Genomic DNA, 71,622 nt, shown 5'->3' with positions numbered 1-71,622 from the left:
CTCCTAGTACTTAACCCACCCAAGCTATGAGGCAAAAATTTCAGTTAACTATTATGGACAATTGTCAATTTTCTGTAATGATGATGGAACATTATAAAGCATTGTACTCCAGTGTATATGAAGGATACAAAAAATTTAGCAACTTCTCTGATTTTATAAAGTTGTTCTTATATGGGTGAAACTTCACTTGGTTTTAGGCTAGTGCAGGGTGTTGCTTTATTCTGTCATCATTTGTAACTATGTCACAAATAAATTGTTCCTTCTTCTGTATTTGAAGTAATGACTGTTCATAAGCTGAGGCATGGATTAAGCTGTTTCTTTGCTGTACCATTATATCTGGATGATTTTTTGTTTGGTGACCTATTATATCTGGAATGGAAGCTCACATAAGTTGAGCTGATTTTTTTCCATATGAAAGTAGAGGACCATATGGTCTGTGGCTGGGTTTTGTCTCCGACCATTGTGTCGTGATGAATTTGCAGGTACCCCGAGAGGCCCTTGAGTTTGCCGGAATGTCGATTAACTTCCATTCCGGCAAATTCGGGTACTCCATATGTCCTATTTTTAGCAAAGGTCATGCTGAAATTTTCCGTGAATTTTAGCATGACTTTGCTAAAAATAGGACATATGGGGTACTTGCGACTAATGCATGGGCCAGGGTATCTTAGTACTTAGTTAAGTAGGATCAACTGCCCCGCCATTCTTGCTGCATTAAACCATAGGTGGCAATAGAGCCAAGTGATTAGGCCCAACTAAGAATTCTCCTTAGCATCGATAAACCCTAGATGATAAACCCAACATAGGTGGCAATAGAGCCAAGTGATTAGTGTCAAGTGATTAGGCCCAACCTAGGGTGCCTCGGCATCGATAAACCCTAAATGATGAAAACTTAACTTGGCTTCTATAGGGTGCCTCGGTGTCGATGAGAACCTAAATGATGTACGCTTAGGCTTTTAGGGTGCCTCAGCGTCGACAAACCCTAAATGATAAAAGCTTAGCTTTTAGGATGCCTCGGTGTCGACAAACCCTAAATGATGATACCATGATCTTGTTCCTTGACAATAACCAACTTTTTAACCAAACTTTTTTCCTATTTAGAGCGAAACATGGCCCACAACGATGAGGCCGGCGGTTCGGGCGGCAAGCAATTCTGGGAGCTATCCCAGGAGTTGGAGGAAGAACCTCACCGCTATGAGGACGCCGCGGGAAGACACCGATCCTGACTACACAACCCCTAGTGGCGTCGGGGATGGCACCACTGATGATGGCGCCGCGGATGCCACCACTGATGATGGCGGCGCACGCACAGATGGCAGCCAACCAAAGAGGCAATGGAAGGACCGGCGCCCGAACATGCTCGGCACCGTCAGGGAGGAATTTACTGAAGTGAACTCCGACGGGCATCCGACGGCACCCAAACACGTAGTCAAGGGGTACTCGATTCAGCTCGGGTGCATTCTCCGGAGCACCGCCTCGATCAACACCGAGAACCTAAGGCATAAGGACCGAGGGAATTTGCGCATCCTCCTCTTCACAAAGCTGCACGAACGATATAAGTTCCCCGCTGAGTTAGCAAACACACGCCTCTCGGGTAATAAAGTGAACGGTGCCGCCCTCACGACGATGAGCACGGCCCTGTCTACTTGGAAAAGCACGGTGAAGGCAATGATTGACAAAGGTGATAGTTATGAGAAGATCAAGGCGAAATATCCTTTGATTAGCGATGATGACTACAAGGAGTTCAAGATCAAGTGCAATAGCCCCGCAACCTCCGAATCAAGTCAGTGGGGGGAAGAAATGCGGCAGTTGAAGATAGGGGTCCACCAACTCGGTCCCGGCGGTTACAGAGTGGCGGGGCCTGTATGGAACAAGGAGGACGCAGAGCGTGCCGAGCAAGGCCTACCGCCCCACTTCGAGAAATACAGTGACAAGCAGACTAGGAACTTTCTCAGGGACCGGTACAAGGAGGACCCGGTAACAAAGGAGCTTACCATGGATCCGAAGACCAAGGAGCTTGAGCTTGTTCTAGTAAGGAATACACCCCGCGTAATTAGCTCCATATGGTTGCATTCTAATTAATCCCCAATATTTATAAATGGTTCACGGTCATTCCGCAGGACAAAGAAAGCAGTAGCGCGGGGTCATCTCAGAGCTCCCCTTTCGACACCCCTTTGAATAGGGCGTTGAACGTAATGAAAAACAGGGATAAGCTCAATAAGTCAACGTCAGCTGGTCGTGTGGCCGGCAAAGGCTTGTCCACAAAATGGTCGTCATACTATGCCGTTGGTGGGCGAAAGGAGAAAAAGACCAGCTCGGAAAGCCAGTCGCGCAAGGTTGAAGCACTCAAGGCAGAAGTGGCGCGGATTCCGGAGATGGTCCAAGAGCAAGTGCAACAACAACTGGGATCGACGCTCACTGGCATTATGCCTACCTTGATTCATGGGATAACGACGTGGATTGTGGGTGGCCAACAGGGGCTGCCCCCGATTCCCAGCTTCACGGCCAGCAACTCGCACAACGCGCAGGAGGCGCCATTGGTGTCTCCGGCGGCGGCGGTATTGGTGTCTACGGCGGCGGCGCCATTGGTGTCTCCGGCGGCGGCGGTATTGGTGTCTCCGACGCTGGCATTGGAGCTTAATGCACCCGGGTGTACGCCGGCCGGCACCTCGCCAGCAAGCGGCCCCTCCGTCAGTTGCACGCCCGCCGTTGGCGGTGCCTCGACATTAGCCGAGCTCGACGGCATCACGGTAACTAAGCCTCTCGGCCGAGAACTTCATCTCCTTGCCTTTGACTGGGCATCCATGATGCCCTACATGTTTTCGCAAGGCGCCGCCGACGTTCCTTGCACTCTCCTGCACTTCGTGGGCGGCGAGTTAGTCGATGTCGCCAAGGGCAGAATCGTTCAACCGGGCAACCCCGTGTTCCATGGTAATCCGATGCCACCCACAATGTATAGGGTTGAAGTGGTTCGGGTGCTGCCAGGCTGTGACGAGCTGTTACCTCCGATTCGACCCACTGGGGCCGACGAAGAAGATGAGATGACCCTCAGCTCCTGCGTAAGCTGGCCCCTGCTTTGGCCGAAGAGCCAGATTCGTTTGGGGGCGGGGGACACCACCCCACAGACAAGACCGCCAGTCGTGCCAGTGCCAAGCCATGGCAAGAACGCCGCAACGCTACCGGACATGCTGGACATCCCTATGGCACAGGATCCGGACATGCATATGGCACAGGATCCGGACGACGACGACAACGATGATGGTACATTTACCAACGTCGATAAGTACTTTGCGGAACATGGGTGCGGTGACGAGTTCTGCGGGCCTCCTTCTCAAGAACCCAAACAAGACGACCGCGATCTAGCTGGTACGGCGGAGAAACCCAATTGCAACAGGCGTCCTCTGGCGTTCAGTTCTCAGGAGACGCCTCTAGCTGCTGCCTTCACCGAGCCTCAGATAACGGAGGTGCAAAATATTATCAGCCCCAACACGCTCAAGAAGGCGGTCTGTGAGCAGAACTCGGTCCCATTACAGCAGATCAAGAAGAAGGGCCGGAAACGGCAGACTAAAAAGGGCCCCGGTGCGAGCCAGCCGGCACCGAGTACGATCCGTGCTCAGGACGGGCCATCTTCACCTAAGGATATCTCGAGGAGGGTGCATGTGGCGGGTAGGGCGATGCTACCGACAAATATGCTCAATGCTGCAACCGGTGCTATGTGGAGTCTGCACGACAGTGTTCTTTCTTTGGAAAAGCGGCGTCTCAGAGAGAATGATGTGGCATACCCGGTTTTCGTGGCCAAGGTGCCAGAGGGCAAGGGCTTTGTGGATGGCGCAATAGGGGGTACGATCGTCCTGCGGTTTGATGACATCTTTGCTATGTTCAACCTTCATCCGCTGCACTACACCTTCAATCGGCTGTTTTCGCTGAGTATGGAGATGCAGATCATTAGAGACAAGACCCCGGACATCGTGATCGTCGACCCCTTCTACATGCGTGCCAACCTCTTGAGCAGCGCTGGGGACCGCCAAGTCACGAGTTCACACCTCGAAGACGTCATTCTGGCAAACCCAGATAAGGATAACTTCCTTGTGGCTTACTTTCCCGAGTAAGTCATCCCTTAACCACCCCGTAACATATGATTTCTTAGATTTCGATCGTTCTTTTTTTCTAACATTCCATGTTCTGTGCAGTGACACACATTGCACACTCATCCTCTTAAGTCCGAAATATTCCATGGCCACGTATTTCGACCCGAACCATAACTCCAAGATAGACTACACAAATATCAAGAATGTTCTTGATGATGTTCTCCCCGGCTACGCCAAATCTGGAGGCACCTTCACCAGGGCAGTTCGTAAGTACAGCAAGCACGTGTTCGCCCACAATACGACGTTCTGCTGCGTCAAGCAGCCGCCTGGCGGTCAGAAGGATGCCTACTACGCCCTCCATCACATGCGGGCGATCGTAAGGGACCATCATCACCTTCTGCTACCAAATAATCTCAAAGATTGGCCGCGAGCTTGTCGGCAATCCAGGATGCGGACATCAGACAAGAATTCTTTCGCATCCAGTCGGAGTTTGCGGACATCATCCATCAAGATGTCCTTCATACCTCGGGGCAGTTCTTCCTCAGATATCAACCGTCCAACATTGAGATAGACGGAATGCTACAAATGCAGGCTGACAACGCCCGCGATTTCATGACCATCACGACAGACGGCGGCTTCATCCATGCTCTTGTCCATGAGTCGAGTTGAAAGTAGTGATGTGTAGTTCTGAAACATTGATTGGCTCATGTTCTAATTAAACTTTAATGAATTGTATGTCTCTTTGGTTTGGACAGTCGTTCAACTTAGATGTAATCGATGCTATCTATTAGTAGGACCATGAATCGTGCTATTAATGTCTTGCTTTTCTCTTCCGATCCTTTTGTTGCATACTTATATATTGCTTATGTATGTATTGTCTGTTGTTTGGCTTGTGCATAGAGATGCCGTGGTATGTCGTGTACAAGGGTAAGGTTCCTGGAGTCTACGACGACTGGGAGGAGTGTCGGAGACAGGTTCACCGTTTCAGCGGTAACAGTTACAAAGGGTACACCACTAGGGCGGAGGCGGAATCTAGATATGCCCGCTATCTAGTGGTAGAGAGGAGGGAGCGTTGGAGGAACCGGATGAAGACCAGTTTCATCGCGATGATGCTCATCGTGATGACCGCAGCTCCCTTCTATGTGATGGTAGTTTAGATGATCGATATCGACTTGTAATGTGAAGACAAACTCGATACTCGCGGTCTCGAGACTTGTAATGTTTTATCTTTGTTCGGTCTTTTGAATTCGGAGACTAATATGATGAATTGTATTCAGAGACTAATCTTCTATTGTATTCGATGAATCTGCTGTTGCTGTGTGCTACTGTCTATATTCTGTCAAATAATATATTTTGTAGCCTGTGCAAAAATCAGAAAAGTAAATAAAATAAAACCTAATATTCATACTAATGGCGCATCACTACAGAGTGCGCCATTAGTATGCCAAAGTATACTAATGGCGCATCACCAAAGAGTGCGCCATTAGTATGCCAAGTATACTAATGGCGCATCCATCCGCAGTGCGCCATTAGTGTGCCAAAGCACATGGTTACATATGGCCCCTGTGAGGCATACTAATGGCGCCATGGTGTTATATACTAATGGTGCACTGGGTGGTGCGCCATTAGTATACCAGATACTAATGGCGCACCAGTGGTGCGCCATTAGTAATAAATACTAGTGGCGTGATACTAATGGCGCACCAGTGATGCGCCATTAGTAGGCAAAACTGGTGCGCCATTAGTAGGCCTTTTCCTAGTAGTGACAAGTGTAGTTCAGCATTGAGAAATTGCGAGGACAAGAATCATTCATGATGAAACATGCATAATGAAAGGAACACGATAGATACTACATAGTAGTTGGCACATCTTACAAAAGTGATCATGCATAGAGTTCGGTACACAGACTAAGAACATCATAGGCGGCATGCAGGATCGCGGCGAAGGCATCTAACACTAACAAGCTAGCCTACATCAGTCCTAGGAGGAACTGTGGACGTAGGTGTAGCCTGACAGCTGGTAGTGACGCGAAGGGAAGCCCTCCACGCGAGTAGACTGGGGTCCGCGGATACTCTGGTGCGGAACCCGACGCGCAGGTGGCAGGAGAAGACCAAGTGCGGGAGAGTAGCCTCCCACATCTGGCCAGCCGACACCCTGGGGCATCACGGTCCTAGCAGGGTAAATCGCAGAACGCGACAGATCACCAGATCGGACAGAGGGGTGCAACAGCGTCAGAGCACGGTACAGGTGCTGACGGGTGGTGTACAACTCGTGGCGAAGAGCTCGGTTAGCTCTATCCAGCCCATCGGCATGCAGAACCAGGTTCTGATGATAGAAGGGCTCTCGGGTGACAGTGGAGTAAGCAGCAGTGTAGTATCCCTCCGCACCAACATCGGATGCGATAGCAATGTGCTTCAAGGGGCAGGTGTCTAACTCCTGGTACTCACCACGAAGACGTGTCAGAGCAGCATAAGCAGCATCGTGGTCCGCCATATCGATAGTAACTCCAACACCACGAGCAGTGTGCAGCACGGTAGTGGAGTCATACTCCCGAGAGTAGAGGTGGACGGTGGCACGGTACTGCTCCTGGTTGAAGTCCTGGTACTCCTCGTAGACGGTGTACTCAGGGTGCCAGCGATAACCCAGATAGGTCATCATCTCAACCAACACAGCAGGTGATCCTGAGGCACCAATGGTCGTCGTGTGGCGCACGACCTGTCTCGTGGGTTCCATCTGAAAACAAAGATGTTTTCACAGGAGTCAAATGACAATGTGGGTAATGTTCAATTACTACTCTAAAGAATAACTAGGGCTTATCCAACTTTGGGGAGAACATGATCACGGGATCCTAATTTTAAAGTTAGTAAAATCGTTTAACCCGAGTAGAAGAGAGTTCAGAGTCCCAGAGTAAGGATCGAGGAGTAAAAGATACTAATACCACCCAGATGGCGACGTGGGCCCGTAAGGCACACAGCCATGTCAGAGTGATTCGACCACTAGACTTTGAGGAACTTGATCGCCTTCTGACATGTGCGGCGTTCAGCTTGGTCGAGAATGTGGACCGGATGCTTTTTATAGGAGAGGTCTTGTTGCAATTCGAGCACTTCTTGATCCACTGCTTGGATTGGGTCCTTGAAGCAATGGCGGAGCTGTGACACGTGGAACACATCATGAACCTGAGAAAGGTTCGGCGGAAGCTCCAGTTGATATGCCACTTTTCCACGCCTTTCGAGAATAGTGAAGGGAACGATATAGCGAGGAGCTAGCTTGCCCTTGATCCCGAAGCGGTGAGCACCCTTCATTAGTGTAACTCGAAGATAAGCCTTTTCGCCAGGTTGATAGACCATGTCTTTGTGATGACGGTCATACTGACTCTTCTGACGTGACTGAGTAGTCTTGAGATTCTCGCGAATAATGCGGACTTGTTCTTCGGCCTGTTGGATAATATCCGGACCGAAGAGTGGACGTTCCCCAGTTTCTGACCAGTTCAGAGGGGTCCGACACTTTCGTCCATATAACACTTCGAAGGGGGACATCTTCAGACTAGCTTGATAGCTATTATTATAAGAGAACTCGGCATATGGAAGAGATTCCTCCCATTTCTTGCCGAAGGAAACTACACAAGCTCAAAGCATGTCTTCGAGAACTTGGTTGACACGTTCAACTTGACCTTGCGACTGAGGATGAAACGCAGTACTGAACGACAGATGAGTTCCCATAGCTTCTTGGAAACTTGCCCAGAATCTTGAAGTGAATAAGCTGCCACGGTCTGAACTGATAACCAGTGGAATACCGTGAAGTGAAACAATTCTGGACATGTATAGAGTTGCAAGCTGGCTAGCAGTGATTGTTTATTTGACCGCCAGAAAATGTGCAACTTTAGAAAGCCGGTCAATGACGACAAGAATAGCATCATTACCTTTATGCGATTTGGGAAATCCAGTGACGAAGTCCATTTCAACATGGTCCCATTTCCATTCAGGAATAGATATAGGTTGCAGAGTTCTAGCAGGCCTTTGATTCTCTGCTTTGATACGGCGGCAAACGTCACACTCAGCAACATATCGAGCAATGTCTGGCTTCATATTAGACCACCAGAATCTCTGACGGATGTCTTGGTACATCTTAGTACTACTAGGATGAATAGACAAAGGCGTATCATGAGCTTCTTTCATAACTTTTTAGTCTGATCGAGGTTTTTCCTCGAACGTGGTACCACTAGGCGGCCTTTGAAGTACAAGGCGCCATCATCGGCGATAGTGAAGAATGAGGGCTTTCCTTCTGCTAGATGGAGTTTAATCTTATGGACTTCAGAGTCATAACCTTGAATAGTCTTTATACCACCTACGAGATCTGGTACGATAGCCAGGGTATTTAGAGAACCCTTAGTAACAACACGAAGATTCATCTTTTGGAACTTTGGGGGAGGGGGAGCGAGTGCTCCAGGAGGAACAATATGAAGGTTCAGCTTTCTAAATTCTTCGACAAGCGAGGGTTGAACTTTGTGAACCTGTAGGTGGTTGCAGTACGACTTGTGGCTCAAGGCATCAGCCATTACATTAGCCTTGCCGGGGGTATGAGATATACCCACGTCAAAGTCTGCAACAGTCTCCATCCATCTCTGCTGGCGGAGGTTCAGGTCAGGCTAAGTAAACAGATACTTCAGAATTTGATGGTCCGTGAAGATCCTGCTACGATTACCGAGAAGGTAATGTCTCCACTGCTTCAGTGCATGAATGACAGCAGCAAGCTCGAGGTCGTGAACTGGGTAGTTTTCTTCGTGAGGGCACAGTTGACGAGAGGCATAAGCAATCACTCTGCGCTCTTGCATTAGGACACAGCCTAATCCTTGACGGGAAGCGTCGCAGTAAATGACGAAGTCCTTCTTAGTGTCAGGTGGAGCAAGCACTGGGGCAGAAGTCAACTTGTCTTTGAGTGCCTGGAAACTTTCCTGACACTTGTCTGTCCATTCGAACTTGACACCCTTATGCAACAGAATAGTCAGAGGCCTGGCAATCTTGGAGAAGTTCTCGACGAATCGACGGCAATAGCTGGCGAGACCGAGAAAACTTTGGACTTGCTTGACATTCTTCGGAGGAGTCCAATCGAGAATAGCCTGAACTCGTTCAGGGTTGACGGCAATACCATCCTTGGAGATGACATGCCCAAGATAGGTTACTTCGGAGTGCCAGAATTCACACTTGGAATACTTAGCATACAGTTGATGCTCTTGAAGCTTTTCCAGCACAAGACGAAGATGTTCAGCACGTTCTTCTTTGTTCTTGGAAAATACAAGGATATCATCCAGATAAACCACGAGGAACTTGTCAAGGTAATCCATGAATATATAGTTCATCAGACGAGAGAAGGTGGCTGGAGCATTCGTTAAGCCGAATGACATGACGGTGTACTCGTATGATCCATACCGAGTCACGAAGGCAGTTTTTGGGTTATACTCTTCACGAACACGGATCTGGTGGTAACCCAACCTCAAGTCGAGTTTGGAGAACACTGATGAACCAGCCAGTTGATCATAAAGATCATTGATCCGAGGAAGAGGATATTTATTCTGAATGGTAGGTTGGTTTATAGGACGGTAGTCTTGGATTAATCGTTTTGTCCCATCCTTCTTCTTAAGAAAGAGAGAAGGTGCTCCCCAAGGAGAGCAACTTGGGCAAATGAAACCTTTGACAAGAGATTTGTCGATTTCCTCCTTAAGCTCAATGAGTTCATGTGGCGGCATCTTGTAGGGTCGTTTGGATAAAGGGGTGGTGTCGGGTTTCAAGTCGGGAATCCCTGGAAGTTCTTCTGGGAAGACGTCTTGGAATTCACGAACGACGGGAATGTTTTCAATGCCCTTGAGTGGTGCAGCGTTCAACGCATTCAAGGCATAAAGCCGTGCCTCGGCATTCTGAACTAGATGAGCTTGGTAAGCAATTATTTCATCAGAAGGGTGTAGCAGATGGACGACCTTAGTGGCGCAAACTATAGAAGTAGTATGCACTTTCAACCAATCCATCCCTAGAATGAGGTCGATGTTAGACGACTTCAGGATACTGGGAGAGGCATAGAATTCTAGCCCTTCTATTTCCACTAGGACGTCGATGCCAACCAGTGAGGTTTGACATTGTCCCATGGGGGTTTTTACCAATACCAAAGTGTTCATCTCCTCACATTTAACGTCATGCTTGTATGCAAAATCTTCTGACATGAATGAATGTGATGCTCCTGAATCAAATAAAACAGATGCAGGTACTGAATTTACGAGGAGTGTACCCATCACGGTAGCAGGCTGGTCTAGAACTTCATTGAGATCAACGTGGTTGGCATGAACACAACCATAAGACTTGGCATTGTTATTGCGAGGCTGGTTGCTTCCATGACCAGCTATGGGAAGGGCCAGTTGATTCTGGTTCTGATTCTGATAGCAGTTCCTGGCAAGGTGACTAGGTTGGCCACACTTGTAGCACAGACCATTATTGGGAGTGGGTACAGGAGCTTGGGGTGGTGGACCTGGAAGCCTTGGCTGCCTAGTTGGTGGGGGAGGCAGACGCGGTGCAGCATAGGACTGCCTTGGAGCAGGTGCAGTTGGCTGATACATGCTGTTGGGAATCCATATCCTACACTTCTGCGAAGACGGGCCCGAAGATGAGCCCGTGTCACGGTTGCGCCTGTGAGAGCTCTGGTGTTCCATCAGACCAGTTTCGACATTGATGGCCTTGTTCACCAAGGTGGCAAAATTGGCAAAGTCGTGCACTAGAAGTGCGAGCTTGATATCATCTTGAAGGCCATCACGGAACTTCTCCTGTCTGCGTGCATCAGTTGCAATGTCTTCTTCAGCATAGCGGGACAAGTCTAGAAACTCCCGCTGATAAGCCTCCACAGTTTTGTTGCCTTGGGTGAGGTTGCGGAACTCGCGCTTCTTACGGTCCATGACTCCATGAGGAATGAAGCGAGCATGGAAAGCAGCTTGGAAGTCTGGCCAGGTGATGATTGTTCCAACCGGCAGAGTAAGCCTGTGGCTGTCCCACCATTGAGCTGCGGGTCCCTTCAGGAAGAAGGAAGCAAAGGTGACATAGCTGGCAGGGGCTACATCAGCAGACTTCATCTCATAGGTGATGTCACGGAGCCAGTCATCAGCATCTAGAGGCTGAGTTAAGCTGCGGTACATGGTTGGGTTGAGGTGTATGAAATCATGCAGAGTCACCTGGGTTGGCTGCTGGTTCATATTGGGGCGAGGAAACTGAGCCATAATATTCTCCATGAATTGGCGATTCAGCTCAAACTGTTGCATCATCCCAGCCATGTACTCAGGCGGGGGTGGGGGAGGGCCACCACGACCACGACCACCTGGTCTAACCATCCTGCTAATATATAACAGGTGTAGTTCAGCATTGAGAAATTGCGAGGACAAGAATCATTCATGATGAAACATGCATAATGAAAGGAACACGATAGATACTACATAGTAGTTGGCACATCTTACAAAAGTGATCATGCATAGAGTTCGATACATAGACTAAGAACATCATAGGCGGCATGCAGGATCGCGGCGAAGGCATCTAACACTAACAAGCAAGCCTAGATCAGTCCTAGGAGGAACTGTGGAGGTAGGTGTAGCCTGACAGCTGGTAGTGACGCGAAGGGAAGACCTCCACGCGAGTAGACTGGGGTCCGCGGATACTCTGGTGCGCAACCCGATGCACAGGTGGCAGGAGAGGACCAAGTGCGGGAGAGTAGCCTCCCACATCTGGCCAGCCGACACCCTGGGGCATCACGATCCTGGCAGGGTAGATCGCAGAACGCGACAGATCACCAGATCGGACAGAGGGGTGCAACAGCGTCAGAGCACGGTACAGGTGCTGACGGGTGGTGTACAACTTGTGGCGAAGAGCTCGGTTAGCTCTATCCAGCCCATCGGCATGCAGAACCAGGTTCTGATGATAGAAGGGCTCTCGGTGTGAGTGGAGTAGGCAGCAGTGTAGTATCCCTCCGCACCAACATCGGATGCGATAGCAATGTGCTTGAAGGGGGAGGTGTCCAACTCCTGGTACTCACCACGAAGACGTGTCAGAGCAGCATAAGCAGCATCGTGGTCCACCATATCGATAGTAACTCCAACACCATGAGCAGTGTGCAGCACAGTAGTGGAGTCATACTCCCGAGAGTAGAGGTGGACGGTGGCACGGTACTGCTCCTGGTTGAAGTCCTGGTACTCCTCGTAGACGGTGTACTCAGGGTGCCAGCGATAACCCAGATAGGTCATCATCTCAAACAACACAGCAGGTGATCCTGAGGCACCAATGGCCGTCATGTGGCGCACGACCTGTCTAGTGGGTTCCATCTGAAAACAAAGATGTTTTCACAGGAGTCAAATGACAATGTGGGTAATGTTCAATTACTACTCTAAAGAATAACTAGGGCTTATCCAACTTTGGGGTGAACATGATCACGGGATCCTAATTTTAAAGTTAGTAAAATCGTTTAACCCGAGTAGAAGAGAGTTCAGAGTCCCAGAGTAAGGATCGAGGAGTAAAAGATACTAATACCACCCAGATGGCGACGTGGGCCCGTAAGGCACACAACCATGTTAGTAAAAGTTTTTGTAATGTCTAGACTCGACTTCAGCCAAGGAGTGTGGAAGGGGGATTCCTACAGGCAGTCGGCTCTGATACCAACTTGTGACGCCCCCGATTCAATCGTACACTAATCATACACGCAAACGTGTACGTTCAAGATCAGGGACTGATATCTACTACACAACCTTCTTCTTGTAGACGTTGTTGGGCCTCCAAGTGCAGAGGTTTGTAGGATAGTAGCAAATTTCCCTCAAGTGGATGACCTAAGGTTTATCAATCCGTAGGAGGCATAGGATGAAGATGGTCTCTCTCAAGCAACCCTGCAACCAAATAACAAAGAGTCTCTTGTCTCCCCAACACACCCAATACAATGGTAAATTGTATAGGTGCACTAGTTCGGCGAAGAGATGGTGATACAAGTGGTATATGGATAGTAGATAAAGGTATTTGTAATCTGAAATTATAAAAACAGCAAGGTAACAAGTGATAAAAGTGAGCGTAAACGGTATTGCAATGCTAGGAAACAAGGCCTAGGGTTCATACGTTCACTAGTGGAAGTCCTCTCAACAATACTAACATAATTGGATCAAATAACTATCCCTCAACATGCAACAAAGAGTCACTCCAAAGTCACTAATAGAGGAGAACGAACGAAGAGATTATTATAGGGTATGAAACCACCTCAAAGTTATTCTTTCCAATCAATCCGTTGGGCTATTCCTATAAGTGTCACAAACAGCCCTAGAGTTCGTACTAGAATAACACCTTAAGACACAAATCAACCAAAACCCTAATGTCACCTAGATACTCCAATGTCACCTCAAGTATCCGTGGGCATGATTATACGATATGCATCACACAATCTTAGATTCATCTATTCAACCAACACAAAGGACCTCAAAGAGTGCCCCAAAGTTCTACCGGAGAATCACGACGAAAACGTGTGCCAACCCCTATGCATAGGTTCATGGGAGGAACCCGCAAGTTGATCACCAAAACATACATCAAGTGAATCACGTGATATCCCATTGTCACCACAGATATCCATGGCAAGACATACATCAAGTGTTCTCAAGTCTTTAAAGACTCAATCCGATAAGATTACTTCAAGGGGAAAACTCAATTCATTACAAGAGAGAAGAGGGGAGGAGAAACATAAGATCCAACTATAATAGCAAAGCTCGCGATACATCAAGATCGTGCCAAATCAAGAACACGAGAGAGAGATCAAACACATAGCTACTGGTACATAACCTCAGCCCCGAGGGAGAACTACTCCCTCCTCATCATGGAGAGCATCGGGATGATGAAGATGGCCACCAGAGAGGGATTGCCCCCTCCGGCAGGGTGCCGGAACGGGTCTAGATTGGTTTTTGGTGGCTATGGAGGCTTCTGGCGGCGGAACTCCCGATCTAATCTCCGTTCTGGAAGTTTTACGATACGTAGGTGTATATGGGTGCAGGGGGTATGTCGGAGGAGCTACGGGGGCCCCACAAGGTAGGGGGGCGCGCCCTAGGGGGTGCGCCCCCCACCCTCGTGAGCACCTCCCGTATCTCCTGACGTGGAGTCCAAGTCTATTCGGTGGCTTTCGTTCCAAAAATAACTTCTCCAGTTGATTTCGTTCCGTTTCGACTCTGTTTGATATTCCTTTTCTTCGAAACACTGAAGTAGGCATAAAACAGCAAATCTGGGCTAGGCCTCCGGTTAATAGGTTAGTCCCAAAAGTAATATAAAAGTGGATAATAAAGCCCAATATTGCCCAAAACAGTAGATAATTAATATAGCATGGAGCAATCAAAAATTATAGATACGTTGGAGACGTATCAGGGACTCACGGGAAGATATCACAACACAACTCTACAAATAAAATAAATCATACAAGCATCATATTACAAGCCAGGGGCCTCGAGGGCTCGAATACAAGAGCTCGATCATAGACGAGTCAGCGGAAGCAACAATATCTGAGTACAGACATAAGTTAAACAAGTTTGCCTTAAGAAGGCTAGCACAAACTGGGATACATATCGACAGAGGCGCAGGCCTCCTGCCTGGGATCCTCCTAAGCTACTCTTGGTCGTCGTCAGCGGGCTGCACGTAGTAGTAGGCACCTCCAGTGTAGTAGGATTCGTCGTCGATGCTGGCGTCTGGCTCCTGGGCTCCATCGTCTGGTCGCAGCAATCGGGTATAGAAAAGGAGGAAAAGGGGGAGCAAAGCAACCGTGAGTACTCATCCAAAGTACTCGCAAGCAAGGAGCTACACTACATATGTATGCATTGGTATCAAATGAAAAAGGGTTATCATATGTGGACTGAACTGCAGAATGCTGGAATAAGAGGGGGATAGCTAGTCCTTTCGAAGACTACGCTTCTGGTAACCTCCATCTTGCAGCAGAAGAAGAGAGTAGATGGTAAGTTCACCAAGTAGCATCGCATAGCATAATCCTAACCGATGATCCTCCCCTCGTCGCCCTGTGAGAGAGCGATCACCGGTTGTATCTGGCACTTGGAAGGGTGTATTCTATTAAGTATCCGGTTCTAGTTGTCATAAGGTCAAGGTACAAATCCAAGCCGTCCTGTTACCGAAGATCACGGCTATTCGAATAGATTGACTTCCCTGCAGGGGTGCACCACATTTCCCAACACGCTCGATCCCCTTTGTCCGGACACACTTTTCTGGGTCATGCCCGGCCTCGGAAGATCAACACGTCGCATCCCTACCTAGGCAAAACAGAGAGGTCAGCACGCCGGTCTAAATCCTATGGCGTAGGGGTCTAGGCCCATCGCCCATTGCACACCTGCATGTTGCATACGTGGCCGGAGAGCAGACCTAGCAACCTCCATTACAAAGGAAGTTGCGTTACGCGGTCCAACCCGGCGCGCACCGCTCAGTCGCTGACGTCGCGAAGGCTTCGGCTGATACCACGACGTCGAGTGCCCATAACTGTCCCCGCGTAGATGGTTAGTGCGTATAGGCCAGTAGCCAGACTCAGATCAAATACCAATATCTCGTTAAGCGTGTTATTTTGAAATAACCACGGACGCCGACCAGGGCCAGGCCCACCTCTCTCCTAGGTGGTCTCAACCTGCCCTGTCGCTCCGCCACAAAGTAATAGTCGGGGGCCTTCGGGAACTCAAACCCACCTCTACTGGGATGGAGCCACCTGCCCCTTCAGCCCCCAACATCGGAATCACTCGCGGGTACTCCTACGAGCCGACCCGACTTTAATCACCACCTGTATAGCATGTATATATGTATAAGTATATACCCGTGATCACTTCCCGAGTGATCATGGCCCGATAGTATCGCATGGTACACGGACAAGAATGTAGGGACACGGATGATAGACTAGCATCCTATACTAAGCATTAGGATTGTAGGTAAAGGTAACAACAGTAGTAGCAAGGACACGCTATGCATCAGGATAGGATTAACGGAAAGCAGTAACATGTTACACTACTCTAATTCAAGCAGGAGAGAGTAGAGTAGGCGATATCTGGTGATCAAGGGGGGGGCTTGCCTGGTTGCTCTGGCAAGAGAGAGGGGTCGTCAACACTGTAGTCGTACTGGGTAGTAGCGGCGTCGGTCTCGGTGTCTAGGGAGAGAAGAGGGGGAAGAAACAATAAATATAATGCAAACAAAAGCATGACAATGCATGACATGACAAAGCGTGATGCTAGGTGTGCCCTAATGCGGTATGAGGTGATACCGGTGAAGGGGGGAAACATCCGGGAAAGTATCCCCGGAGTTTTGCGTTTTCGGTCAGATGAAGAAAAGGGGGAAAGTTGCGTGTTCGATAGGTTAGGGATGTGTGGCGGACGAACGGGTTGCGTATCCGGATTCGTCTCGTCGTTCTGAGCAACTTTCATGTACAAAGTTTTTCCATTCGAGCTACGGATTAAAAGATATGATTTTCTAAAGATTTTATTAATTTCTGGAATTTAATTAATTATTTAATTTAATTCAAAATTGGATTTATGACATCAGCACGATGTCATGCTGACGTCAGCGGTCAACAGGGGTTGACTGGGTCAAACTGACGCGTGGGTCCAGTGGAACCCACCTGTCATACTCTGTTAGGTTAATTATGGTTTAGTTAATTGATTAGGTTAATCTAATCAGGATTAATTAGTTTAATTAATTCTTTAATTAAATAATTAAGATTAATTAATTATTTAAGTAGTTAATTAATTAATTAATTATTTTATTTATTATTATTATTTTTAATCCCCTTTTTTTAAACGTTCTGGGGCCGGGCCCCATCTGTCATGGGGCGAGGGGGAGCCCAAGTGGGCAAACGGGCACGGGTCTCAGGCGCGGTTGCAGGCGCCCGATGGGGCGAGCCCGGTCGCGGCCAGCGGCACGGCGCCGGCGAGGCAAAGCGTGTCGCGGCGGGGGCGACGGGCGGCACAGGGAGCAGAGCGAGACTGGCGACGGCCGGCGACGCGGGGGGGCACGGGGCTGCGTGAGGCCGCGGCGGAGCACTGCGGCAGCGACGCGGAAGGGGCAGAGCTGCGGTGGTCGAGCGCTGGCAGCAGAGGGCAGCGGCAGCGGAGTAGAGTCAAGGCGAGGTCGACCGCGCCGTCGAGGCAAGTTTTGGGTAAACCTACTGGAGCACGCGGGCGACGATGAGTGGCAGCAGCGCCGAGCGGGGGTGGAAGGAAGATGAGGTGGGGCGTGCGCAAGCAGTCCCAAGTGACTGCGAAGGGCGGCCGAAGGGGGGCGCGTGATCGCTCGAGCGGGCGGCGTCGGCAGGCCGCGGGCGGACGAGCGGGGGCGCACTAGGTGCGGGGGGTCGCGTCGGGCGGAGCTGCGGGACGACGAGCAGGACTACACACGGGGAGCGGCAGAGAGGGCGCGTGTGTGCGCGCGTGGCCATGGGCGCGGGCGTGCGGGGAGCGGCGACCGCGTCGACGGGGACGAGGGGGGAGGAAAAGGCCGGGGCCTCACCGGGTGTCAGTAGGGAACGGGGCAGTGTTGGTTGGGGAGGTGACGGCAATGACGGGCGTAGAGGGAGGCAGTCCGTCGAGGGGGAGGAGGCAGTCTGGCGGGGGGAAGCTCCGGCGAGGCGGCGTCGTGCGGCTCGGTTCCAGGCGCGGCGGGGCGCGGTCACCCCGATCCCGATTTGGATCAGGGGAGCGAGGGGGAGAGCGAGTGGGGGAGTGAGTGGTGGGTTAGGGTTTCGGGACCCTGGGAGTGGGGGGATAAGGGAGTGGGGGCGCGGGATGGGCCGACCCGGTGGTTGAGGCCCAAGGGGGGGCGGTGGCCAGCTGGGCTAGTCGGCCCAGTTGAGGGGGGAGGGCTCTCTTCTTTTTCTAGTTTTAGTTTTGGTTTTTTCCTTTTTTTTGTATTTTCTTTCTTTTACTTATTTTCTATTCTGTTTTATTTCATTTTAAATCATTTAGGCATTTTCTAAAAATATGTTTGCTGCACTATAATTACCCTTGTAATATTCGGCACCACCGAACATTTTTGTCTCGAGTTCTGAAAACTTTTGTTGTTGACATTAATTTGAATTTGAATTTTGAAACGGTTTCGAATTAACCCGAGATTAACTACAGTGACAGAGGTGATGTGGCACCATTAACGTGAAATTACTGTAGCATGATTATTCGGGCGTTACAAATCTCCTCCACTATAAGAAATCTTGTCCCGAGATTTAGGAGGTAGAAGGAAACAGTGCGGGGTATTCATCACGTAGGCGATCCTCGCGTTCCCAAGTGGCTTCGTCTTCAGAGTGATTCGACCACTAGACTTTGAGGAACTTGATCGCCTTCTGACATGTGCGGCGTTCAGCTTGGTCGAGAATGTGGACCGGATGCTTTTTATAGGAGAGGTCTTGTTGCAATTCGAGCACTTCTTGATCCACTGCTTGGATTGGGTCCTTGAAGCAATGGCGGAGCTGTGACACGTGGAACACATCGTGAACCTGAGAAAGGTTCGGCGGAAGCTCCAGTTGATATGCCACTTTTCCACGCCTTTCGAGAATAGTGAAGGGAACGATATAGCGAGGAGCTAGCTTGCCCTTGATCCCGAAGTGGTGAGCACCCTTCATTAGTGTAACTCGAAGATAAGCCTTTTCGCCAGGTTGATAGACCATGTCTTTGTGATGACGGTCATACTGACTCTTCTGACGTGACTGAGCAGTCTTGAGATTCTCGCGAATAATGCGGACTTGTTCTTCGGCCTGTTGGATAATATCCGGACCGAAGAGTGGACGTTCCCCAGTTTCTGACCAGTTCAGAGGGGTCCGACACTTTCGTCCATATAACACTTCGAAGGGGGACATCTTCAGACTAGCTTGATAGCTATTATTATAAGAGAACTCGGCATATGGAAGAGATTCCTCCCATTTCTTGCCGAAGGAAACTACACAAGCTCGAAGCATGTCTTCGAGAACTTGGTTGACACGTTCAACTTGACCTTGCGACTGAGGATGAAACGCAGTACTGAACGACAGATGAGTTCCCATAGCTTCTTGGAAACTTGCCCAGAATCTTGAAGTGAATAAGCTGCCACGGTCTGAACTGATAACCAGTGGAATACCGTGAAGTGAAACAATTCTGGACATGTATGGAGTTGCAAGCTGGCTAGCAGTGATTGTTTCTTTGACCGCCAGAAAATGTGCAACTTTAGAAAGCCGGTCAATGACGACAAGAATAGCATCATTACCTTTATGCGATTTGGGAAATCCAGTGACGAAGTCCATTTCAACATGGTCCCATTTCCATTCAGGAATAGAGATAGGTTGCAGAGTTCTAGCAGGCCTTTGATTCTCTGCTTTGATACGGTGGCAAACGTCACACTCAGCAACATATCGAGCAATGTCTGGCTTCATATTAGACCACCAGAATCTCTGACGGATGTCTTGGTACATCTTAGTACTACTAGGATGAATAGACAAAGGCGTATCATGAGCTTCTTTCATAACTTTTTAGTCTGATCGAGGTTTTTCCTCGAACGTGGTACCACTAGGCGGCCTTTGAAGTACAAGGCGCCATCATCGGCGATAGTGAAGAATGAGGGCTTTCCTTCTGCTAGATGGAGTTTAATCTTATGGACTTCAGAGTCATAACCTTGAATAGTCTTTATACCACCTACGAGATCTGGTACGATAGCCAGGGTATTTAGAGAACCCTTAGTAACAACACGAAGATTCATCTTTTGGAACTTTGGGGGAGGGGGAGCGAGTGCTCCAAGAGGAACAATATGAAGGTTCAGCTTTCTAAATTCTTCGACAAGCGAGGGTTGAACTTTGTGAACCTGTAGGTGGTTGCAGTACGACTTGTGGCTCAAGGCATCAGCCATTACATTAGCCTTGCCGGGGGTATGAGATATACCCACGTCAAAGTCTGCAACAGTCTCCATCCATCTCTGCTGGCGGAGGTTCAGGTCAGGCTAAGTAAACAGATACTTCAGAATTTGATGGTCCGTGAAGATCCTGCTACGATTACCGAGAAGGTAATGTCTCCACTGCTTCAGTGCATGAATGACAGCAGCAAGCTCGAGGTCGTGAACTGGGTAGTTTTCTTCGTGAGGGCACAGTTGACGAGAGGCATAAGCAATCACTCTGCGCTCTTGCATTAGGACACAGCCTAATCCTTGACGGGAAGCGTCGCAGTAAATGACGAAGTCCTTCTTAGTGTCAGGTGGAGCAAGCACTGGGGCAGAAGTCAACTTGTCTTTGAGTGCCTGGAAATTTTCCTGACACTTGTTTGTCCATTCGAACTTGACACCCTTATGCAACAGAATAGTCAAAGGCCTGGCAATCTTGGAGAAGTTCTCGACGAATCGACGGCAATAGCTGGCGAGACCGAGAAAACTTTGGACTTGCTTGACATTCTTCGAAGGAGTCCAATCGAGAATAGCCTGAACTCGTTCAGGGTTGACGGCAATACCATCCTTGGAGATGACATGCCCAAGATAGGTTACTTCGGAGTGCCAGAATTCACACTTGGAATACTTAGCATACAGTTGATGCTCTTGAAGCTTTTCCAGCACAAGACGAAGATGTTCAGCACGTTCTTCTTTGTTCTTGGAAAATACAAGGATATCATCCAGATAAACCACGAGGAACTTGTCAAGGTAATCCATGAATATATAGTTCATCAGACGAGAGAAGGTGGCTGGAGCATTCGTTAAGCCGAATGACATGACGGTGTACTCGTATGATCCATACCGAGTCACGAAGGCAGTTTTTGGGTTATACTCTTCACGAACACGGATCTGGTGGTAACCCAACCTCAAGTCGAGTTTGGAGAACACTGATGAACCAGCCAGTTGATCATAAAGATCATTGATCCGAGGAAGAGGATATTTATTCTGAATGGTAGGTTGGTTTATAGGACGGTAGTCTTGGATTAATCGTTTTGTCCCATCCTTCTTCTTAAGAAAGAGAGAAGGTGCTCCCCAAGGAGAGCAACTTGGGCAAATGAAACCTTTGACAAGAGATTTGTCGATTTCCTCCTTAAGCTCAATGAGTTCATGTGGCGGCATCTTGTAGGGTCGTTTGGATAAAGGGGTGGTGTCGGGTTTCAAGTCGGGAATCCCTGGAAGTTCTTCTGGGAAGACGTCTTGGAATTCACGAACGACGGGAATGTTTTCAATGCCCTTGAGTGGTGCAGCGTTCAACGCATTCAAGGCATAAAGCCGTGCCTCGGCATTCTGAACTAGATGAGCTTGGTAAGCAATTATTTCATCAGAAGGGTGTAGCAGATGGACGACCTTAGTGGCGCAAACTATAGAAGCAGTATGCGCTTTCAACCAATCCATCCCTAGAATGAGGTCGATGTTAGACGACTTCAGGATAATGGGAGAGGCATAGAATTCTAGCCCTTCGATTTCCACTAGGACGTCAATGCCAACCAGTGAAGTTTGACATTGTCCCACGGGGGTTTTTACCAATACCGAAGTGTTCATCTCCTCACATTTAACGTCATGCTTGTATGCAAAATCTTATGACATGAATGAATGTGATGCTCCTGAATCGAATAAAATAGATGCAGGTACTGAATTTACGAGGAGTGTACCCATCACGGTAGTAGGCTGGTCTAGAACTTCATTGAGATCAACGTGGTTGGCATGAACACGACCATAAGACTTGGCATTGTTATTGCGAGGCTGGTTGCTTCCACGGCCAGCTGTGGGAAGGGCCAGTTGATTCTGGTTCTGATTCTGATAGCAGTTCCTGGCAAGGTGACCGGGTTGGCCACACTTGTAGCATGGACCATTATTGGGAGTGGGGACACGAGCTTGGGGTGGTGGACCTGGAAGCCTTGGCTGCCTAGTTGGTGGGGGAGGCAGACGCGGTGCAGCATAGGACTGCCTTGGAGCAGGTGCAGTTGGCTGATACATGCTGTTGGGAATCCATATCCTACGCTTCTGCGAAGACGGGCCCGAAGATGAGCCCGTGTCACGGTTGCGCCTGTGAGAGCTCTGGTGTTCCATCAGACCAGTTTCGACATTGATGGCCTTGTTCACCAAGGTGGCAAAATCGGCAAAGTCGTGCACTAGAAGTGCGAGCTTGATATCATCTTGAAGGCCATCACGGAACTTCTCCTGTCTGCGTGCATCAGTTGCAATGTCTTCTTCAGCATAGCGGGACAAGTCTAGAAACTCCCGCTGATAAGCCTCCACAGTTTTGTTGCCTTGGGTGAGGTTGCGGAACTCGCGCTTCTTACGGTCCATGACTCCATGAGGAATGAAGCGAGCATGGAAAGCAGCTTGGAAGTCTGGCCAGGTGATGATTGTTCCAACCGGCAGAGTAAGCCTGTGGCTGTCCCACCATTGAGCTGCGGGTCCCTTCAGGAAGAAGGAAGCAAAGGTGACATAGCTGGCAGGGGCTACATCAGCAGACTTCATCTCATAGGTGATGTCACGGAGCCAGTCATCAGCATCTAGAGGCTGAGTTAAGCTGCGGTACATGGTTGGGTTGAGGTGTATGAAATCATGCAGAGTCACCTGGGTTGGCTGCTGGTTCATATTGGGGCGAGGAAACTGAGCCATAATATTCTCCATGAATTGGCGATTCAGCTCAAACTGTTGCATCATCCCAGCCATGTACTCAGGCGGGGGTGGGGGAGGGCCACCACGACCACGACCACCTGGTCTAACCATCCTGCTAATATATAACAGGTGTAGTTCAGCATTGAGAAATTGCGAGGACAAGAATCATTCATGATGAAACATGCATAATGAAAGGAACACGATAGATACTACATAGTAGTTGGCACATCTTACAAAAGTGATCATGCATAGAGTTCGATACATAGACTAAGAACATCATAGGCGGCATGCAGGATCGCGGCGAAGGCATCTAACACTAACAAGCAAGCCTAGATCAGTCCTAGGAGGAACTGTGGAGGTAGGTGTAGCCTGACAGCTGGTAGTGACGCGAAGGGAAGACCTCCACGCGAGTAGACTGGGGTCCGCGGATACTCTGGTGCGCAACCCGATGCACAGGTGGCAGGAGAGGACCAAGTGCGGGAGAGTAGCCTCCCACATCTGGCCAGCCGACACCCTGGGGCATCACGATCCTGGCAGGGTAGATCGCAGAACGCGACAGATCACCAGATCGGACAGAGGGGTGCAACAGCGTCAGAGCACGGTACAGGTGCTGACGGGTGGTGTACAACTTGTGGCGAAGAGCTCGGTTAGCTCTATCCAGCCCATCGGCATGCAGAACCAGGTTCTGATGATAGAAGGGCTCTCGGTGTGAGTGGAGTAGGCAGCAGTGTAGTATCCCTCCGCACCAACATCGGATGCGATAGCAATGTGCTTGAAGGGGGAGGTGTCCAACTCCTGGTACTCACCACGAAGACGTGTCAGAGCAGCATAAGCAGCATCGTGGTCCACCATATCGATAGTAACTCCAACACCATGAGCAGTGTGCAGCACAGTAGTGGAGTCATACTCCCGAGAGTAGAGGTGGACGGTGGCACGGTACTGCTCCTGGTTGAAGTCCTGGTACTCCTCGTAGACGGTGTACTCAGGGTGCCAGCGATAACCCAGATAGGTCATCATCTCAAACAACACAGCAGGTGATCCTGAGGCACCAATGGCCGTCATGTGGCGCACGACCTGTCTAGTGGGTTCCATCTGAAAACAAAGATGTTTTCACAGGAGTCAAATGACAATGTGGGTAATGTTCAATTACTACTCTAAAGAATAACTAGGGCTTATCCAACTTTGGGGTGAACATGATCACGGGATCCTAATTTTAAAGTTAGTAAAATCGTTTAACCCGAGTAGAAGAGAGTTCAGAGTCCCAGAGTAAGGATCGAGGAGTAAAAGATACTAATACCACCCAGATGGCGACGTGGGCCCGTAAGGCACACAGCCATGTTAGTAAAAGTTTTTGTAATGTCTAGACTCGACTTCGGCCAAGGAGTGTGGAAGGGGCATTCCTACAGGCAGTCGGCTCTGATACCAACTTGTGACGCCCCGATTCAATTGTACACTAATCATACACGCAAACGTGTACGATCAAGATCAGGGACTGATATCTACTACACAACCTTCTTCTTATAGACGTTGTTGGGCCTCCAAGTGCAGAGGTTTGTAGGATAGTAGCAAATTTCCTCAAGTGGATGACCTAAGGTTTATCAATCCGTAGGAGACGTAGGATGAAGATGGTCTCTCTCAAGCAACCCTGCAACCAAATAACAAAGAGTATCTTGTGTCCCCAACACACCCAATACAATTGTAAATTGTATAGGTGCACTAGTTCGGCGAAGAGATGGTGATACAAGTGGTATATGGATAGTAGATAAAGGTATTTGTAATCTGAAATTATAAAAACAGCAAGGTAACAAGTGATAAAAGTGAGCATAAACGGTATTGCAATGCTAGGAAACAAGGCCTACGGTTCATACGTTCACTAGTGGAAGTCCTCTCAACAATACTAACATAATTGGATCACATAACTATCCCTCAACATGCAACAAAGAGTCACTCCAAAGTCACTAATAGAGGAGAACGAACGAAGAGATTATGGTAGGGTACGAAACCACCTCAAAGTTATTATTTCCAATCAATCCGTTGGGCTATTCCTATAAGTGTCACAAACAGCCCTAGAGTTCGTACTAGAATAACACCTTAAGACACAAATCAACCAAAACCCTAATGTCACCTAGATACTCCAATGTCACCTCAAGTATCTGTGGGATGATTATACGATATGCATCACACAATCTCAGATTCATCTATTCAACCAACACAAAGGACCTCAAAGAGTGCCCCAAAGTTCTACTGGAGAATCACGACGAAAACGTGTGCCAACCCCTATGCATAGGTTCATGGGCGGAACCCACAAGTTGATCACCAAAACATACATCAAGTGAATCACGTGATATCCCATTGTCACCACAGATATCCACGGCAAGACATACATCAAGTGTTCTCAAGTCTTTAAAGACTCAATCCGATAAGATTACTTCAAGGGGAAAACTCAATTCATTACAAGAGAGAAGAGGGGGAGGAGAAACATAAGATCCAACTATAATAGCAAAGCTCGCCATACATCAAGATCGTGCCAAATCAAGAACACGAGAGAGAGATCAAACACATAGCTACTGATACATACCCTCAGCCCCGAGGGAGAACTACTCCCTCCTCATCATGGAGAGCACTAGGATGATGAAGATGGACACCGGAGAGGGATTGCCCCCTCCGGCAGGGTGCCGGAACGGGTCTAGATTGGTTTTTGGTGGCTACGGAGGCTTCTGGCGGCGGAACTCCCGATCTAATCTCCGTTCTGGAAGTTTTACGATACGTAGGTATATATGGGTGCAGGGGGTATGTCGGAGGAGCTACGGGGGCCCCACAAGGCACTACTAGGGAAAAGGCTAGCAGCAGCGCGGGTTTTAGGCCAATCAGCAGCGCGGGTACCCGCGCTACCAATAAGGCGCTACAGCTAACTCTTAGTAGTAGCGCTGCCTGTACCCGCGCTACCACTATTGACTATAGCAGCGGCACTTTTCAGGAACGCGCTGCTATTACTTAGCTGTAGCGATTTCCCGGTCCAGTGCTACTGTTATATCTTTCACCATTTCCCCATTCCGGCTTCGATAAACTACAATTTCCAGATACTAGGTACTACTAGATATCAATTTCATAAAGCATTATAGGTACTAGGTAGTACTCCCTCGGTTCGAAATTACTCGTCGTGGTTTTAGTTCAAATTTGAACTCAAACCACGACGAGTAATTTGGAACCGAGGGAGTACTAGATAACAATTTCATATATACTCAACATGCATCCTCAAGCAGTATAAGGTGACATCGACGACAATCATCATATTTAATTCTTGATGATATCGACGACGATCATCATATGTAGTTCTACATGATATCGACGACGATCATCATATGTAGTTCTAGATGATATCGACGACGATCATCATCCTCAAGCCTGGGCGGTGGGTGTTCCTGATAGTAATTAGGATGGCCTGTCCAGCATGAAGATTCTTGCCAACGAGGAATCTCTTCCACCCAACTGAGTTCAAGTGTGTGCGGCCATCTGTGCCCATGCGGTAAGTACATGTGGTGACGGAGCCCCTTGGGGTAAGGCGTAGTCCAACTGAGCCCTCTTCATCAGGCTCGATACCACAACTCACAGATAGGTTCTTTGGCAATCTCTGAATAAGAAAAACATATCAATTAATAAATAGCCTAAGCATGTGATCAGACTCTACACTAAAGTATATCATCGACTAGATTTGTAAGTATAACAATACAGCATGTATATATCATCAAATTACTACATGCAGTACGTATAACATACCATTTCATGCCGATCGACCATGGTACTTGTCAGGCGAGTCACGAATGGCACCCTCACAAAGTCATCACGTGGCGGAATTATGTCCCATAGGTTGCACACCTCCTCCTCGCTCAGCCTCATTCTTTGAGCTATGATGGCTTCATGAAGTGGGTTCTCATCATCTTCATTGAGTGGGTCCTCATTATCTTCATCATCTTCGTCATCTTCATCATCTTCCACTAGGTTGATATAAATGACAACCAGCTTGAGTCTTTCTGCTCTGAAGGAGAATCTGATCAACTCACCACCAGTAAGACGCATGCGAGCGAGGAAACGGGCCCATCCATCTCCTCCAATCTGCGACATATTGCGTCCTTTCTCGACCTCCATAGTGTACGGCCCCCCAAGAGCCTCAAATATCACAGTGTCTCCTGTCAGCTTGTTGAATTTCAACCTCACATTGCATGGGACGATCTGTGTAAGAAAAGCAAAATGACACAATGCAGTAATGCCAACACTAAAAATAAAATAGTTGTTACATTTCATCTAATTTCTTACCGCCGCATGACGAAAACTCGGATGGAAGTAGATGCCGAACAGCTTGCCAGTTGCAAGGTTGCTGGCGCACCTTGACTTGCACAGTCGACATAGTGGTGCTGGTGGTGGCGCCATTTTACTAAATCAACTAAATCAAAATGTTCTAAATCAACTAGCCTACTAAATCAACTAAATCAACTAGCCTACTAAATAAACTAAATCAAAATGTTCTAAATCAACTAAATCAACTAGCCTACTAAATCAACTGAATCATATCAACTAAATCGACAAAATCAACTATCATACTAAATCACTAGCATACTAAATCAACTAAATCAAAATGTTACATAAGAAAGCCTACTAAATCAAAATGTATCAGGGAGGAGGCACAAGGAGGGGCGACTCGAGGAGGGAGAAGAGAGTAGGACGGAGGAGGAAGGCAGAGCGAGGAGGGGCCGGCCGGCGGCGAGTGGAGGGAGGACGGATCGAGGAGGAAGGCGGAGCGAGGAGGGGGCGGCCAGCGGCGAGTGGAGGGAGGACGGAGGAGGATGAGGCGATAGCGGCACAGATCGGGGGAGAGGCGATGGGGGAGGACCGGCGGCGCGGGGGGTGAGGAGGAGACCGTGAGTGTGTGTGAGTGTGATCTGTGGATGAGGCTAGTGAGATCTGTAGTTAATTTAGCAGTAGCGATTATTGCCTGAATGCGTTGCTGCTACGTTATGTAGCAGTAGCGTTGTCTATTTTAACGCGTTGCTGCTATAACTGGCCTCGCGGCGGCGTCGTGGGAATTTTAGCAGTGGCGCCGCTTGGAGTGCGCGCGCTACTGATAAACTTGTTTCAGCAGCGAGTTTCCACAGCCCGCGCTACTGCTACTTACCAGTAGCGCCTGATTTTATAGCGCGCTGCTAGTAAGATTCTGTGTATAGGCTTTTCCCTAGTAGTGACGCAGGGGGGCGCGCCCTAGGGGGGGCGCGCCCCCCACCCTCGTGAGCACCTCCCGTATCTCCTGACGTGGAGTCCAAGTCTATCCGATGTCTTTCGTTCCAAAAATAACTTCTCCAGTTGATTTCGTTCCGTTTCGACTCCTTTTGATATTCCTTTTCTTCAAAACACTGAAGTAGGCATAAAACAACAAATCTGGGCTGGGCCTCCGGTTAATAGGTTAGTCCCAAAAGTAATATAAAAGTGGATAATAAATCCCAATATTGCCCAAAACAATAGATAATATAGCATGGAGCAATCAAAAATTATAGATACGTTGGAGACGTATCAGGGACTCACGGGAAGATATCACAACACAACTCTACAAATAAAATAAGTCATACAAGCATCATATTACAAGCCAGGGGCCTCGAGGGCTCGAATACAAGAGCTCGATCATAGACGAGTCAGCGGAAGCAACAATATCTGAGTACAGACATAAGTTAAACAAGTTTGCCTTAAGAAGGCTAGGACAAACTGGGATACAGATCGAAAGAGGCGCAGGCCTCCTGCCTGGGATCCTCCTAAGCTACTCCTGGTCGTCGTCAGCGGGCTGCACGTAGTAGTAGGCACCTTCAGTGTAGTAGGAGTCGTCGTCGATGTTGGCGTCTGGCTCCTGGACTCCATCATCTGGTCGCAGCAATCGGGTATAGAAAAGGAGGAAAAGGGGGAGCAAAGCAACCGTGAGTACTCATCCAAAGTACTCGCAAGCAAGGAGCTACACTACATATGTATGCATTGGTATCCAATGAAAAAGGGTTATCATATGTGGACTGAACTGCAGAATGCCGGAATAAGAGGGGGATAGCTAGTCCTTTCGAAGACTACGCTTCTGGTAACCTCCATCTTGCAGCAGAAGAAGAGAGTAGATGGTAAGTTCACCAAGTAGCATCGCATAGCATAATCCTAACCGATGATACTCCCCTCGTCGCCCTGTGAGAGAGCGATCACCGGTTGTATCTGGCACTTGGAAGGGTGTATTTTATTAAGTATCTGGTTCTAGTTGTCATAAGGTCAAGGTACAAATCCAAGGCGTCCTGTTACCGAAGATCACGTCTATTCGAATAGATTGACTTCCCTGCAGGGGTGCACCACATTTCCCAACACGCTCGATCCCCTTTGTCCGAACACACTTTTCTGGGTCATGCCCGGCCTCGGAAGATCAACACGTCGCAGCCCTACCTAGGCACAACAAAGAGGTCAGCACGCTGGTCTAAATCCTATGGTGTAGGGGTCTAGGCCCATCGCCCATTGCACACCTGCATGTTGCGTACACGGCCGGAGAGCAGACTTAGCAACCTCCATTACAAAGGAAGTTGCGTTACGCGGTCCAACCCGGCGCGCACCGCTCAGTCGCTAACATCACGAAGGCTTCGGCTGATACCACGACGTCGAGTGCCCATAACTGTCCCTGCGTAGATGGTTAGTGCATATAGGCCAGTAGCCAGACTCAGATCAAATACCAAGATCTCGTTAAGCGTGTTATTTTGAAATAACCACGGACGCCGACCAGGGCCAGGCCCACCTCTCTCCTAGGTGGTCTCAACCTGCCCTGTCACTCCGCCACAAAGTAACAGTCGGGGGCCTTTGGGAACTCAGGCCCACCTCTACTGGGATGGAGCCACCTGCCCCTTCAGCCCCCAACATCAGAATCACTCGCGGGTACTCCTACAAGCTGACCCGACTTTAATCACCACCTGTATAGCATGTATATATGTATAAGTATATACCCGTGATCACTTCCCAAGTGATCACGGCCTGATAGTATAGCATGGCAGATGGACAAGAATGTAGGGCCACGGATGATAGACTAGCATCCTATACTAAGCATTAGGATTGCAGGTAAAGGTAACAACAGTAGTAGCAAGGACAGGCTATGAATCAGGATAGGATTAACGGAAAGCAGTAACATGTTACACTACTCTAATGCAAGCAGGAGAGAGTAGAGTAGGCGATATCTGGTGATCAAGGGGGGGGCTTGCCTGGTTGCTCTGGCAAGAGAGAGGGGTCGTCAACACTCTAGTCATACTGGGTAGCAGCGGCGTCGGTCTCGGTGTCTAGGGAGAGAAGAGAGGGAAGAAACAATAAATATAATGCAAACAAAAGCATGACGATGCATGACATGACAAAGCATGATGCTAGGTGTGCCCTAACGCGGTATGAGGTGATACCGGTGAAGGGGGGAAACATCCGGGAAAGTATCCCCGGTGTTTTGCGTTTTCAGTCAGATGAAACAGAGGGGGAAAGTTGCGTGTTCGATAGGTTAGGGATGTGCGACGGACGAACGGACTGCATATCCGGATTCGTCTTGTCGTTCTGAGCAACTTTCATGTACAAAGTTTTTCCATCCGAGCTACGGATTAAAAGATATGATTTTCTAAAGATTTTATTAATTTCTAGAATTTAATTAATTATTTAATTTAATTCAAAATTGGATTTATGACATCAGCATGATGTTATGCTGATGTCAGTAGTCAACAGGGGTTGACTGGGTCAAACTGACGTGTGGTTCCAGTGGGACCCAACTGTCATACTCTGTTAGGTTAATTAGGGTTTAGTTAATTGATTAGGTTAATCTAATCAGGATTAATTAGTTTAATTAAATCTTTATAATTAATTAATTAAGATTAATTATTATTATTATTATTTTTTAATCCCCTTTTTTAAAAAACATTTTGGGGCCGGGCCCCATTTGTCATTGGGCCAGGGGGAGCCCTAGTGGGCGAACGGGCACGGGTCTCGGGCGCGGTTGCAGGCGCCTGATGGGGCGAGCCCAGGCGCGGCCAGAGGCACGGCGCCGGCGAGGCAAAGCGCGCCGCGGCGGGGGCGGCGGGCGGCACGGGGAGCAGAGCGAGATGGGCGACGGCCGGCGACGCAGGGGGGGCACGGGGCTACGCGAGGCCGCGGCGGAGCACTGTGGCAGCAACGCGGAAGGGGCGGAGCTGCGGTGGTCGAGCGCGGGCGGCAGAGGGCAGCGGCGGCGGAGTAGAGGCAAGGCGAGGTCGACCGTGCCGTCAAGGCAAGGTTTGGGCAAACCTACTGGAGCACGCGGGCGACGACGAGTGCCAGCAGCGCCGAGCAGGGGTGGAAGTAAGATGCGGCGGGGCATGCGCGAGCAGTCCCGAGTGACTGCGAAGGGCGGCCGGAGGGGGGCGCGCGAGCGCTCGAGCGCGCGGCGTCGGCAGGCCGCGGGCGGACGAGCGGGGGCGCACTAGGTGCGGGGGGTCGCGTCGGGCGGAGCTGCGGGATGGCGAGCAGGACTACACGCGGGGAGCAGCAGAGAGGGCGCGCGTGTGCGCGCGTGTGCGCGCGAGGCCATGGGCGCGGGCGTGCGGGGAGCGGCCACCGCGTCGACGGGGATGAGGGGGGAGGAAGAGGCCGGGGCCTCACCGGGTGTCAGTAGGGAACGGGACAGTGTTGGTTGGGGAGGGTGACGGCGACGACGGGCGTAGAGGGAGGCAGTCCGTCGAGGGGGAGGAGGCAGTCCGGCGGGGGGGAAGCTCCGGCGAGGCGGCGTCGTGCGGCTCGGTTCCAAGCGCGGCGGGGCGCGGTCACTCCGATCCCGATCTGGATCGGGGGAGCGAGGGGGGAGAGCGAGTGGGGGAGTGAGTGGTGGGTTAGGGTTTCGGGACCCTAGGGAGTGGGGGCGCGGGGTGGGCCGGCCCGGTGGTTGAGGCCCAAGGGGGGGCGGTGGCCAGTTGGGCTAGTCGGCCCAGTTGAGGGGGGAGGGCTTTCTCCTTTTTTCTAGTTTTAGTGTTGGTTTTTCCTTTTTTGTATTTTCTTTCTTTTAATTATTTTCTATTCTGTTTTATTTCATTTTAAATCATTTAGGCATTTTCTAAAAATATGTTTGCTGCACTATAATTACCTTTGTAATATTCGGCAACCACCGAACATTTTTGTCTCAATTTCTGAAAACTTTTGTTGTTGACATTATTTTGAATTTGAATTTTGAAACGGTTTCGAATTAATTCGAGATTAACTACAGTGACAGAGGTGACATGGCACCATTAACGTGAGATTACTATAGCATGATTATCCGGGCGTTACACACAACAATTGATCTCTTGGATCTCTTAGCCGTGTGCGGTGCCCCCCTTCACCATAATCCACCTCAGTCATATCGTAGCAGTGCTTAGGCGAAGCCCTGTGTCGGTAGAACATCATCATCGTCACCACGCCGTCGTGCTGATGGAACTCTCCCTCAAAGCTCGGCTGGATCGGAGTTTGAGGGACGTCATCGAGTTGAACGTGTGCAGAACTCGGAGGTGTCGTGTGTTCGGTGCTTGATCGGTCAGATCGTGAAGACGTACGACTACATCAAACCGCGTTGTGCTAACGCTTCCGCTTTCGGTCTATGAGGTTACGTGGGCACACTCTCCCCTCTTGTTGCTATGCATCACCATGATCTTGCGTGTGCATAGGAATTTTTTTGAAATTACTACATTCCCCAACAGAACTAGTGCACCTATACAATTTACCATTGTATTGGGTGTGTTGGGGACACAAGAGACTCTTTGTTATTTGGTTGCAGGGTTGTTTGAGAGAGACCATCTTCATCCTACGCCTCCCACTGATTGATAAATCTTAGGTCATCCACTTGAGGGAAATTTGCTACTGTCCTACAAACCTTTGCACTTGAAGGCCCAACAACGTCTACAAGAAGAAGGTTGTGTAGTAGACATCATATTGCCAACAAGAATATGTGTTGCATTGACTCTTGTTAGTAACTTCTTCAAGAAGATTTGCTCACCTATTATCCGCGTCAGCGATATGCAAATTCTAGATGCTGAAATAGCTGAGACCTTAAGCATACTTGAAACTATATTCCTGCCAAGTATTTTTGATGTCATGGTCCACTTGATGGTTCATTTGCCTGCCCAAGTTATAATTGGTGGCCCAGTACACTTCCGGAGCATGTGGTCAGTAGAAAGGTGATCTTCTAAACAAAGTCTTATAGAAACCTATTTTTTGCAAATGAATTTTGCAAATAGGCTTACAATCTGTAGTATTTAGGTACTTGGGGCACTGCAAAGGACATGTTCGCACTAGAAGCCATCCGGAAGGATCAATCGCCGAGGGTTATTTGTTTGATGAGGGCCTTACATTATGTTCTCGCTATCTCAAAGGGTGTGGGACTAGGTTCACTCGACAAGCTAATAATGTTGAGGTGCTGAATAATGAAACATCCAACAGTAGTCCATACTTGGGCCACAAGGGGCAAGGATTGGGTAGCATTGTATCATTATCAAATAATTCTTGGATCCAAGCACATAGATATGTCTTATTCAACCACAATGTAATAGAACCTTATGTGAAGTAAGCTGCCCACAATATAGTAATATTATCTCTTTCTTATATTTCTTATAATATTTAATTTGATACGCAATTATAGGAACCACCGCGAGCACCTATCCTCAATTGGTCTTCCCAATGAAAAAGCAATCAACACTATGCAACATGAGAAGTTTCATGAGTGGTTTCGAGAGCATGTAAGTGGGACATCACTTGACCTATTGTGCTCAACATTAATCATGTTAACCTGTTGTAACTAAGAACAATTCTATACTCAGGTGTTGTCATTAGTTGAAAGAGGTGTAGAAGTATCAGAAGAAATGCAAATTTTAGCCCAAGAGCCTTTCATGATTGCTAGAAAATTTAATAGATATACTACTAATGGGTTTGATTTTCATACACACTCAAGTGATGATGGTAGACCTATTCAAAATAGTGGAGTGGCTATAGCTGCACAAAATTCAAGAGGAGTAGAATTATGGAATTATTAGGGAGATAGTTGAGCTAAACTACCGCCAAAAAAGATATATGGTGTTATTTCGATGTGATTGGGTTGACAATCATGAACAAGACAAATGGGTAAAAACCGGTCAGTTTGGGGTTACTACTGTTAACTTCAACCATTTATTCAGTAGTGGTGATAAGTTATCAGATGAACCTTTCGACTTAGCATCACAAGCCACACTAATTTTCTATGTTCCAGAGGTTGATGATAAAGGTTGGTGTGCAGTTGTCGAGAACACAAAACCACATGGCACCTACTCTATGGCCGCTGTGGATGATGAAAATGTAGATCTTGACAATGCTAATAAGGGGTTGTTAATTGATCTACACAGAGATGTTGATCCAGACATTGATTATACTAAATTTTCTCATGTAAGGACTGATATAGATGGAATAATTGTTGCTGCACCAAAGAGGAAGTAAGTGTGATAATGATTTTACGCATCTTATTTGGTAGCTATGTAAAATTTGGTTGTTACTTCAATTGAAATACTTGCATGTTGTATGGACTGCTAACTCATTTGTAAACACTTACAGGAGCAGGAGCAAAAATGGCAGCTGCTGCAAGAAGTGCAGAAAGAACTGAATATGAACTCGAAAGGAACAGAACTGTACTTGAAGTACGTAGAAGACAAAATGAGAACATGAAGAGAACTTTGAATCTTAAAGGTCTAGCAGATGCATTTGAGGCGGAAGGCCAACCTGCCCCCCGAAAGAAGAAAAAGGTATTGTAGCTAGATATGATATAACTAAAAGAAAACACATGTCTTCAATTTCTTTGTGTTGGATTATAGCTTTGCATCATACACTACTAAAACTATTACATCATCCACACATACATATGCACTATTTCCAGCACACTATTTGCTATCCCATTTTGCATAGTTAACACCGATTTATGTGGTTAATTGTAGAGACAAAAGCGAACTCCTTTTTCACAAACTCAAGCTCCAGACCGGCAATTGCGGTCTTCTTCAAGATTAAATATCGAAATTTCAACAGAACGTAAGGATGTATTGAATGAACCTGAAGGTATGCTTCTTTACTTTGATGTGCGTACCTTAAGATTAGCAGTTGAATGATAATGCATTCGTAGTACTAAACCTATTTTCTGCATTTATTGGATATCAGTCCAGGAAAGGGAGGTTAGGAAAGTTACTGCTATGAAAAGCATATGGGGAAGGCAAAACAAGCCTAAACTCAAGTTGGAAATCAATGAGTATGGTCAGCCTTGTGGTAAATCTGCTACACGGTTCACCAACTTTGTTGGAACACAAATAAGAACCAAGGGTTTTCCGGTTGAATTTGATGATTGGAGGAAGGTTGATCTGTCTAAAAAAATTGCTTTATGGACCGAGGCAAAGGTAATACTTGGTTGCTGCTGCTATATTGTTATTGGTTGCTGCTATGTTGCTATATTTTTATTGGTTAGTGAGTTCCTGGATGATATCTTAGTGTCCCACGAGTAGATGGCATACCATTGTACATAAGAAAATTTATAGTGTGCTACACATGTGGAATCCTTCTAAAAGCGTAGCTCGGTATCTTTGGGCTTTGAGAGCGTGTTTGAGGGAAAGGCATGTGCCGAGAAAATCAATACCATACATAAGAAGGTGCACTGACAAATATGTATATATTGGTGGAATTTGTGATTGATACCATGAACGACTATTAGGTGTATGGGGGAGTACAACTGCAGAAAGTGATACCAGGCTAACTGTTCAAGTGTATTCTCTTTTGTTAGCAGACATCATTGTAATTAATGTGACAAACACACTCTTAGCACAAACAAAAGATAATACAGATAGAAGTTGACTTTGATTAGACCAGCACACTCTTACATAGGAATTTTTTGTTACACTCCTATGATTTGGACCAACCTCTTGGATAAGACTCCTAATGATTTAGCATAACCTACTAACCCATCCCAATAATAATAAACAACATTCTCCTTTAATATATGTACAAGTCCTTCATGGGCTGAATTCACGACTGGATTCGACGGATGATGAAGTTCCAGTTTCAAAAAAAAAAAACAACATCCTTATTTGTGCGAGCCTCGCCGCCTCCTACTATATGACGTCTATGGTACTGCAGGCCATGTTTCCTGTACTGAAATGATGCTTGAGGGCCATATCTATCTTGGTGCCTGCAAGGTTTGATGTTGTTGAAGACTTCCCAATGCCTTCCATGTCTACAAGCAATCAAACAGCAGCAAGGCAAATGGCAATATGATATACAACGAAATGCACAGGCTGACGACATAGACCTACAATGCTATATGTGGAACTCGGTATAAATATAGGGGGAAATGATCCAGATCCTCAGCCATCATAAAGCAATAAGCAAGGTAGATAGCAAGGACTCAATAAGGCGTATATATAAGGGCGCTGGATTGGACACACAGCAAACTCGAGCGAGTAATAGTTCAAAAGTTCAATACTTCACGGGTACAATCACAACAAAAACACAAAGCAGCTGGTGCTTATTGTAACTTTCTGCCGCAAGCTCAGCATTACATAAAGCCTAGTTTTGCTACCTCGGGTTTACATCAAGCCACGTTTCGAATCATCATGCAGTCGGTCGGTTACAGACTGATTGCAGGGAACTCACATCCAATGCCTAGTTTGCAATGGTATTAAGACCACCTCTTACTCAGTAGTTTTGATATTGTCAAGTCCGTGTCACCGAATCCATCCATGATGGCCTTTGCAGAGTGAAATTCTGCTCTAGCGGTTAGGCTGGGAAGGGCAGACAAAAGTAAGATAACAAGTAACATAATTCAGTGCTAAGCATACCGAAGATGAAATCAGTCACCTGCTTCGGACAATTATGCACGGCATGCCAATGCGCTCAGCTGCGATGACGCTAGGTTGGCTACCCGCTACAAGGATGCAGTTTTGCACATCGCATCCCACATATTCGGCCCCAGCTCGCAGCGTGGCTATTATCTTCTCGGAACTGAGAGTCGTGATTGAACAGTTAATTCCAGGCATATTACTTCATTGCAAGAAAGTAATGCTTAATCTACAGATAGTAATAACCTTTTAGATGGTGTGTTAATGTCAACACTGAGTTTTAGAAGTGATGCAACCTCTTCTGCTATCCTCTGTTTCTCTGCAGAAGCTGTCACAACCAAGCATATGGAAATAAGCTCGGACGGCACTAGCAATATTAAATATGAACAAGAATGCAATTGCTCTAATTAGTAATGCTCACCAGCCTTTTGTACTTCCTTGGTAAGTTGTTCATCCAAACTGGAGGCAACTCCTTCACCAAGAACAAGCTGCCCATAAAGACTTTTTTCAACCTCGTCTTTTCCAACAATGTTTATTTTCGACGTTCTCTCAGGGCCTAACTTCTCAACTATTGATCTGCAGTGGAGAAAAAAATGTACATTACAGTGTTTACTGGATGTCATTACCATGAACACAGGTGCCAGGCTTATTTTGAAACAAATGCAAGTGTTGACATGGAAAAAAATTCTCCCCAAAAAGGGAGATAACAAATAGGAGCAACTAAACATTAAACCAAACCTTGAAATCTTCTCTCCATTTCTACCATATGTTGCCAATATGGCTACAGGCACACCCTCACCAAGTGCATCATCGATGAACCTTCAAATTATTTTCATACACAATATCAGACATCAGGTAACATAATGTCAAGGAAAGAGTCGTTCATAGAGCAAACACAGGGCACATAAAAGAGACAATAACTAAAAAATGATTATTTATTGACACTAAAGCATGCTGAATGGGTAAGAACATGAAGAAATTTTTGAGTATGTGTTATGACTACAATCCCGTATTGCATATAACAGCAAACTCCTCACATACGAGGCAATCTATTTATCCAAAGACCTATAATTCATTGAAATTTCGCAGGGTGGAAGAATAGCTCATGGCTTCTTACAGTTCATTTGTGATATCCTGAATGTGCTCATCAATCATAACTCAAACTCTCTTGGAACTCTTTCTCTAGAAAGGTTTGCAACAAATATAGATACACAGGAAACAGTAAACATACTTCTCAACTCCAGGACGCAGTGGTAAGTCATCAGAAGCAGAGAGCTTTTCCAAAGCTTTCAACTATGAGAAGAATAAACCCATTAGCCTTTTAGTCTATGAGAAGAATAAACTCGTAAATTGGTTCAAAATCAAACTGTAAATTAGATCACGTAAGGACAGAAAACCTTAGTCATTTTGGACTCGGGTGTAAAATTAAACTCATATATATTCAAGATCAACCGTAAATTACAAAGCAAACATAAAACTGAGTGCATTGAACAGGAAATAAGTAATTTAACCCTGTTTCAAGGGTATTATTCAAATCCGGTGCCTTCCGGAGTCCTGGTTGTAACTTGTAAATATCAGTTTGCTACCCAGCTTCCTTAGCAGAACAAAGGATGATATACCCATGAGAATGAGGATATTGACTGAATACAGTTAGTTCTAAACGTGAAATGAGGTGAATCACATTTGCAAATTTTAGTTGGAATCAAGATAGGTGCCTATGATCAAAATTTTAATAGCAGGCTGGTGATATTTTTCTAGATAAATTTTTAGGTACATGCATAGAGTAAAGCTGCTAAAGAATGGTCGGTAGAATATATATCTACCTTCTCACGAAGAACACTTTTTGTAAATGATCCTTTCTCGCTAGTTGGCAGAGATGTAGGCCAGCCAATCTGCATCAAATTGGGAGAAAGGGTGGAGATGAGTATGCATTTATTTCCAATGTTTCCATCCATCAGAAAAAGTAATTAGTCAGGTCCACAACACTATGTTACAATATGAGCAGCTATATTGTACAGAGACATAAATAAATAGTACTCCCTCCGTTTTTATTTAGTTCGCATATTAGATTTGGTCAAAGTCAAGCTTTACAAACTTTGACCAAGTTTATATACAAAAATATTAAGATATACAATAACAAATCAACAACATTAGATTTATTATTAAATGTACTTTCACATCGTATAGATTTATTATGGTAAATGTCTATATTGTTTTCTATAAACTTGATCAAACTTTACGAAGTTTGACTTCATTCAACTCTAATATGCAGAGTAAATAAAAACGGAGGGAGTACTATTTAACCAAGTAGGAAAGCTGGGAGAAGAAACAGAGGGTACCCTGTCAAAGAACAGCACCAGCATCCTTTCCTCGTCACCACTAGATTTCCTAGAAAACTATGAAGGTTTAGGAAAATAAATAAAATATGGATAAAATGGGGACAAATTCACATGCAGCCTAGTCCAAAGATGTTTATAAAGGAGCGGATAATAATCAATAGAAGCTACAGGGTGGAACAAATAGAAGAGGAAAATATTAAAATCAGTGATGTCGATGGTCAACCTGTGATACTCAGGTTCTATGAAGCAGAAGAAGATCAATACGCACCTCACTAAATCAGCATATATTGGCACTGTCCAATTCGCACAATCCAAGCCTGGTCGCCTGGGTCCGAGCTGTCTGGGAAAATAGGATGACCTGGATCACTCCCGAGTGGCCCTCGTGGCACGCGACTAAGCAACGGACGGCTCGGAGGCTCTGCTCACATGTGGAGAGACCAGGGAGGCGATTACTACACCATCCTCTAATAGATTCACCGACTACATTGCGAGGATGTCATGCATATGGTGTTACATTTAGCATGGTAGTTAAGTTAGCAAAGTACTAGTCGGTTAGCTGCATATGGTGTGCATGCTGGGTCATAGTTCTCCAGTAGAGTCATGCATGTTTATCTTTGAGGTCTGTTTGCATGTAGCCTGAGACGTGCGAGTTCACCTCGAGGCATATTTTCCTGCTGGTTGTTTTGATCACCCGCCAAGACTCGTATCGTGGGATGGCATGATCAGATCCAGCTGCTCTAGGTGGGTTAGTTATGCATGTAACGATGAGCTTTGGCTCCCCAGAAGAATAAGAAGAGAAGAAAGCAACAAAAGAGGTAGGCAGTTGCGCCTCACAAAACTACTGGCACCTCTGTGTTCGTCTTCGATCCTCTAGCTCGTTTGTCTCTACCATGTTCACGTGTGTAGCCTCGCGTTTCCAACACCTGGAAGCGCAAAGCAACACGCCATAGTATGCAAGTAGCTAGTTCTCCGATCCAATCTTGTGTTCACAAAAGGACTCTGGTTGGGCGATACCAGTCAATTGACGAGAATGGCGATAGCCGGAAAGACTGTAAAGATCCTGTTCGCTGCGTGCTCTGCAAGCTCCAAGGCCATCTAGCCCGCGAGTGCCCTCAAAATCCTCGCAATGGCCGCGGCGGTGCTGCTTCCTCTAGACTAGGACCCCTTCCTGCTCGTGCTCCCGTCCATAGCCGCCTCCATTTTCCCACCCCGCCGCCCCCTCCGCCCCCGCACCCTCAAGCTATGGCACCCCCGGTGGACCTGAGCCTCGTCGATGCAGCTCGCCGCCCCCGCGCGAGCCACAAGGTTGGCGTGTCCACTCCCGCCATCGAGCAGAGTATCTTCTTCCTGCGCCGCCACGCCATCACGCTGCGTGCCTCTGACGGCGTCTCCTCGCCGATGGCTGTCGGGCGTGCTCTGGAGGCGTAACTATGCGTCCCGCCGCACCACCTGCGTGTGACGAAGCACAACCCGGAGGACTTCTTCGTCATCTTCACGCAGCCGGCCCACCACGACAACGCGGTCCGCCGCGGATCCCTGCGTGTCGACAGCGCCAACTTCGCCATCATGCCGTGGGGGGAGAATGACCATGCTGGCCATGGCACCTTCAACCTCCACGTACGGTGTGTCATCGAGCATCTTCCCCAGCAGTACTGGACGCTGGAAGGAATCCAAGAAGTCTTCGGCGACAAGGTGCTCGTGGACCGGCTCGACAGCCGCACCCTGGAGCGCGACCACACCAAGACGTTCGCGTGCTGGGTGTGGGTTTGGGACATGTCGTTCATCCCCACCCGGCACACGTACTCGAAGCTGCCGCAGGGCGCTGGTCGGGTCGAGGAGATGGACGGATTCTCGCGGCCGGACCACCGCGTCGCCCTCCCGCCCGGGGCGGCACGCTACGACTTGCTCATCCACGTCGACCGCGTTGAAGATTGGTTCCCCCGCTCCCCCAAGTCGTCGCACTCAGCTCAAAGCGGCCTGCCCTCCTCTGACTCCGACAACGACGATGAGCTGCCCCGGACCATCCCTGGCACCTGGGTTATGCATGTCGAGGACGGCCAGCCTATGGAGCCCCACCGCCGTCAGCAGCGCGCGCCCGTGGTGGACACGGGATGCCGCGGCCTCCCTAGTGCCGGCCCTCGCCGTGACCATGACGACCATGGTGGGGGCAGCGGTCGCCGCTCCTGGAAGGAAGCCCTGTTGGGCCGGGGCCGCGGCCACGCTGCCCAGGGAGATCGCGGTGAGGCCACGAGCAAGGAGCGCCACCGTAGCCGCTCCCCCCTCCCCGGCGCTCAAAGAATGCTAGAGGCCACGGACGGCATGGTGGCCGCCCGTCCTCCCTGGCGTACCCGGCCAAGCAGCTGCCGGAGGAGACCAAGCTCGCCAGTCAGATCCACGTGCCCTCCCCTGCTGCGACTCCGGCTCGCCTCCGCACCACGCAAGACGACGTCGCGGAGTTCTTTGCCACTGCTGAGAAGGCCCTTGCTACTCCCACCCTGGGTGATGCCGCTGCAACGCTCCTGGATGAGGAGATCGCCACTGCCACCGAGACGCCCCTGGAGTTCCACGACCGCGGCAAGCCAGTGACAAGCAAGGCCGCGCCCAAGACGCTGGACATGTTCGGTCCCACTCTCTCGGGGCCGCGCCACACCCCGGAGCATTTCAGCTGCCAAACTCCTTCACACGCCGACACGGTCGCCCTCCAGCTGGGAGTGGTGACCCAGCAGGTCCAGCTGCTCGAGATCGATGGGAACCGGGAGGCTCCGCGGCGCCTCTTCTCCGACAAGCCTGCACCCCTGCTCGGCCCGGCTCCGCCCAAGCGCAACTCGGCCCCGCCAAAGTCTAGGGCGATCTCGGTCCCCCCCCCATGTCAAAGCGCGCGCCAAGCTGCTCAAAACTGCAAGGTTCCAGTGGCGCAGCGCGGCTCGCTCCGGCTGGTGCAAGGCCTTGGTCTGCTGGGCCCAAAGGAGAAGATGACGAAGAAGGCGGCGGAAGCCCTCATCCGCAAGTTTGACGAGCCCCTCTCCGACGATGACATCGCCATCATCTCTAAGCTCACCAACATGGACAAGGGCTCCCTCCGCATAGCGGCTGGCCTCCTTGGTCCTGAAGGAGTTGCCGGGGAGGCCGCGGTGTGATCATGTTAGCAAGCTCCGGCACCGGTAGTTCTAGGTTTAGTTTTAGTTTCCGGCGACGGCCAGCCCTGGGCCGGCTTGAGTTAGGTGTCATTTGCTCCTGTTGTAGCTGTTATGGCTTGTGGTGCGTGTTGCGCCGTCGTAGTTTTGGGGCTATTGGTGGTCGGCGGCGTCCCCCGGAGAGTTGGTGGATGTACCTGTTATTTGCTTCGATTAGTCACTTTAGTCGCCGGAGATCCTTTGTGTTTTCCCATGGATGATGACTGCTGCACCCCCCCCCCCCCGATCCTGTGCTGGAACGTGCGCGGGTTAAACTCGCCGGCAAAGCGAGAGGCCGTGCGAGAGGTAGTTGCAGCGCACCGTACTGCTATCCTATGTCTCCAGGAAACAAAGATAGATGCTTGGACGCCTGCACTTGTTCATGACATTGGCGGTAGCGCCCTGCAGGGCTGCGCGGTGCTGCCGGCCATCGGCACCCGCGGCGGAGCCGCCATTCTTTGGAACAAGGACGTAGTCTCCGTCGACTCCCACGCCATAGGACAGTTTGCGCTCACGGCCAAGGTCACGCTCGTCGACTCCACCACTTCCTTTTGGCTCACCACGGTCTACGGACCGACCGAAGACGTGAGCAAAGACGCCTTCCTCGCCGAGCTAGCCAGAACGGCACCTCCCCCCTCTGAGCCTTGGCTCATCAACGGAGACTTCAACCTAATCTACGAGGCGCGAGACAAAAACAATCAAAATCTTAATAGAAGGCTATGGGCCGGTTTAGAGCGGCGATCGACGGTGCTGGCCTGCACCAGATCAAATGTAGCAACCGCCGGTTTACTTGGAGCAATGAGAGGGACAACCCCACTTTAGCTAGCATCGATAAATTCTTCTACTCCTCGCCCTGGGAAGCTCTTTTTCCGCGCGCGCTTCTGATGGCGGTTTCAACTGCAATTTCTGATCACTGCCCGCTTCTGCGGGCAGACGCGTCGGCGCCCCGTCGACGAGGGGGATTCAAATTCGAATCCTTCTGGCCACGACTCCCGCGCTTCCTAGACACAGTCGCGGCTGCCTGGTCGCGCCCGCTGGCCACCACCTGTGCTTTCGCCCGGCTACGCATCAAGATGAGCAGAACGGCCAAAGATCTTCGCATTTGGAGCAAGAATCTGATCGGTGACACCAAGCTTCAATTCCATATTGCCCGTGAGGTCATTCTCCGCCTCGACATTGCTCAGGAAAGATGGCGCCTCTCGATGGCAGAAGCTGAGCTTAGAAAGGGCCTGAAGAGCAAATTACTGGGTCTAGCGGCGATCGAGCGCTATAGAAAAAGGAAAACTTCCCGCCTAACCTGGCTGCGTGCGGGTGATGCCCCAACCAAATTTTTCATGGCCAAGATCAGCTCAAGAAGGCGCAAGAACTTCATCGGTGCTCTGAAAGTGGGCGACACCGTAGTGACTACACACGCTGAGAAGGAACAGGCAATACATGATCACTTCAACAGCATCCTGGGAACCACCCAGCACTGATCCACGTCGGTCAACTGGAATGAGCTGCGAATGCCTTCAGTGCAGGCAAACGGCCTGGACAACCCTTTCTCTGAGGAAGAAGTGTGGGCGGCAATAAAGGATTCTCCAGCGGAGAAATCGCCAGGGCCTGACGGGTTTTGCGGGGCCTTTTTTCGGAGTTGCTGGAGCATTATAAAGACGGACATCATGCGGGCGTTCCAACAGTTCTATCACCTGGCTAGACAAAATTTTGGAGCTCTTAACTCAGCGATCGTCGCTCTCATCCCCAAGAAGGATGGCGCGGAGTCCATTGCTGATTACAGACCGATCATCCTGATACATTCAATTGCAAAGCTTTTCTCCAAGGTGCTGTCAATCAAGCTCGCTTCGGTGGTGCAGTCAGTTATCTCGCCCGCTTAGACGGCTTTTCTGAAGACCAGATGTTTACACGACAGCTTCGTCTACGTCCAGAATTGCGTCAAGAGAGCCTGCACCGCAGAAAAACACCGGTCGTTCTTCTTAAGCTTGACATCTCAAGAGCTTTTGACAACGTCTCATGGGAATATCTCCTGGAACTGCTTGAGAGGCTAGGTTTTAGTGCACGCTGGCGGGACTGGGTCACGCTCCTCCTGGCTACATCATCCTCGGCTTTCCTCCTCAACGGATCACCTAGCGCGCTAATCCTGCATCGGCGAGGACTAAGGCAAGGCGACCCTCTGTCTCCTCTCCTCTTCATCCTCGCGATCGATCTCATCCACCGCCTACTTCAGGCTACCGAGGAGGCCCTCAAGATCATGCCGGTGCCTGGCCGTGAGGTCAAGCTCAGAGTGAGCTTATACGCCAACGATGCCATAATTTTCGCCAACCCTGACAAGGAAGAGATAGATTACTTGATGCATCTCCTCCAGAGCTTCGGCGACGCCACGGGCCTCCGGATCAATCTGGCCAAGTCCACGGCCACGCCGATCCACTGCAACGACATCGACTTAGGGCTAGTCCTTCAAGCGTTTGGTGGCCCGATCGCTCACTTCCCTATTAGATATCTAGGTCTACCGATCACCACGGGACGGCTACGTCTAGTGCACTTGCAGTTCATCCTTGACCGCATCAAGGCACGGCTTGCAGGCTGGAAGGGACGCATGCTGTCCATGGCTGGCAGACGGGTCCTTATCCGCTGCGTCCTCTCGGCTCTGCCTACCTTTGCCCTGACAGCACTGCGGGTACCCAAGAAGCTTCTGAAGGAAATTGACAAGCATAGGCGACGATTTCTCTGGGGGAAGGATCAAGAGCTCTCCGGTGGCAGCTGCAAGGTAAACTGGGAACGGGTTTGCTCCCCGACGAGCATGGCGGTCTCGGCGTGCTGGACCTTCCCAAATTCAGTCGCGCTCTCCGGCTTAGATGGCTCTGGCACAGCTGGAAAAATCCCTCTCGCCCTTGGGTTGGAACGGAGCCGCCGTGCGATGACGCAGACCACGCCCTCTTCAACGCGGCAACGACTGTCACAATCGGCAACGGCAAAAAAGCAAGCTTCTGGAGCTGCTCTTGGCTCGGGCCGGTGCCGCTGAAGCTCTGCTTCCTGTCTCTGTTCAAGCACTCCAGGCGTAAGGGCAGAACGGTGGCACAAGCCATCGCCGGCGACCGCTGGGTCCTGGACCTTGCACATGGCAACAACTTTGAACTTGCCAGCGAGGTCCTAGAATTGCACCACCAAATTCAGCGCCGACAGCTCAACTTTCAGAATGATGATCAGGACAAGATCCGCTGGAACTCGGAGGGATCAGGTCAGTACTGCTCGCGCTCGGCCTACGCCCTCCAGTTTCTGGGCTCCATGACGACCAGGTTCCAGGCCATGATCTGGAAAGTCTGGGCTCCGGCCAAGCTCAAAATGTTTGGGTGGCTCCTCCACCTCAACCGATTATGGTGCAATGACCGTCTCCAGCGCAGGGGCTGGCTGAATTCCTACTTTTGCCAGCTATGTCTCAGAAACCTGGAAACCTCGGCGCATCTGTCCTGGAGCTGCCCGTTCACAACGACAGTTTGGTCTAGCTTGTCATCTTGGCAGCACTGCCAGGGTCTCAGCATGGCGTGTCTGCCAACTGATTGCAGCTCTCTGGAAAAGGCCGAAGCCATGGTTTCTGCTTCGGGGCCAGCACACGCGAAGGGGATCAAGTCTTTGATCATGCTGGTGTTATGGAAAATCTGGCAGGAACGTAACAGTCGAGTCTTCAGAAATCAGGAGGCCTCGGTGCTTGCGGTGATCGCAGACATCAGGAGAGAGCTCTCGCTTTGGCAACAGGGAGGCTACAAATGCATTCTGAGCCCCTTCGGGGATCCTCCATGAGATAGTAGCCGTTCGTCGGGGTGCTTCAGGCACCTAGGCATTTTCTACTTCTTTTGTTTATCTCCTTGATCCATGGATCTTCGCCTTTGCCACTTTGTCACCTGCTCCCTGCTTAATCAATGAAACCCCAGCCTTGCTGGCTCGTTCAAAAAAAAAAGAATGGCGATAGAGCGGACGAGCTTGATTGCCCCTGCTAGGTGGACCAATGAAACAGCATGATGTTGGAGCTGGCATTCAGTGGTTGCGGAAACACGGGTGAGTTTGCGTAGGGAAAAGGCAGGAGCCAGCGCCCGGCCACCCCGGGCACTTGCCCGGGCTCGCTGGCCACGGGACAGCATACACACGTGAGTCGTGACAGACAATGGGGCAAAATCTGCTATGCATCGAGGTTTACCCGGGCAGCAGTGTCGTGTATACGTCATAAACAATGGGGTGTACGTATATACGTCATAAACAATGGGCTTCTACCCAGCGTTTGGCTAATATTCAAGTGATGGGCTAATTAACTAGGCCTACCAAGCATTCGGCATGGGCTGCTATTCCTTCTTCTAAGAGCATCTCGAGCCGCACCTCCAACAAAGCCCTCCAGACGAATTTTCGGCCGCCGGCGTTGAAAAATCGGCCCAGTCGCGTCCTCAAAGGCCCTTTTTTTGCCGGCTCGGGCCGAAATTGGCGCCGGCGGACCCGGGCCGAACCCGGCGCGCTTGGGGGCACCGGTCGAATCGTTTTTCGCGCGAAAATCGGCGGGTCCTTCTTGGCAGCGACTCGGCTCTTCTCGTCGCTTCGTCGTCCTCATCGCCTCAGTTCCCGCGGCGGAATCAATGTCAAAGATGTCACGCGCTGCCGCGCCGGTCAGCCTCCTCCATTGATGCCTCACGGGCGGCGCAGTGAAGACGGGGCGACGCACGTCACTCGCCCGCCACGCGTACGCACGGCGGCCACGCGAGTGCAGCCTATATAAGCCTCCCCCTCCCGCGCCGGTGAGCCACGCAGACACCTCGCTCTCCACCGTCGAAGCCTCTGTTTCTCCCTCTTTTCTCATCGTTTCCAGTTCACCCAATGGCCGAGCGCTTTCCAGGCGATGGTGCGGCGGCGAACGGCTTCGGCCGCCGCCACCTTCACGAGGACGAAACTCGGCTTCTCTATGAGGCCGAGTATCCAGTCCCGCCGGACATGCGGGTGCCCGGGGCATGGAGGATCAGCGCTGGCGGGGTCCCGGTGCCACCGCCGCCCACCGTGGCGGCGTGTCGTTACGAGATCACCCGTATCCGTGCCTCTCTGCCGCAGGCGGCGAGGGAAGGGCCAAGGTACATCCCCGACAGCCCGCTGTGGGAGCAATACTTCCGTCGCCGCCACACCGAGCAGCTCGAGGCCACCAACAGCGTCGTGCCCTCCGGAAGGCTCAACTCCGACGGCCGCCGCCAATGGTGGGGCGAGCCCGGCCGCACGCTGGAGGCCGTCCTCGAGTACATCGAGGGCGGCAACACGCCCAGACTGGAGTACCCCGCTCCCCCCTCCTTCTCCCGCCGGCGTGGGAGCTCATGGACGTCGAGACGCATGGACCCGGCGTCCTCCTCCTCATCCGGCCGCTCGTCTGGCTCTCCCACCCTCCTCCCCGTCAAGCCGGAGCCCCAGGACGCGCCGGCCAGCCAACGCACCCGCAGCTCCGGCGTCCGCATCGCCGAGCCCTCCCCCACCTATGCACGGCTCGTCAGGCCGAAGGTGGAGCCCGGCCTCCCCGCGGAGTACGAGGCCATAGTCCGGCGCGGCTTCTCTGACGAGGAGGCCCTAAAGTGGGCGTGGGACGACTACCTCCGCGACGAGATAGTCCGGCAGCACCGAGCCCTGGAGAAGATAGCCGCCCGCCAACGTGGGCGCAAGGACGAGCAATTCTCCAAGAGTTGAGCTCGTTACAAATTTTCATAAGTAGCACCGAAGTGTTGCAAGCCTTGTTTTTGAAAATGCCATTGTTCAGTTCCTTCCAAATCTTTCACCAGGCACAAATGAATAAGGTGTAGATCTTTGTGGTTATGGCCGGTGCCCTATTCTGGATTGATCTGAACCACCAGTCTTCGAGGTTTGGTTCAATGCTGATCGGCGCGTCCATGGGTACACTGAAACGCTAAATTATGTCCTTCCAGATCATTCGAGTATAACTGCTTTGGGCAAACAAGTGCAGGGTTGTTTCTTGCTGGGTGTTGCACAACTTGCATATGGGTGTGTGAGGCCAACCTTTCTTCAGAAGTATATCAGCCGTGTTGCATCTTCCATCAGCTGTGTTGCATCTTCCTTGGATGGCTAACCAAGCATGAAATTTACACTTTGCTGGTGTACTGGAGTCTCAGATAAGCTGCTTGTAATTTGATCTGACTAGTTCTTGGAAAAACATTTGGTATGCAGACTTGGCTGAGTAGGAGCCATCAGCCGTCCTGCTCCTGATGCACATGATTTCCAAATTAGACACTTAGGCTCAAACTTGCCTAGGCTTCACAAAAGTTCTGGCTCCGCCACTAGACGTGGGTGGGTGCAGTAACGGAGAGCTAACGATGTTCCGTCGCTACAGCTACAGGATGAAGCACTCTTTTTTTTAGTTGGGATGCAAAACCACTCGTGTGTAAAACAGGTTATTTTGGAGCGAACGCACTTCCTCTAAAATCAAAAAAATACTTTTTGAAAGGGAAAACTAAAAAAGTTAGAAACACACTTTGCAAAAAAACTAGTGGAGGGAACGTTCTATTATTATTATTATTTTCCCAGTTTTGTTTACATCATTTTTTATTTCTATTCTTTTAGGTAAAATGCATGTGCTAACAAATATAAATAGTGGACGTACGTTAAAAGGGGATATAAAAAAGTTCATGTGTATTTGAAAAAATATTTTTATATGTGTGTAAGAAGTAACTGCCGTGCGGCATATCCTGAGGAAAACATGTGCCTAATGATTCCGTGAGTGGACGAGTTCATGCGCTCCTATGACAATTCGGATATAAATACATTTAAACTACATGTATAAACATATTGCCTCCAGTAGAGTCATGCATGTTTATCTTTGAGGTCTGTTTGCATGTAGTCTGAGACGTGCGAGTTCACCTCCAGGCATATTTTCCTGCTGGTTATTTTGATCACCCGCGAGACTCGTATCGTGGGATGGCATGATCAGATCCAGCTGCTCTTTTTTTTTTTAATATCAATACAGACACAAGCGCTCATATACACGCGCATTCACTCATCCCTATGAATACACACACGCACACTCTATCCTTATGAACACTTTTGAAAGACTAAGCCGGCATATCATCTTAAAATTTACGAAGTCATCGTAGGCACCTCGTCGTCGACAGGAACGTCTCCTTCCACTGAATGCGCATTGCCGGAAATTCTGAAATAAATGCTCTAGGTGGGTTAGTTATGCATGTAGTTACTGGACGATGATGGAGGCGTGTGGACGAGTTGGCTAACGCCTCCATCACCGTCAATAACTTCTGCATGAATCCTGGCACGAATTAGCTGATTTTGTATGTCACGTAGGACAACTCGCGTGTGTGGTGTGTGAAAGAGGTCGCCCACACATCCGTTTTACCACACGGAGGGGTCGGTGTGTGGACGTTTAGCAGTTCGCCCACACACCAGTTTTTCAGTCACGCACAAGGGCTGGTGTGTGGGCATTTGCGATCTCGCCCACACACCCGCCTCCTCTCCCACACCCAAGCTACCAGTTGCCATGCGTTTTGCAGTGTACATGGCAACTGCCGTAATATGATTGCAAGAAGATGGCAACTCTCTCTTTTTTTTTACCCGAACATGTCAGTTGCCATATGTTTTGCATGGTACATGGCAAACTACCCTAGCGTGCACGTAAGCAGATGGCAACTCTTTCTTTTTAAATGGCAACTGCCCTAGCGTGCTTATGAGCACATGGCAACTCTCTTTTTCACCCAAACATGTTTTTTAACATGCCTTTTTTTTGTAGCGCTACATGGCAACTGACTAGTGTTAGTAGGTGGCAACTCCTAAAGTTTTGAAATCATGGCAACTGCAGTAGACCAGACCACACGTGGCAACAACTGTAGTTGTCCAAAAAATGGCAATCTGGAACTTTGACCTGAGATGGCAACTGCAGTTGAGCAAACATGGCAACTGTAGTTGTCCGACATGGCAACCGTAGTTCAGCGACATGGCAACTGCACTTAAACGAACATAGACGAGGGTCCGGCCCATGGCAACTGCGAGGCACGCGGTAAAGTGTCACATGGGACGTGCGGGACTACGAGGTACGAGGCCTGACGTATCGGGCGTGTGGGCGTTATCTATTTCACCCACGCACGCGTGTAAAAGGAACCGGAGGGAAAAAAAGGCGTGTGTGCGCTAATTGTTTTGCCCACACACAGACGTGTGAGCTGGTCCTCTTAAGCACCACACAAAACGTATGGGCAGATTTCTTAACGCCCACACGTGTGACAGTTATCGGCGTCCTAAACAAATTGCCTCTCTAGCACGATGACAAATAGCTGTCTTGCCAAAAGAGCACATCAGCTCTTGACATTCATAAGTTATGACGGCTTGCGATGCTCTGTACACGTTCAGACCGAGCACCGACCGAACAATCTTATATCTTGTGCTACCAAACATTAGTTTCTCTCATGCTACCATTTTTCGAAAAAGAAATATCTTTAAAAAAATCAAAAACAATTGTGGATGTTTAAAATATGTAGGAATTTCAAGTTAAATACGAAATACACATGAAGAAACAAAAAAGCAAATCTAAATGTAAACAGTGACATTATACCTTTTGTCGTTTAGTGATAGTGTCATGATGAATTTGTCTTTTTTTTTGTTTCTCAATGTGTATTTAAAAAAGAACATTTTATAGATTGTAGACACATGTCTTGTGAACAGGCATAATTATTTTCAGAATTTTTTAAAACATGTAAATATGTTTCTTGAAAAATGATAGCATTGGAGCACCTAATGTGTGATAGAACCTGATATTCTTGGCACCTTGAGAGATAGCTGTTTGTTTGAGTCGCAATGCAGAACCAGGTTTTTTTCCTAGCGTCCATCCAGAACCAGATAACCAGAGAGCGGCGACTCCTTCGCACTGTTGCTTTGAATTAGGCCAACTCCACCGCGCGACCCTATTTTGTCTACCTTCATCCGTTTGGGGTAAAAGGGATAAACGAGACGGCCCAGCGCGCGGGCGCAAACGGACTTTTGTCTGCTTTGTGTCCGCTTTCGACCTATCCCGACCCAACTTTGCGCTGGTTTTTGGAGTGAAACGGACAGCGCGCCGACGGGCGGGACGCGCGCGCTTGTCCTCCCCTGGCCCGCTTGTCGATGGGAGAAACCAACCCCCCCCCCCCCCACACACACACACACTCACACACCCATTTGACGCCATTTCCCCCAAACCCTCCCATGGTCCTCCCGCCGCCCCCCCTCTCCCCCGTCCATGGCCGACGCCCCGCCGACTTCCGGCGGCCTGGCCGTCGACCCGCCCGCAAAGGTGAAGAAGAAGGCGCCAAGGAAGCCGCGGTCGGAGTGCACACCGGAGGAGATCGCCAAGTTGGACGCGGAATCAGCGAAGAGGAGGGAACGAAGAGCGGTCGTCAAGGTCAATGCCGTCGCGGCCAAGTTCATCGCCCAGCGCGATGAGCTGGAGGCCGCGCGGCGCAAGGCCGCGGCCGACGAGAAGTAGGACCTCGTCAACAAAGCGCACGTCATCCTCATGCTTGGCATGGGCCGTCCGGCCGGGTTCCCTGCAGCGGCCGTCGGCCCGGCGAGCACAGGCTCGTCGGTCACCCGGCCTACGCATTGCCAGTCGCCGACATCGCGCACCGCACCCATGTCGCCCGGCTTTCCTCCGCCAAGGCACGACGGTCAGACCCGTTTCTCGGGGTCGCCGGACGTGGGCTTGTTCGCGCCGTCGACACCGCGCCCCGCGGCCGTCATCGACCTCAACGTCACGCCTGGGTCTAGCAGCGGCGGCCGGCCGGCCGTCGAGATGCAAAGAAAGCAGGCACGGGCACCGTTCACGGGCACCATGCCGGCCGGTCGTCCGTCGAGATGCAAAGAAAGCAGGCACGGGCAACGTTGCTTTTGGTTTTTTAAATAGACACGGACAGGATGGGGCAAATGGATGCGGCCGCGCGCTGGGCGCACGGCCACCGCATCTCAGCACACGCCCGAATACGACTCCAAATCCCTACCCAAACGGACAGAGTCCGGACAAAACTGACATCTGTTTGGAGTCGCGCGGTGGAGTTGGCCTTAGTCTACGCTCTTGGCAGGGTAATGTCCTGGGCCGCAGGTACAGGACGGAGCGGGACGTCGGCGCTGTTACCATGGAACGACGTGACGGGACAATGTGGGCTAGCTGCGTACATTAAAGCTGCGTCGTCTGACCCATGAGCCTATTCTTTTCATAAATCTTGAGATGTGGGAAGGTGTGTGATACCGTGAATCCGTGATCATCCGAGGACGACCACTCCTTCCAATTTTTGGTCAATCGACCAGCTACAAACACATAACTAACAACTCGCTATCCGATGTCTCATTTGAAACTAGCTTAGATGCAGTAAATGATGCACATGTTATAATGCCTATTCTGTCTAACTTAGAAAATATACTCTCGCTTGCATCGTCGTTGTGTTGTCAAGTTTGTGAACTACCTATCCCGGGTCATTTACCATGCCACTAGAAATTTCCCGCTAAATCACATCGCTAAGATTAAACGATATGTTGTTTTGGACGAAAATATGTATCATTGGTATATAAGTAGAATTCTGTTGAAGTAAAATTTGGTGTGTTTTGTCTATGAGGACGTGTCTGAAGGGAAGGCACATGGGTCGATAACATCAACATCAAAGATGTGGAGGAGTGCTAACAAATACTCCTATATATTAGTTGATTGTATGATTCATACTATCAATGATTATTAGGTGTATACGTAGTAGATGCTTTATTTATAAGAGCCTATTTGTATCTAGTATCTTATTTACAGACGAGTTTATATACGTTGATAATCATGCTCCTATTGTAATGCATTTTGTGGCTAGTCACGGAAATGAACCCCGTGGGATACGATTGTCATTGCGATGTCTTATATGTCAATTATGTATCTCTCTCCATTTACCGTGCTGCTTGCAATTTCCTAGTGCCTCCCATGCCCACGAGTAGATGATATACCATTTTCCACAAGAATATGTATCATGGAATCCATGTAAAAGCGTAGCTCGGTGTCTTTTGGCTTGGAGAGTGTGTTTGAGGAAAAGGAAAATGTGTCAAGAAAATCGATACCATATATGAGAAGGAGCACTGAAAAATATGTATATATTGGTGGAATGTATGATACCATATATGAGAAGGAGCACTGAAAAATATGTATATATTGGTGTATGAGGGGAGTAAAACCGCGGCAAGTGATACTAGCTCCACTGCTCAAGTGTATTCTCTTTTGTTAGCAGGCATCAAGGTAATTTATGTGACAGACACACGCATAGCATAAACAAAAGATAGTATAGATAGAAGTTCATTTTGATTAGGCCAGCACACTCTTCTTAAATATGAATTTTTGGTTCCATACTCTTATAACTTGGATACCCCTATTGGATAAAGGCACGTTATGATTTAGCATGCAACCTGCTAACCCATGCAATTACGGATAAACAACACTCTTCTTCAATATGTACAAGTCCTAGGGGGATATGAATCACAACCGTATAGAATGGATGATGAAGTTTCAGCTTCAAAGAAAGAACGCCGCCCTTGTTTGTGGGAGCCTCATCTCCTACTGCATGGCGTCCATGGCACTGCAGAGAACGTTTCTTGTACAGAAATGATACTTGAACCCCATATCAGTCTCGTGTTCACAAGGTTTGATGGTGATGTATACTTCCCAATGCCTTCAATGTCTACAAGCAATGAAACAGCCCAAGGCGAATGGCAATATAGTATACAACGAAATGCTAAAGCTGACGACATACCAACAATGCCAGAGGAGGAACTCCGTATAAATATACAGGGAAGATCCAGATCCTCAGCTATCGTGATGCAATAAGTAAGGTAGATGGCAAGGACTCAGTCAGATGTATATATATGAAGGCACAGAACAAACTCGGTCGAGTAACAGTACAAATGTTCAATACTTCACGGGTACAATAACAACATAAAAACAACAAAGCAGCTGGTGCTTATTGTAACTTTCTGCCGCAAGCTCGGCATTATATAAAGCCTCGTTTTGCTAGCTCGGGTTTAAATCAAGCCGCGTTTCCATCATCACCAAGTCGGTCGGTTACAAACTGACGGCAGGGAACTCACATCCAATGCCTAGTTTACAAAGGTATTAGGACCACCTCTTGCTAAGTAGTTTTGATACTGTTAGGTCCGTATCACCGAATCCATCCATGACGGCCTTTGCGGAGTGAAATTCTGCTCTAGCAGTTAGGCTGGGAAGGGCAGACAGAAGTAAGATAACAAGCAACATAATTCAGTACTGACTACTGAAGATGAAATCAGTCACCTGCTTCGGACAACTATGCACGGCATGCCAATGCGCTCAGCTGCGATGACACTGGGTTGGCTACCCGCTACAAGGATGCAGTTTTGCACATTGCATCCCACATATTCGGCCCCAGCTCGCAGCGTGGCTATTATCTTCTCGGAACTGAGTCGTGATTGAACAGTGAATTCCAGATATATTACTCCAATGCAAGAAAATAATGCTTAATCCGCAGATAGTAATAACCTTTTAGATGCTGTGTTAATGTCAACGCTGAGTTTTAGAAGTGATGCAACCTCTTCTGCTATCCTCTGTTTCTCTGCAGAAGCTGTCACAACCAAGCATATGGAAATAAGCTCAGACGGCACTAGGAATATTAAATATTAGCAAGAATGCAATTGCTCTAATTAGTAATGCTCACCGGCCTTTTGTACTTCCTTGGTAAGTTGTTCATCCAAACTGGAGGCAACTCCTTCACCAAGAACAAGCTGCCCATAAAGACTTCTTTCAACCTCGTCTTTTCCAACAATGTTTATTTTCGACGTTCTCTCAGGGCCTAACTTCTCAACTATTGATCTGCAGTGGGGAAAAAATGTACATTACAGTGTTTACTCGATGTCATTACCATGAACACAGGTGCCAGGCTTATTTTGAAACTTTGAAACAAATGCAAGTGTTGACATGGAAAAAAATTCTCCCCAGAAAGGGAGATAACAAATAGGAGCAACTAAACATTAAACCAAACCTTGAAATCTTCTCTCCATTTCTGCCATATGTTGCCAATATGGCTACAGGCACACCCTCACTAAGTGCATCATCGATGAACCTTCAAATTATTTTCATACACAATATCAGACATGAGGTAACATAATGTCAAGGAAAGAGTCGTTCATAGAGCAAACACAGGGCACATAAAAGAGACAATAACGAAAAAATGATTATTTATTGACACTAAAGCATGCTGAATGGGTAAGAACATGAAGAAATTTTTGAGTATGTGTTATGACTACAATCCCTTATTGCATATAACAGCAAACTCCTCACATACGAGGCAATCTATTTATCCAAAGACCTATAATTCGTTGAAATTTCGCAGGGCGGAAGAATAGCTCATGGCTTCTTACAGTTAATTTGTGATATCCTGAAAGTGCTCATCAATCATAACTCAAACTCTCTTGGAACTCTTTCTCTAGAAAGGTTTGCAACAAATATAGATACGCAGGAAACAGTAAACATACTTCTCAACTCCAGGACGCAGTGGTAAGTCATCAGAAGCAGAGAGCTTTTCCAAAGCTTTCAACTATGAGAAGAATAAACCTATTAGCCTTTTAGTCTATGAGAAGAATAAACTCGTCAATTGGTTCAAAATCAAACTGTAAATTAGATCACGTAAGGACAGAAACCCTTAGTCATTTTGGACTCGGGTGTAAAATTAAACTCATATATATTCAAGATCAACCGTAAATTACAAAGCAAACATAAAACTGAGTGCATTGAACAGGAAATAAGCAATTTAACCCTGTTTCAAGGGTATTATTCAAATCCGGTGCCTTCCGGAGTCCCAGTTGTAACTTGTAAATATCAGTTTGCTACCCACCTTCCTTAGCAGAACAAAGGATGATATACCCATGAGAATGAGGATATTGATTGAATACAGTTAGTTCTAAACGTGAAATGAGGTGAATCACATTTGCAAATTTTAGTTGGAATCAAGATAGGTGCCTATGATCAAAATTTTAATAGCAGGCTGGTGATATTTCTAGATAATATTTTAGGTACATGCATTAGAGTAAAGCTGCTAAAGAATGGTTGGTAAAATATATATCTACCTTCTCACTAAGAACACGTTTTGTAAATGACCCTTTCTCACTAGTTGGCAGAGATGTAGGCCAGCCAATCTGCATCAAATTGGGTGAAAGGGTGGAGATGAGTATGCATTTATTTCCAATGTTTCCATCCATCAGAAAATGTAATTAGTCAGGTCCACAACACTATGTTAAAATATGAGCAGTTATGTTGTACAGGAGAAATAAATAAGTAGTCCTATTTAACCAAGTAGGAAAGTTGGGAGAAGAAACAGAGGGTACCCTATCAAAGAACAGCACCAGCATCCTTTCCTCGTCGCCACTAGATTTCCTAGAAAACTATGATGGTTTAGGAAAATAAATAAAAATATGGATAAAATGGGAACAAATTCACGTGCAGCCTAGTCCAAACATGTTTATAAAGGAGCTAGGAGCAGATAATAATCACTCGAAGCCACAGGATGGAAGAAATAGAAGAGGGAAATATTAAAATTAGTGATGTCAATGGTCAACCTGTGATACTCAGGTCTATGTGGCTGAAGAATTCAATACGCACCTCACTAAATCAGCATATATTGGCTCTGTCCAATTCGCACAATCCAAGCCAAGATTTTGAAATGCTGATGGAAGAAAATGTTGGATAGCGTTAAAACAAGATGACGAGTAAGAACGACACAAATTTACACTTGCAAGATCTCTATTGTGTTAAACTCCTAGTCATACAGGTTTGATTCTACAGAGAACAGTTATTGAGTAGGCAAATACTGCACACTAGTGCTGCCACATTGTCTACTCATTTCATGTTTTCCACTTAAATGTTGGCATGTCATAGACTAAGAAAATGAAGTATCAAACAAATTGAATAGTACTTGGTAAGGGCGTTAAGCAAAGATGTATATTTACATTGTCCGCACCTACATTGAAAGCTTGGCGGTAGCCGAAGCGGTAGACATCTGCAAGAACTCTGGAAGAAGATAGAAACACAATATTCAATCAAAAAGCACAAAAGGGACATACAGAGTTATCAGTACACGTCACTTAACAACAAACAAGTTACTACTACATGGCACGATAATAGCCAAAGTCAGTACTGGAATACAGCCAAAGTTAGTACCGGAATACCACAAACTGTTTAGCTGCCTTGAATAGGTGAACCCTACAGGCAACACATTTCCTCAGCAGAATAAAGCTAATGAGAAATTCTTAGTAGTATTTGCACAAAGAATGAAACATGGTGCATATTAAATCGATGTGATAGCGCAATCATGGTACAAGATATGTCATCGACTTCTAGCCTCAGGAGAACTGGTAACTCCTGCATTTCTCAACACTTACAGAGCAGCTCTATACGGTGATTCCTACTCTATCCCTGCAGCCAGCTGACTAGATGGGTAACAGCAATCTCTACAGCTACAGCAATACCAGAAACTAGTCATGTGTCCAGAAACTAGTCTTGACTCGGGATAATTCCTGCATTTTTCTGCATTTACAGAGCAGTTCTATCCCATAACTCCTGCTCTATCCCTGTAGCCAGATGACTAGATGAGCAACAGCAATATCTGCAGCTACAGCAACTGAATCAATATGTAGCAAACTACTACTAATCTGTGATACAGAAACAGAGCAGGTCACACTTTTGGGGGATCCAAGTAGTGTTAGAATCCAACAGCCAATCAGCAAAAATACAGGATTTTTGGGGGTCCTGACCCTTCCACTTCGAGGAGCACGGCGAGCCCCGGCTCGGCGGAGCCTCCTGATGGCGGGGAGGAGCACCGGAGCGGCATCGGCCGGAGACGGCGGGCTGAACTCGGGGAGGCGGCCGCGCGGAGAGGGAGCGGGGTGGCGCTGGAGGAGGCGTGGACGGAGGAAGGGGTCTTCGTGGCCTCAGTCGGGGGCGATGGCCGGAGCATGAGGCATCGTGCGGCGGCGGCGGCGGCGGCCATGGCGGCGGAGGGTGCGCGGTGAGGCGAGGCGAGCTACCAGACGTGGAGATATGTGTTCGGTCGGCCACTGGACTTGTGGACCCAACGTCAAGTGGAACATATGCTCCAACTGAATTCCATTTCCTTTTTTTCTTCTTCTTATCTTAGAGATATGGTCAAATAGTTTGAAATGTGCACAAATTTGAATGCATAACCTAATTTTATTTTTGTTTCTAGATTTCCTACATCACAGCTAACTGAAGACAATCTCATATGGTTAAATTGTTTCAAATGCGGTCAAATTTCAATTACTCGAGCTACTTTTTTGGGGGGTTCTAAACGCTAATATGGTGCAAATTTTTGCGAGGAAAAAAAGGGGCACTGCAACTTCGTATTGGCAGAAAGAGAAACATCATCATCCATGAAAAACATATCCCAAATGCTAGCGCTCCAGCTGTCGATCAGACTATGAAATTGTGTCAAATGGAGGGAAGCGCCAACAGGTGAGGATAGAGGTGAGACGGTGGTTTTTGTCCCCTTCTGTTTGTATCACATTTCTCCAGCTCGTCTGCTTCCTCACAACGCGTGATCCACCGCCGCCTCCATTAGAATTGGGTGGCTCGCCGGCAACCGTGTGGGAGAGTAACAACATCGGTGCGGCACCATGCAGGGGAGCGACATCCAGCGGGAAGGCACGAGCATGGAGGAGGAGGAAAAATAAGGAGGGCAGGCTTGCACGCACTTGCATGAGGGGACGGGGAGGCTATTGGCGGGAAGGAAGGGGTGGAGAGGCGGGAGGCTTCCAGCGTACGGGAGGGAGGTGTGGGAGGCTACCGGCGGTTAGGGAAGGCCAAAATTTGTCCTCAATCGACGCTCACCTTGGTGCTAGCTCCCCGTGATTATTTTCTAGGTTTCTCTAGAAACGGTTCGTTGCAGAGGGAGGGAGAGGGGTGAATGTTGCGTGAGGAAGGGAGGTCGGTATACACGAAGGCCTGCACGAGGAAGGAGATAGCACGGGTCACCGAATCCCAGCAGTAGAGGAGAGTGAGGATGAAAGAGGGACGTGGTGCATGAGTGCTGCATTGGGATTTTCTCGAAGAAGAGAGGATGATGCAATACACTAGAGATAAGTATTGCCCACAGTTAAGAACCAAGGTTATCAATATAATAGGAGAACCACGATGAAACCTCGTTAGCAGCACCTACACATAAAGCAGATACTTGCACCCAACGCGATAAAGGGGGTTGTCAATCCCCTCGGCAGTTATTTGTAAGGATCAAAACTCATAGTGATAGATAGATAAAATAAAATACAAAATAAAACAATGATAAATAAAATGCAGTAAGGGATTTTTGAATTTTATATATGATAAAAGTAGACCCGGGGGCCATAGTTTTCAGTATAGGCTTCTCTCGACAACAATCATATGGTTTGTAAACAAATTACTGATGGGCAATTGATAGAAAAGCGTATAGTTATGACGATATTCAAGGCAATGATTATGTATATAGGAATCATGTCCGACACAAGTAGACCGACTCCTATCTGCATCTACTAATGTTACTCCATCCATCGACTGCTATCCAGCATGCATTTAAAGTATTAAGTTAATAAAAACGGAGTAACGCCTTAAGCAAGATGACATGATGTAGGCAAAGTAAATATAACCAATATGAATAAACCCCGTTGTTTTCCTCTTAATGGCAACAATAAGACTTTGTCACTGGGATATAGAGCACCACAGGATTGAACACATTACAAAGCACCTCTCCCATTGATGATGTTGCCACCTTATTTTCTTTCTCATAGTTGGTCGGCGTTCCTTTATATTTGTTGCTTGGTTGGGCCTTACGGAGCCGCTGGCACGTACTAGATGTTGTCTTGCACTCTGGTTGCTTTCTTGCGCCTCCAATTCCTTCTTTTGTTCCTTCTTTCTTAAGCCTTGTTTCCTTCTAGGTGATGATTTTCATCCATGTTTAGGCTACTTCCCCATGGAAACAAATTAAACAAAGAATTTCACGATCTCTCACATTCATTACTCATTAGTGGTAATATCAGAGTGATTTTCTCAAAAATCCCAAGATTATCCGTTTTAAACAATGGGGTGATCAGCGCAAAAAATATCATTCATCAGAAGGGAGGCGTTGGTGCTGGCATTTTGCTGCTCGAGTCGCCTGAGCGGGGCGACACGGGGGAGTAGGGGGGAGGGGGTGTTGCTTAATCAAAGTTCTCGATCACGATCACTCGCTCGCTTGCGCCGCTCCCGCGAGCGGCCGGGCGAAACCCTAGTCCATCGCCACCGCCTCCCACACCTTCGCCTCCCCCTCCCTCGCCGTCGCCAGGGGACGGCGCCGGGCAAAGCCCATGCGTGCGTCGGTGGCGGCAGGGTCCTTCCCTCCCCACGAGGCGCGGGCGGCGCGGGACGTCCGGCTTCCGTGGTGGCGCGTGTGGCCAAGAACGGCGTGCAGTCGAGTGAATCTGGTGTGGGGGCGGCCAGGAGAGGGAGGATCTGGCGCCGGTGAGGGCGTGGCGCGGCCTGCCGTGGAGGCGGCCAGGCGAGCGGATCTGTCACTGACGAGAGCGCGCGTCCAGGGGCGAGCGGGCGTGCTGCGTGGCCTGGCCCGGTGGCGGCCAGGCGAGGGCGTGCGTGGACGCGGCCCGGGATGGGCGTGACCTGTCGCGGTGGCGGCCAGGCGAGGAGCGTGGAGGTCCGCGGTCCAGGTGTGGGTCGCTCATCGCGGAGGGCTAGGGAGCGCGCGTGGTCGCGGGGCTAGTGTGGCTTGCCCCTCCGGGTGAGTGGCGGCCGGGCCTGGCCAGATCCGAGGGTGGCGTGCTGGTGGTTGCCTCAGATTCAGCGCGGGCTGGCGGGTGATACGTCTCCAACGTATCTATAATTTTTTATTGTTTCATGCTATTATATTATCTGTTTTGGATGTTTATGGGCTTTATTATACACTTTTATATATTATTTTTGGGACTAACCTATTAACCCAGAGCCCAGTGTCAGTTTCTATTTTTCCTTATTTTAGAGTATCGCAGAAAAGGAAAATCAAACGGAGTCCAATTGACCTGAAACTTCACGGAACTTATTTTTGGACCAGAAGAAGCCCACGGAGTATCGGAGTTGGACCAGGAGAGTCCCGGGTTGCCCACGAGGGTGGAGGGCGTGCCTGATACGTCTCCAACGTATCTATAATTTTTGATTGCTCCATGCTATATTATCTACTGTTTTGGACTATATTGGGCTTTATTTTCCACTTTTATATTATTTTTGGGACTAACCTATTAACCGGAGGCCCAGCCCAGAATTGCTGTTTTTTTGCCTATTTCAGTGTTTCGGATAAACGGAATATCAAACGGAGTCCAAACGGAATAAAATCTTCGGGAACGTGATTTTCTCACCGAACATGATCCAGGAGACTTGGACCCTTCTCCAAGGAACAAAAGAGGCGGTTACGAGGGTGGGGGGCGCCCCCCTCCCTAGGGCGCGCCCCCTGCCTCGTGGGCCCCTCGTTGCTCCTTCGGCGTACTTCTTCCTCCTATATATACACACGTACCCCCAAACGATCAGAACAGGAGCCAAAAACCTAATTCCACCGCCGCAACTTTTTGTATCCATGAGATCCCATCTTGAGGCCTGTTCCGGAGCTCCGCCGGAAGAGGGCCGTCATCACGGAGGGCTTCTACATCATCATAGCCTCTCCGATGAAGTGTGAGTAGTTTACCTCAGACCTTCGGGTCCATAGTTAGTAGCTAGATGGCTTCTTCTCTATCTTTGAATCTCAATACAAAGTTCTCCCCCTCTCTTGTGGAGATCTATTCGATGTAATCTTCTTTTTGCGGTGTGTTTGTTGAGACCGATGAATTGTGGGTTTATGATCAAGTCTATCTATGAATAATATTTGAATCTTCTCTGAATTGTTTTATGTATGATTGGTTATCTTTGCAAGTCTTTTCGAATTATCCGTTTGGTTTGACCAACTAGATTGGTAGTTCTTGCCATGGGAGAAGTGCTTAGCTTTGGGTTCGATCTTGCGGTGTCCTTACCCAGTGACAGAAGGGGCAGCAAGGCACGTATTGTATCGTTGCCATCGAGGATAACAATATGGGGTTTATTTCATATTGCATAAATTTATCTCTCTACATCATGTCATCTTGCTTAAGGCGTTACTCTGTTTTTAACTTAATACTCTAGATGCATGCTGGATAGCGGTCGATGAGTGGAGTAATAGTAGTAGATGCAGAATCGTTTCGATCTACTTGTCACGGACGTGATGCCTATATACATGATCATGCCTAGATATTATCATAACTATGCTTAATTCTGTCAATTGCTCAACAGTAATTTGTTCAACCACCGTAGAATACTTATGCTCTTGAGAGAAGCCATTAGTGAAACCTATGGCCCCCGGGTCTATTCTCATCATATCAATCTCCATTACTTTAATCTTGCTTTGCTTTTTACTTTGCTTTTACTTTTTACTTTGCATCTTTATACCAAAAATACCAAAAATATTATATCTATCAGATCTCACTCCCGTAAGTGACCGTGAAGGGCTTGACAACCCCTAATCGCGTTGGTTGCGAGTAGCTATCGCTTTGTGCAGGTACGAGGGACTTGAGCGTGGGCTCCTATTGGATTGATACCTTGGTTCTCAAAAACTGAGGGAAATACTTACGCTACTCTGCTGCATCATCCCTTCCTCTTCGGGGAAAACCAACGCAAGCTCAAGACGTAGCAAGAAGGATTTCTGGCGCCGTTGCCAGGGAGTCTATGCAAAAGTCAACATACCAAGTACCCATCACAATCCCTATCTCTCGCATTACATTATTTGCCATTTGCATCTCGTTTTCCTCTCCCCCCAATTCACCCTTGCCGTTTTATTCGCCCTCTCTCTCTATCCTCCCTCTCTATTTGCCTCTTTTCCCTCGCCATGTCAGAACCAAAAAGAGTTGGGGGTTCTCTCCCAAGTTCTAGTGCTTTAGACAATCCTGCTATCTTATCTAAACTCATAAATCGGAATGCTATAGAACAACTTTCCGGAGTTATCAATGAGAACCTCAGCAATTTTGATGAAGATGATTCTGGAATTTTTCGTTATTTACTTGATGAATCTTTGAAAGATGCTTGGGATAGGTTGTTAAGGATCCGGGCTAGCTATGTACCCCAATATCAAATTGAGGTTTACTTGAAAAGCTTTTATGTTGGGCTACCCGCTTCGTTCAAACAAGTCTTAGATTCTACTTTCGAGGGGGGTTTCCTTGAAGGGGACCCCATAGATACCTATGAGAGGATGAAAACTATATTTGGGCATCCCATTAATGAGAAAACTGAAATTACATCTCTCTTGCTTTCTTACCAAAACGAATCTATTAAAGAGATAAAAGCTAGCCTAGATGCCAATTTCCGCAACATTCTTAATCTTTCTTCTACCATTAATGGACATGTGCTCTGTCAAAATAGGAAGATTAATTCCATAGATAACAAGTTTGCTCTCTTTTTCCCCAAAACCAAAGATGGAAATACCTAGATCTATCCTCGTTTTTATGCCTAGCTAGGGGCGTTAAACGATAGCGCTTGTTGGGAGGCAACCCAATTTTATTTTTATTCCTTGCCTTTTGCTCCTGTTTAGTAATAAATAAATTATTTAGCCTCTGTTTTGTTTGTGTTTTTGTGTGTTTAGTTAGTGTTTGTGCCAAGTAGAACCGTTGGGAAGACTTGGGGAAAGTCTTGTTGAATTTGCTGTAAAAAACAGAAACTTTAGCGCTCACGAGAACTGCTGTCATTTTTATATGAAGAGTGCTATTTAGTTAATTATTTTTGCAGATGATTAATAGATAAATTCCTCACGTCCAGAAATTTATTTTAGAATTTTTTGGGTTCCAGATCTTGCGCTAGCTACAGATTATTACAGACTGTTCTGTTTTTGACAGATTCTGTTTTTCGTGTGTTGTTTGCTTATTTTGATGAATCTATGGCTAGTAAAGTAGTTTATAATCCATAGAGAAGTTGGAATACAGTAGGTTTAACACCAATATAAATAAAGAATGAGTTCATTACAGTACCTTGAAGTGGTCTTTTGTTTTCTTTCGCTAACGGAGCTCACGAGTTTTCTATTTTGAGTTTTGTGTTGTGAAATTTTCAAGTTTTGGGTGAGTTCTTTTGATGAATCATGGAACAAGGAGTGGTAAGAGCCTAAGCTTGGGGATGCCCATGGCACCCCCAAGATAATCCAAGGACACCAAGAAGTCAAAGCTTGGGGATGCCCCGGAAGGCATCCCCTCTTTCGTCCACTTCCATTGGTAATTTACTTGGAACTATATTTTTATTCACCAACATGATATGTGTTTTTCTTGGAGCATCTTGTATTATTTGTGTCTTTGTGTCTTAGTATGCCACAATCATCCTTGCTGTACACATCTTTTGAGAGAGCCATACATGAATTAAAATTTGATAGAATACTTTATGTGCTTCACTTATATCTTTTGAGCGTTATAATTTTGATCTATGTGCTTCACTTAGATCTTTTAGAGCACGGTGGTGGATTCGTTTTAAAGAAACTATTGATCTCTCATGCTTCACTTAAATTAGTTTGAGAGTCTCTTAATAGCATGGTAATTTGCTTAATAATAATATGCTTGGTATTCAAGATTTGTGAAACTTTCTTTTGAGTGTGTTGAATACTAAGAAAAGATTGAAGCATGATAATTGTTTTGAGATATGGAGGTGATAATATTAAAGTCATCTAGTTGAGTAGTTGTGAATTTAAAGAATACTTGTGTTAAGGTTTGTGATTCCCGTAGCATGCACGTATGGTGAACCGTTATGTGATGAAGTCGGAGCATGATTTATTTATTGATTGTCTTCCTTATGAGTGGCGGTCGGGGACGAGCGATGATCTTTTCCTACCAATCTATCCCCCTAGGAGCATGCGCGTAATACTTTGCTTTGATAAATTCTAGATTTTTGCAATAAGTATATGAGTTCTTTATGACTAATGTTGAGTCCATGGATTATATGCACTCTCACCCTTCCACCTTTGCTAGCCTCTCTAATACCGCACACCTTTCGCCGGTATCATACACCTACCATATACCTTCCTCAAAACAGCCACCATACCTACCTATTATGGCATTTCCATAGCCATTCCGAGATATATTGCCATGCAACTTTCCACTGTTCCGTTCATGACACACTCCATCATTGTCATATTGCATATCCCGGTACACCGCCGGATGCATTCACATAGAGTCATATTTTGTTCTAAGTATCGAGTTGTAATTGTTGAGTTATAAGAAAAATAAAATTGTGATGATCATCATTATTAAAGCATTGTCCCAGTGAGGAAAGAATGATGAAGACTATGATTCCCCCATAAGTCGGGATGAGACACCGGACGAAAAAAAAGAGGCCAAAGAAGCCCAAATATATATAAAAAAGAGGCCATAAAAAAGAGAAAAGGCCCAAATAAAAATAAAAAAATGAGAGAAAAAGAGAGAAGGGACAATGTTACTATCCTTTTACCACACTTGTGCTTCAAAGTAGCACCATGATCTTCATAGTAGAGAGTCTCTCATGTTATCACTTTCATATACTAGTGGGAATTTTTCATTATAGAACTTGGCTTGTATATTCCAATGATGGGCTTCCTCAAAACTTGCCCTAGGTCTTCATGAGCAAGCAAGTTGGATGCACACCCACTTAGTTTCTTTTTGAGCTTTCATATACTTATAGCTCTAGTGCATCCGTTGCATGGCAATCCCTACTCACTCACATTGATATCTATTGATGGGCATCTCCATAGCCCGTTGATACGCCTAGTTGATGTGAGACCATCTTCTCCTTTTTGTCTTCTCCACAACCACCATTCTATTCCACTTATAGTGCTATATCCATGGCTCACGCTCATGTATTGCTTGAAGATTGAAAAAGTTTTGAAAAAGTTAGAGTATGAAACAATTGCTTGGCTTGTCATCGGGGTTGTGCATGATTTAAATACTTTGTGTGGTGAAGATGGAGCATAGCCAGACTATATGATTTTGTAGGGATAACTTTCTTTGGACATGTTATTTTGAGAGAAGACATAATTGCTTTATTAGTATGCTTGAAGTATTATTATTTTTTATGTCAATATAAACTTTTTTATTGAATCTTTCTAATCTGAATATTCATACCACAATTAAGAAGATTTACATTGAAATTATGCCAAGTAGCACTCCGCATAAAAAATTCTCTTTTTATCATTTACCTACTCGAGGACGAGCAGGAATTAAGCTTGGGGATGCCTGATACGTCTCCAACGTATCTATAATTTTTGATTGCTCCATGCTATATTATCTACTGTTTTGGACTATATTGGGCTTTATTTTCCACTTTTATATTATTTTTGGGACTAACCTATTAACCGGAGGTCCAGCCCAGAATTGCTGTTTTTTTGCCTATTTCAGTGTTTCGGATAAACGGAATATCAAACGGAGTCCAAACGGAATAAAATCTTCGGGAATGTGATTTTCTCACCGAATGTGATCCAGGGGACTTGGACCCTGCTCCAAGGAACAAAAGAGGCGGTCACAAGGGTGGGGGCGCCCCCCTAGGGCGCGCCCCCTACCTCGTGGGCCCCTCGTTGCTCCTCCGGCGTACTTCTTCCTCCTATATATACACACGTACCCCCAAACGATCAGAACAAGAGCCAAAAACCTAATTCCACCGCCGCAACTTTCTGTATCCATGAGATCCCATCTTGGGGCCTGTTCCGGAGCTCCACCGGAAGAGGGCCGTCATCACGGAGGGCTTCTACATCATCATAGCCTCTCCGATGAAGTGTGAGTAGTTTACCTCAGACCTTCGGGTCCATAGTTAGTAGCTAGATGGCTTCTTCTCTCTCTTTGAATCTCAATACAAAGTTCTCCCCTTCTCTTGTGGAGATCTATTCGATGTAATCTTCTTTTTGCGGTGTGTTTGTTGAGACCGATGAATTGTGGGTTTATGATCAAGTCTATCTATGAATAATATTTGAATCTTCTCTGAATTCTTTTATGTATGATTGGTTATCTTTGCAAGTCTCTTCAAATTATCCGTTTGGTTTGGCCAACTAGATTGGTAGTTCTTGCCATGGGAGAACTGCTTAGCTTTGGGTTCGATCTTGCGGTATCCTTACCCAGTGACAGAAGGGGCAGCAAGGCACGTATTGTATCGTTGCCATCGAGGATAACAAGATGGGGTTTATTTCATATTGCATGAATTTATCTCTCTACATCATGTCATCTTGCTTAAGGCGTTACTCTGTTTTTAACTTAATACTCTAGATGCATGCTGGATAGCGGTCGATGAGTGGAGTAATAGTAGTAGATGCAGAATCGTTTCGATCTACTTGTCACGGACATGATGCCTATATACATGATCATGCCTAGATATTATCATAACTATGCTCAATTCTGTCAATTGCTCAACAGTAATTTGTTCACCCACCGTAGAATACTTATGCTCTTGAGAGAAGCCACTAGTGAAACCTATGGCCCCCGTGTCTATTCTCATCATATCAATCTCCATTACTTTAATCTTGCTTTGCTTTTTTACTTTGATTTTACTTTTTACTTTGCATCTTTATACCAAAAATACCGAAAATATTATATCTATCAGATCTCACTCTCGTAAGTGACCGTGAAGGGCTTGACAACCCCTAATCGCGTTGGTTGCGAGTAGCTATCGCTTTGTGCATGTACGAGGGACTTGAGTGTGGGCTCCTACTGGATTGATACCTTGGTTCTCAAAAACTGAGGGAAATACTTACGCTACTCTGCTGCATCATCCCTTCCTCTTCGGGGAAAACCAACGCAAGCTCAAGATGTAGCAGCGCCCACCCCCCTAGGCGCGCCCCCCTGCCTCGTGGACAGCCCAGAGGTCCACCGACGTAGTTCTTCCTCCCATATATACCCATATACCCTAAAAACTTCGGGGAGCACAATAGATCGGGAGTTCCACCGCCAGAAGCCTTCGTAGCCACCGAAAACCAATCTAAACCCGTTCTAGCACCCTGCCGGAGGGGGAATCCCTTTCCGGTGGCCATCTTCATCATCCCGGTGCTCTCCATGATGAGGAGGGAGTAGTTCTCCCTCGGGGCTAAGGGTATGTACCAGTAGCTATGTGTTTGATCTCTCTCTCTCTCTCTCGTGTTCTTGAGGTGGTACGATCTTGATGTATCGCGAGCTTTGCTATTATAGTTGGATCTTATGATGTTTATCCCCCTCTACTCTCTTGTAATGGATTGAGTTTTCCCTTTGAAGTTATCTTATCGGATTGAGTCTTTAAGGATTTGAGAAGACTTGATGTATGTCTTGCATGGGATACCCGTGGTGACAATGGGGTATTCTATTGATCAACTTGATGTCTGTTTTGGTGATCAACTTGATGTCTGTTTTGGTGATCAACTTGCGGGTTCCGCCCATGAACCTATGCATAGGGGTTGGCACACGTTTTCGTCTTGACTCTCCGGTAGAATCTTTGGGGCACTCTTTGAAGTACTTTGTGTTGGTTTGAATAGATGAATCTGAGATTGTGTGATGCATATCGTATAATCATACCCACAGATACTTGAGGTGACATTGGAGTATCTAGGTGACATTAGGGTTTTGGTTGATTTGTGTCTTAAGGTGTTATTCTAGTACGAACTCTAGGGCTGTTTGTGACACTTATAGGAATATCCCAACGGATTGATTGGAAAGAATAACTTTGAGGTGGTTTCGTACCCTACCATAATCTCTTCGTCCGTTCTCCGCTATTAGTGACTTTGGAGTGACTCTTTGTTGCATGTTGAGGGATAGTTATGTGATCCAATTTTGTTATTATTGTTGAGAGAACTTGCACTAGTGAAAGTATGAACCCCGGGCCTTGTTTCAACACATTGCAATACCGTTTGTGTTCACTTTTATCATTAGTTACCTTGCTGTTTTTATATTTTCAGATTACAAAAATCTTTATCTACCATCCATATACCACTTGTATCACCATCTCTTCGCCGAACTAGTGCACATATACAATTTACCATTGTATTGGGTGTGTTGGGGACACAAGAGACTCTTTGTTATTTGGTTGCAGGGTTGCTTGAGAGAGACCATCTTCATCCTACGCCTCCTACGGATTGATAAACCTTAGGTCGTCCACTTGAGGGAAATTTGCTACTGTCCTACAAACCTCTGCACTTGGAGGCCCAACAACGTCTACAAGAAGAAGGTTGTGTAGTAGACATCAAGCTCTTTTCTGGCGCCGTTGCCGGGGAGGTTAGCGCTTGAAGGTATATCTTTAGATCTTGCAATCGAATCTTTTTGTTTCTTGTTTTAGCACTAGTTTAGTTTATAAAAAGAAAACTAAAAAAATATGGAATTGAGTTTGCCTCATATGCTTCATCTTTTTAATTTCTTTCGTGCATATGATGGAAAGGAAAATTGTGCCAAAGTGTTAGAAGAAGAATGCATTAAATTTTTTGGCACTAAATATTTGAATAATGAGCATGATTGCAATGTTGTTAGTATGAATTTCTTGAATATCCGTGATACTAATGATATGCAAGGCCACAAGCTTGGGGAAGCTATGTTTGATGAAGATGATATTTTTTGTCCCCAAGTTTTGATGAGAAAATTTATTATGATGAAAACATGCCTCCTATTTATGATGATTATATTGATGAAAGTGGATTTGGAGAGGTCACGACTTTATTTTGGGATGAATCCACTATTCCGGAAGAGGTTCCAATTGATTATGAGAACAAAGTTGCTATCTATGATAATTATTGTGATGACTTGTATGCTATAAAGAATAATGATATCCATGAAACTTGTCATCATGATTTTAGTTTTCAGTTGGATTATGCCTCGCATGATAATTATTTTGTTGAGTTTGCTCCCACTATTATTCATGAGAAGAATTTTGCTTATGTGGAGAGTAATAAAATTTCTATGCTTGTAGATCATGAAAAGAATGCTTTATGTGATAGTTATATTGTTGAATTCATTCATGATGCTACTGAAAATTATTATGAGGAAAGAATATATGCTTGTAGGAATTGCAATAATATCAAGTTTCCTCTCTGTGTGCTTAAAGTTTTGAAGTTATGCTTGTTTTACCTTCCTATGCAAGTTGATTATTGTTCCCATAAGTTGTTTGCTCACAAAATCCCTATGAATAGGAAATGGGTTAGACTTAAATTTTCTAGTCATATTCTTCATGACGCTCTGTTTATGTTTCAATTCTTATCTTTTATGTGAGCATCATTGAAATCATCATGCCTAGCTAGGGGCGTTAAATGATAGTGCTTGTTGGGAGGCAACCCAATTTTATTTTTGTTTCTTGATTTTTGTTCCTATTTAGTAATAAATAGTTTATCTAGCCTCTGTTATGATTGAGTTTTTATGTTTCAATTAGTGTTTGTGCCAAGTAGAACCGTTGGGAAGACTTGGGGAAAGTCTTTTTGATCATGCTGTAAAAACAGAAACTTTAGCGCTCATGAGATTTGTTACCATTTTTTATTGGAGAGTGCTATTTAGTTAATTCTTTTTGAAGATGATTAATAGATAAATTCCTCACGTCCAGCAATTTATTTTAGAATTTTTAAGGTTCCAGAAGTTTGCGTTAGTTACAGATTACTACAGACTGTTCTGTTTTTGACAGATTCTGTTTTTCATGTGTTGTTTACTTATTTTGATGAATCTATGGATAGTAAAAGAGTTTATAAACCAGAAGTTGGAATACGGTAGGTTTAACACCAATATAAATAAAGAATGAGTTCATTACAGTACCTTGAAGTGGTGTTTTGTTTTCTTTCGCTAACGTAGCTTACGAGTTTTCTGTTAAGTTTTGTGTTGTGAAGTTTTCAAGTTTTGGGTAAAGATTTGATGGACTATGGAATAAGGAGTGGCAAAAGCCTAAGCTTGGGGATGCCCAAGGCACCCCAAGGTAATATTCAAGGACAACCAAGAGCCTAAGCTTGGGGATGCCCCGGAAGGCATCCCCTCTTTCGTCTTCGTTCATCGGTAACTTTACTTGTAGCTATATTTTTATTTACCACATGATATGTGTTTTTCTTGGAGCGTCATTTTATTTTATTTAGTTTTTCTTGCTGCTTGAATAAAATACCAAGATCTGAAATTCGTAAATGTTAGAGAGTCTTCATATAGTTGCATGATTATTCAACTACTCATTGATCTTCACTTATATCTTTCGGAGTAGTTTGTCGTTTGCTCTAGTGCTTCACTTATATCTTTTAGAGCACGACGGTGGTTTTATTTTGAAGAAATAGATGAACTCTCATGCTTCACTTATATTATTTTGAGAGTCTTTAGAACAGCATGGTAATTTGCTTTGGTTATGAATTTAATCCTAATATGATGGGCATCCAAGAGGGATATAATAAAAACTTGCATATAAAGTGCATTGAATACTAAGAGAAGTTTGATACTTGATAATTGTTTTGAGATATGAAACTGGTGATATTAGAGTCATGCTAGGTGAGTAGTTGTGAATTTGAGAAATACATGTGTTGAAGTTTGTGATTCCCATA

At 47.3% G+C, this 71,622-nt stretch overlaps 3 protein-coding genes and 1 pseudogene across 3 annotated transcripts; 2 read left to right on the top strand and 2 right to left on the bottom strand.

Annotated features, from left to right (window-relative positions):
* Positions 1 to 36,650: 36,650 nt before the first annotated feature.
* LOC125506998 (CBBY-like protein) lies at positions 36,651 to 39,536 on the bottom strand. Its single transcript, XM_087522485.1, has 6 exons — positions 38,877 to 39,536; positions 38,361 to 38,429; positions 37,769 to 37,830; positions 37,276 to 37,356; positions 36,959 to 37,113; positions 36,651 to 36,865 (listed from the first exon to the last, which is right to left on the bottom strand). The coding sequence occupies exons 1-6, from the start codon at positions 38,898 to 38,900 to the stop codon at positions 36,762 to 36,764; spliced, it is 495 nt and encodes a 164-aa protein (XP_087378611.1). The 5' UTR covers positions 38,901 to 39,536; the 3' UTR covers positions 36,651 to 36,761.
* A 582-nt stretch (positions 39,537 to 40,118) lies between these two features.
* On the top strand, positions 40,119 to 42,013 carry LOC147967524 (uncharacterized; annotated as a pseudogene).
* A 1,697-nt stretch (positions 42,014 to 43,710) lies between these two features.
* LOC147967523 (uncharacterized) lies at positions 43,711 to 45,844 on the top strand. Its single transcript, XM_087523170.1, has 3 exons — positions 43,711 to 43,869; positions 43,959 to 44,941; positions 45,103 to 45,844. The coding sequence occupies exons 1-3, from the start codon at positions 43,711 to 43,713 to the stop codon at positions 45,842 to 45,844; spliced, it is 1,884 nt and encodes a 627-aa protein (XP_087379296.1).
* Positions 45,845 to 53,906: 8,062 nt separating this feature from the next.
* On the bottom strand, positions 53,907 to 58,182 carry LOC125506996 (CBBY-like protein). Its single transcript, XM_048671702.2, has 11 exons — positions 57,854 to 58,182; positions 57,061 to 57,110; positions 56,703 to 56,766; positions 56,429 to 56,477; positions 56,171 to 56,239; positions 55,580 to 55,641; positions 55,087 to 55,167; positions 54,763 to 54,917; positions 54,588 to 54,669; positions 54,363 to 54,506; positions 53,907 to 54,288 (listed from the first exon to the last, which is right to left on the bottom strand). Exons 1-11 carry the CDS (start codon positions 58,087 to 58,089, stop codon positions 54,186 to 54,188), a joined length of 1,095 nt encoding a protein of 364 aa, XP_048527659.2. The 5' UTR covers positions 58,090 to 58,182; the 3' UTR covers positions 53,907 to 54,185.
* Positions 58,183 to 71,622: the final 13,440 nt, after the last annotated feature.

Source organism: Triticum urartu, chromosome 5A (genome assembly GCF_056163025.1).
Source record: "Triticum urartu cultivar PI428250 chromosome 5A, HENAU_Tu73, whole genome shotgun sequence".
Classification (NCBI taxonomy): domain Eukaryota; kingdom Viridiplantae; phylum Streptophyta; class Magnoliopsida; order Poales; family Poaceae; genus Triticum; species Triticum urartu.
This window is presented reverse-complemented; position numbering and strand designations above follow the sequence as displayed.

Coding starts and splice junctions, on each gene's coding strand:
- LOC125506996 (XM_048671702.2), bottom strand. CDS start 58,089: ATGGCCGCCGCCGCCGCCGCCGCACGATGCCTCATGCTCCGGCCATCG. Junction 56,767..57,060: donor CCGCCAAGCTTTCAATGTAG/GTGCGGACAATG, acceptor TTCTTCCATCAG/CATTTCAAAATCTTGGCTTG. Junction 56,240..56,428: donor TGGTGCTGTTCTTTGATAGG/GTACCCTCTGTT, acceptor AATTTGATGCAG/ATTGGCTGGCCTACATCTCT.
- LOC125506998 (XM_087522485.1), bottom strand. CDS start 38,900: ATGCTGGTGCTGTTCTTTGACAGG. Junction 37,831..38,360: donor AAAGTGTTCTTCGTGAGAAG/GTAGATATATAT, acceptor TTCTTCTCATAG/TTGAAAGCTTTGGAAAAGCT. Junction 37,114..37,275: donor AATGGAGAGAAGATTTCAAG/GTTTGGTTTAAT, acceptor TCTCCACTGCAG/ATCAATAGTTGAGAAGTTAG.
- LOC147967523 (XM_087523170.1), top strand. CDS start 43,711: ATGCGGGCGTTCCAACAGTTCTATCACCTGGCTAGACAAAATTTTGGA. Junction 43,870..43,958: donor TTGCAAAGCTTTTCTCCAAG/GTGCTGTCAATC, acceptor TTTACACGACAG/CTTCGTCTACGTCCAGAATT. Junction 44,942..45,102: donor AAAATCCCTCTCGCCCTTGG/GTTGGAACGGAG, acceptor CAAGCACTCCAG/GCGTAAGGGCAGAACGGTGG.